The sequence below is a fragment of the Salvia miltiorrhiza genome, unplaced genomic scaffold (genome assembly GCF_028751815.1).
Source record: "Salvia miltiorrhiza cultivar Shanhuang (shh) unplaced genomic scaffold, IMPLAD_Smil_shh original_scaffold_265, whole genome shotgun sequence".
Classification (NCBI taxonomy): Eukaryota; Viridiplantae; Streptophyta; class Magnoliopsida; order Lamiales; family Lamiaceae; genus Salvia; species Salvia miltiorrhiza.
In genome coordinates, this window is record NW_026651512.1 from 124137 (window position 1) to 196225 (window position 72089).

The 72089-nt window shown below is 36.9% G+C and overlaps 5 protein-coding genes across 5 annotated transcripts; 3 read left to right on the forward strand and 2 right to left on the reverse strand.

The window, feature by feature from the left end:
- The first annotated feature begins 4631 nt into the window (after nt 1–4631).
- LOC131003725 (ethanolamine-phosphate cytidylyltransferase-like) lies at nt 4632–10181 on the forward strand. Its single transcript, XM_057930266.1, has 10 exons — nt 4632–5210; nt 5410–5645; nt 5946–6160; nt 6769–6840; nt 7068–7135; nt 8965–9085; nt 9468–9533; nt 9620–9742; nt 9817–9930; nt 9967–10181. Exons 1-9 carry the CDS (start codon nt 4921–4923, stop codon nt 9886–9888), a joined length of 1263 nt encoding a protein of 420 aa, XP_057786249.1. The 5' UTR covers nt 4632–4920; the 3' UTR covers nt 9889–9930; nt 9967–10181.
- Nucleotides 10182–10275: 94 nt separating this feature from the next.
- Nucleotides 10276–11444, reverse strand: LOC131003726 (unknown protein 1-like). Its single transcript, XM_057930267.1, has 2 exons — nt 11227–11444; nt 10276–10995 (listed from the first exon to the last, which is right to left on the reverse strand). The coding sequence occupies exons 1-2, from the start codon at nt 11321–11323 to the stop codon at nt 10391–10393; spliced, it is 702 nt and encodes a 233-aa protein (XP_057786250.1). The 5' UTR covers nt 11324–11444; the 3' UTR covers nt 10276–10390.
- Nucleotides 11445–40613: 29169 nt separating this feature from the next.
- Nucleotides 40614–41288, reverse strand: LOC131003722 (uncharacterized). Its single transcript, XM_057930264.1, has one exon. It carries the CDS (start codon nt 41286–41288, stop codon nt 40614–40616), a length of 675 nt encoding a protein of 224 aa, XP_057786247.1.
- Nucleotides 41289–46986: 5698 nt separating this feature from the next.
- LOC131003723 (protein Iojap-related, mitochondrial-like) lies at nt 46987–49992 on the forward strand. Its single transcript, XM_057930265.1, has 4 exons — nt 46987–47034; nt 47931–48021; nt 49432–49529; nt 49635–49992. The coding sequence occupies exons 1-4, from the start codon at nt 46987–46989 to the stop codon at nt 49704–49706; spliced, it is 309 nt and encodes a 102-aa protein (XP_057786248.1). The 3' UTR covers nt 49707–49992.
- A 7807-nt stretch (nt 49993–57799) lies between these two features.
- Nucleotides 57800–60003, forward strand: LOC131003730 (uncharacterized). Its single transcript, XM_057930271.1, has 6 exons — nt 57800–58092; nt 58339–58512; nt 58737–58829; nt 58932–59096; nt 59239–59415; nt 59636–60003. The coding sequence occupies exons 1-6, from the start codon at nt 57943–57945 to the stop codon at nt 59912–59914; spliced, it is 1038 nt and encodes a 345-aa protein (XP_057786254.1). The 5' UTR covers nt 57800–57942; the 3' UTR covers nt 59915–60003.
- The last annotated feature ends 12086 nt before the right edge of the window (nt 60004–72089 follow it).

Sequence of the window (72089 nt, forward strand, 5' to 3'; positions counted from 1 at the left end):
ATCGAGACTTATACCGCTGAAAACCTATTTGAGTCTAGTTTCATTAAAAAAAAAAAGTAGGTTGAAAAACTCTAAGTGGTTTAAGAGATATGCATGTTTTTCCACAGTCTACCATATTCGGCAGTTTGGTGCAATCGAACATTTTGATTTTTGAAAAATATCAAACGTTGCCAAACTGGTCTGAAATTTGGTGTGTGTCTGGATAACACATGTATCTTTCTACCATAAAAATTTGAGAGGCAGAATGTTTCAGAAAGCTACTGAAAAGTAGTGTGACTCCAGTGACTGCCCTGCAAAATTTTCGGTAGAAAGTTGCAGTAGGAGTTTTATGATTAAGAAATATAGTAAACAAAGTCCAAATGACTTGAAATTTTACCAGCGTATTTACGACACATATATCTACGCACCATAAAAGTTTCAACATTTTTGGGTAACTACAACCTCGTCGAAACAGTAGGGCGGAAGCTTATTTAAATTTTCTCAAATGGTTGAAACTATAACTTAACATATATAATCATAGACCTACAATTTTCACCACAAATCACATGCTTCTTCATATCATTAACTCATCATGCTTTACATAACATAACACATAGCCCTTTTAAGGGTGATCATCCAACATGTAGAGGCGCATAAACTTGTGAGTTAAAAGAAAGTTTGAAGAAATTTATGCCTTTTTCTCTTCCTCCATTTTCGAAAATCTCAAACAAGAGAGGAAGGGTTATCATGCTTCAATATACACATGCTTATTCATCTTATACATACATATACACATAACCTAAGATGAGGATATGAGCTTACATCCAACAAAAACAAAGAAGGTGGAGTAGAGGATGCCTAGGATTTTCTTGGAGCTTGAGCTTGAAGATGAACACTTTTAGAAAACCTTTGCTCTTGCTATATTTAGTGGAACAAGAAGAAAATGTGGTGAAGTGAAGGGGAGGGGGAGGAGGCTGTCGAAACTTAAAGAAAGAAGGGAGGGAGGAGTGGTGTGGTGATGAGATGTGATGGTGTGGTGATGAGGTGTGATCTTGTCAAATAAATGCATAATCTTGAAGGAAATATTGCTTATTATTGACGAAGATCTATGAAGATTTAGGCAATAAGGGAGCGAGGGTGGTGAGAGAATGTAAGGTGGGGGGGGGGGGGGGGGGGGGGGGGGGGGGGAAGAGAGAGAAAAGAGAAGAGAGAAAAGAGGAGAGAGAGATGAGAGAGACCGAGAGTTGAGGGGGAGGGAGGAGAGAGGGAGCATAACTTGTGAGAGCATGAATTTAGGAAGTTGTCTACTAGATGTAGCTAAATATAGGAATAAGGTTACTATGCATGCATGTATCAACCATGTGGTGTTTATATGTAGGAGAAACAAATAAGAGAGATGAGATGTGGGAGCCGAAAATGTGGAGGAAGAAATTGAGAAAAATATAGAGTGGATTTTTAAAATGGCCACTTTCATATTGTAAAGATAAAAAATGTCCATTAAAATAAAAAACATAAAAAATGTCCACTGTTACCAAAATACCCTTCACATTAAAAATTAAAAAAATGTCCACTTTATATCACCCCTTTAAAAAATCCCGTAATTCACAACCAGTGTGAATTCACAACCAAAAAATTTTGGTTGTGAATTCACACTGGTTGTGAATTGAGAATTCATAACCAGTCGAATTCACAACCAGAATTTTTTGTTTGTGAATTCACAACTAGTCGAATTCACAGGCAAAATTTAATTCACAACCAGTTGAATTCACAACCAAAATTTAATTCACAACTAGAATTTTTTGGTTGTGAATTCACAACAAACGAATTCACAACCAAAATTTAATTCACAACCAGATTTATGTTGGTTGTGAATTCACAATCAATCGAATTCACAACCTGAATTTAATTCACAACTAGAATTTATTTTGGTTGTGAATTCAAGTAGTTGTGAGTTTGAGTTTTTAAAGTTCTTTGAGTTTTTAAAGTTTGAATTCACAATTAAAACTGTAATTTATTTTGATTGTGAATTTATAGATTTGGTTGTAAATTCAAGAATATTAAGTTGTGAATTCATCGAGTTAGTTGTGAATTCAAGAACATTAAGTTGTGAATTCATCGACCTGGTTGTGAATTCTTAAATCTAGTTGTGAATTCATAAATGTGGTCGTGAATTCAAGAACATTAAATTGTGAATTCATAAATTTGGTTGTGAATTTAAGAACATTAAAAAAATAATTATACAGCTCAATCAAATTGGTGTACAACACCAAAATACAACAACTCAATCTACCATCAATTGACTATACATCAGTGAAATAAATTTCCTCTGTTTTTTCACATCTATTTCTCATTCATCAAGCTAAACTAATTCACACATCATCTTCTTCCACAAATTCCCCAATTTCCTGCTCTTTTCCCCAATTTCCAGTCCTTGCAATTAAACTACTTGAAGAAAGTAAAATTGAATTGAGGTTTAGATAAACAAACCATCCCAATTTTGAGTACATGAGAAAGTAAAATTCTGAATCAAGATGAATACAATTGATTTCCCCAAAATTCTGAATTCTTGTAGTGCAACCTGCCTTCCCCTAAATGTCTCTATCTCGTCTCCTTGCCGTAGCTGCCACACCATCGTCGGCGTCGCGCCATCGCCATCGCCGCCGTCGCTGCCTCCCAGCCAATCGCCTCGCCCTCTCCGGACGACGGCGGAATCCGCTCACAATTCTCGGATCTGAAGCACAGGAAATTGCAGCAGCAGCCACCGCCAAGGTCGAACGGAGGGGGAGGCTTCCGAAGGAGCGTCGAACCAAGGAAGCGGCGCGTCGGACCAGGGAAGGTGGAGCGTCGGACCGGGGGAGGCAGCGCGGCGGAGTCAAAGGTGCTGCGCCAGAAGCGCGCCTTCTTCCTCGGCGAGTCAGCACTTGCGGAGCAACGCTGCCGCGTGCGCGGCTCCCTCCGTCTCAGAACAACAGCGTAGCGGTGGTGGTGGGCGGCAACTGTGGACCGGCGGCGAGGACGAGAAGGAAAGGAAGAGGGAGAGAGAGAGAGAGAGAGTGTGACGTGAATGTGAAGAGAGAGAAATGAGTGGCCATTTTTTCAAATTTTAAAGTAAGGGGTATTTCTGTCTTTTCAATTAAAAAGTGGACAGTTTTTATCATTTTTATCTTAGTGGACAATTTTTATCTTTACAATATGAAAGTGGATAGTTTTATATATTAACTCAAAAATATACCTTAATTCTGATATCATCAATATCATAGTTATAATGCATCAATAAAACATATGTGAATATTTTACCAAGTAAAATAATTATATCACATAGACATTTAAAAAATATATATAGAACGAAGATAGATTTTTCAAATATTATACGGCCGAGAAATAATACGATCGCCTCATAATAAACTTTCAATAAATCCTATCTCGTTTACTTGCCCGGATGCATAAATACTCTAGCTGCTATTTATAAACTCAATTTAAAACCGAGCTAGGGCACAAATAGCTTCAAAAAAAATACGGGGTGTTACATTACTTCCGGAACGTCAAGTTGCGCCCTAGTTACCAGCATGCGTCTTTGGTGGAATTTTCTCTGATTTCCTCCATTTCGAAGGCGACTTCCTCAGTTTTTGATTCTCTCAACTCGCGGTATTGCATTTCGTACCTCCAACAACGCCATCTGCAACCTTTGAATCTCTCCAACAGAAATGTATTGGTTGTTGGAACTCGCTTGCCGAATCCAAGTTTGGATGATTTAATGCGGAGAAGAATATGATGAACTACCACCTGCAAGAGCTAGAGAAGCAGCTGCTTGACGATGAAGACGACGACCAGACTATTTATGCTATTATTGACAGCGAGTGGTTGGAGACCATCCAAAATTTGATAGGTACATCTCAGAAGCCGATTTCTCTTTCTCCTACTTGTTCTTCTTCGTCCTGCTGTTCCACCTTGGCCTTCCCTGCCGTTGCTCTGCCCCAAGCATCCATCGACGCTGCTGCCTCGATCTCTGAGGGTAAGCCGGCGTGGCTGAAATCCCCACGCGCCTCCAACAGGTAGCCAACGCCAGCGGCACTTTAGAACAAAGGGTCACAACTCACATGTTCAGCGGTTGGTAGCGAAGGAAATGGCAGGGGAGGGAGGAGTTAGAATAGGGTTCCAAAGAAGAAAACATTTTTATTTTTATTCTGTAGATGCGTTTTTGAAAGGTGGATTTTCTATAGTTTTTTAAAAAAATAAAAAATTCACGTGTACAGTTAATATGGCGCTTTGTCGGAACACGTCAATTACGGTAGCCAAATTATTTTTGTAGGCCACAAACAAAAAAATGTTAAATGATGATAATTACCTTTAAGGTGAGATATTTTATAAAAAAACACCTAAATAGACCAAAAATTGATATTTACCCAAATAATAGTAAATTATTTAAAGCGTTATACAAAGAAACATATAGAGACATTTACGCAAAGTGATTAGATAAGATATATAACTAATTGTTATTCGAAGATACATACGTAGTTAAATAAACTTAACATGGATAACATAGTTCAAACATTTATAGTAGACTTTTAGAGGTACATTATGAATTATAGGTATAGATATTATGTAAATAGATGACAGAAAATCAAATACAGCCTCAAAAAAAAAAAAAAAAAAAAAAGGAAAAAAGAAATTGAAAAACAGAGAGAGAGAGAGAGGGTAGCAGTCCCCAGCAAGCTGCGGAAGAAAGAAAGCCTAACCTAAGAAAAAGGAAGCAGGCAAAGGCATCCTCCTTCCTTTACACAAATATCCAATTGGAAGGCATTTTGATTGATTGGTTCAGTGACCGACGTAATATAGTTATCAATTGATAAAAGTAGTTAACTTTTTGAGAATCTATTCATATTAATCGACTACAATATATACATACAAATATCAAGAGAGAAAGCGCGCGCGAAGAGGAAAATGGGTTTAGAAGGGGGGAGCAGCCAGCGGATTGCGGCGTCATGGCTGATCGGCGGGCTTGTAATAGGGCTGTCTATGCTGGGTTTCCAACGCTTTGCTTTGCCGCACATTAAGAAGAAGAAGAGGCCAATTAGGGTGTACATGGACGGCTGCTTCGACATGATGCATTACGGCCACTGCAATGCCCTCCGTCAAGCCCGAGCTCTCGGCGACCAATTGGTCGTCGGCGTTGTCAGCGATGCCGAGATTATTGCCAACAAGGGCCCTCCTGTTACTCCTCTTGACGAGAGGTACCTCATTTCAGCTTCCTGCTCTCAATTTGGTTACGTATACGATTTTGCTTCAAAGTGTTTGTCTATTCATACCTGATCTATTATAATACAACGATTGATGCATTAATCTCTTTCCTTTTATCTGTATTGTTGATGATTTTTACAAGTCCTTGTGCAAGTGAGTTTGTTGAACATCCTTTCCTGCTTTCTGCCTTAGGATGATCATGGTTAGTGGTGTCAAATGGGTGGATGAAATTATCCCTGATGCTCCCTATGCTATAACCGAAGAGTTCATGAGAAAGCTATTTGATGAGTACAACATTGATTACATTATTCATGGGGATGATCCTTGCGTTCTTCCAGATGGGACTGATGCCTATGCCCTTGCCAAGAAGGCTGGCCGTTACAAACAGATAAAGCGCACTGAGGGGGTCTCGAGCACTGATATTGTTGGTCTGTAATTCCAATTCTTGTTTATTTACCTGTATGCATGCGATAGGAATATGCTGCCTTACCTCTCTCAAAATTGATGTTTTTGGTTGCTTGGAATATAGGTGTGTATAATTACATCATAGCTTTTGATTTAAAAAAAAAACAGGATGATATGTTGTAACGTCGTCAATGCTCAAACAATGCTGCCTATATGCAGAGACTGGATTTGTTTAGTTCTATTAGTTATTGCCTCTATATTATGGTAAAAGGTTTTCAACATAAAGAATCAAAGCTTCATTTTTTAAATATTTTGTTTAATAGGTCGTATGCTTCTCTGTGTGAGAGAAAGGTCAACTGGGGACAGCAATAGCCACTCATCTCTGCAACGGCAATTCAGCAATGGCCGCTCAACTCTGCAACGACAATTCAGTCATGGTCGCAACAACAAATCTGAAGATGGTGTCTCTGGCAGTGGGACACGGATATCTCATTTTCTACCTACCTCTCGCAGAATTGTCCAGTTCTCAAATGGCAAGGCATGTAGATTAATAATGGGAATTCACTGCTTATTTTAAAATATGCTATCTAGCTATACCAACAATTATTTCAGTATTTGGAGATTATTTCATTTTGCTACCTGCTCTTCTCTATCCTACTAACTTGCATTAATAATTTGATATTATGTCTTGAATATAAATGAATGTGTGAGTTCTCAATTCTTGAGCTATTCTTTGCGATGTTTTTTGAATGCAATTGTGATTCAGTCTCTCTTAACCACATCTTTTAGCATAACTAATAAATATTTGGATTAGCTTCTTGCTTTGCTAAATGGCATGGAACCAAGGAAGCTTGATAGTGTGAGTGTTATGGGATTAATGTAAAAACTAAGGCAACTAAATAGAAACTAAATCATATACAATTTTTTACTCCCGTACCAATTTGCCTTTTCATATAGACATTGTGCTGCAACCAATCCAAGCTTTACTTCTTCTTATGGGAGGGTGAGATAATGATCTATTTCGATAACCATGCTAGGACTCCTGTTTCTTTATTCTGTTTCCAGTTTCAATGTGGAAATAAAAAGTCACTTAGGTATTTTAAAATATTAATGAGCTTCTAAAATTTATGTTTGCTTCTCTTTTAGGGGCCTGGACCTGATGCTCGTATAATTTACATAGACGGTGCATTTGACCTTTTCCATGCTGGACATGTGGAGGTATGTGATGATTGCATATGGTTTAATTTAGATATTAGCCTAGAATGTATGCTTCATTTAAAATTTTAATTTCTGTCTATGTCATTGTTTCATTCTTTTGTCTCATGTTGCTGTCTTTGTTGAATTAAGTTTGCTACATTATTACTACTATTACAATGATAGTATAATTGTTTGCAACTTCTTCTATTAGCATTATGTGCTCAGTTGTTATATGTTGTTTTATACAGATACTCAGGCTTGCCCGAGGGCTTGGTGATTTTCTTCTTGTAGGCATCCATACCGATCATAATGTTAGGTATAATCTTTATTTTTCTTCATTCACTGGATGGATTAAGTTTTGCATGTAAAATCTGGTGTATCATATTCTGCAAAAGATAATCACTATTCCTAGATAAGCACTTTTTTAGAGCCAGCAGATTATAGGCTGCCATAGATGCTCTTATATCAAATTTATTTGGAATGGGTTTGTGACACGTGATGCTTCACATATTTATTAGATCATAGCCAAGCCCTTAACTGTTTACAAATCCTATTAGATTCACTATTCTCTCCGATGGAATCGATAGTGACTAATGATATTCTAAGTGAAGCTTACTGTTGCTGGATCAAGCTGTCCAGAATGACAGAATTGCACTTATGGTCGGTTTGTTTTCTTGGTTGGGATGAGAATTGACTGAATAAAGAATTAGATGAGATTTAGACTGAGGTTAAAGTATGCAATAATTATTCGTGCTTGCTTGTAAAGTTGAATAATTTAAGTAAAATTTGCGTCCCTTTAAATGTCTGTTGGGGTTTGGTTTGATCAGATGTTTTAAGGGAGTCAGGTTTCCAATTGTCTATCAGCTCTTTTTTTTTTTTTTGGGGGGGGGGGGGGGGGCATATGGGATTTCTAATATCTTTTGGGATGGCGGATGCTCAAGAGTAAAATTTTACTTTATGAGGATTCTTTTGTGATTTTGCCCTGGGCAAATCCAGACCAACTAGAATGGATTGTGATCAAATGTTAGTTCTGTGATGCCTTGTCCAAGAAAGACAGAAATTATGATGGGCTTCAGAATAGAAAGTTGTACCTGTAAAAATTGGTGGGATGTATTAATGTATTGCACTCCACCAAAAATGCTTAGGGCCTTATTATAGTATCTTGTTTGGATTTAGAGAATGAAAAGCGACATTTTATTTTCTTAGCATGGAATGGAATGAGAAACTTGCTGTTAAATATTCCTGGCGACATGATTATCTGAAGTGTGAACTACTTATTTTAAGGTAAAGACACCTAAAGGGATCTCTAATATCCTTTTCTTTGGACAACCCTAACAAAGAAATGTGGAATATGAAAATTCAAATATGCTCTGAGACACAGCAGGGCAATGGGCAGAGGATGGGAGAGAAAACATTTTAAGTGATGAGAGAATCTCTTACTCTTTAGATATAGAAACTGTCATTATTGGCTTGCTGCTTGCTGCTTGCTTGGTAGAGTCAGGAATGCCCATGTTATAGAAAGTTGAAAGAAGAGATTCATGATTTTGGATCTAAAGGAGGTGGTTTTTCTTGCTTATTTAACATTGTCTGAAATGGGATGCGGATAAATTGGAATAAAAAAGAACAAATGTGGTCTTGATTTGAATCGATCAAATGTCCGATATAAAGAGGACAGATGCCTTGACCAAAATTTCCTGAAGCAAGTGTTTATGCTTTTGTTTATTTTTAGTTGTGCACTCTCTGATGGCATCAAAAGTTTGCACTAAGGCTAGCCTTGTAATATACACTTGTACAATATTTCCACAAATTGTGGTGCTTTGTACGAATTGTGTGGACTGGAGGACTTCTACCAGTTTGAATAAAATTGGCTGGTCCCTCTTACTTGCAAATAGTAAAATCCAACTCAGCATTAGAAAGTACTTCTCATGAAAATATTTATGTTTACATACTCACAGTATTTACATACATAGCCATATCTAAACTTCAAAGTTCCAATAGTGTAATTGAAGTTAAATTTTTAGCATTTAAATGAAACTTGTACTAAGACGCTTGTTAACTGTGGCCTCAGGGTGTAAGAATAATGATTATATATTTGCAGACTCTTGAGGCAAATATTTGATAAAATTTCCATCATGTCTATTGTAGTGCAAAAAGAGGACAACACCGTCCAATTATGAATCTTCATGAAAGAAGCTTGAGTGTATTGGCTTGCCGATATGTGGATGAGGTTATAATTGGTGCCCCAATGGAGGTGTCGAAAGATATGGTAAGTGTGATTTCACATTTTACTAGTTATCTGCATGAATACAGTGTCGAAGAAAGCATGTTGGTATGTTCTCCGAGAACAAATGCAACCTCTTCATTCAGCTTGAAGAAGAAAATTCTATGGATTTTAACATAGAAAGTAGCATATGCTTGCAACCTCATTCTTTTCGTAAGCACATGATGACTTGCTGCAATACTAGACTAGTAAAATAATAATAATTTTCTGTTGAATCATGCAATTTTGCTAGCTTCTTTATTCTGAGGTTCAGTTCTACTTATCTTGTCATGGAGTATATGCTGAGTTAATCTTTGATACTTATATGCTTGAAATCAAGCATTTCTATCGTCAGCTTTCATCTGGTTTCTAATTCCTGATGCTGCAGGTTACGACTTTCAATATCTCTTTGGTTGTGCACGGATCTGTTTCTGAGGATAATGATTATCAGAAGGTACACTGCTAAAAGATCTGGAATCAGTTACAAATATAGATTAGTTAGGAGAATCTGTAATTACCAAAACACTGCTATTTTTGTAGGAGAAGGAGAATCCATACGAGGTTCCTATCAGTATGGGAATTTTTAAGCTTTTGGAAAGTCCTCTGGAGATTACAACTAGCACGATAATCAAGAGGATTGTATCAAATCATGATGCATACCAGGTTTCACTTGTTTAATTTTTTAGATTTATGAGTTTATTGTGGATAATGATAAGTGATTAAAGCGATTGTTGCAGAAACGAAACGAGAGAAAAGCTGAAAGTGAGCGAAGATATTATGAAGAGAAAGCTTTTGTGACAGGAGATTGATTAACTCTTAGATTCTGGAAAGTAAGAGCACAGGACCTCGGTTTACGCCACTGTGTTTTTCATGCTGTGGTAGATCGGTTATATGGGCCTAGTTTGTTTTCAAGTGCAGAAGACTTAGTGACTTGATGCTCTTCGACATTCTAGCCTCACAATAAAGAGGATCCTCTCACTGCTGATGTTTTCTCTACTTTTCTTTTCTTTGCTTTTTGGTAGAAGCTGTAGAACAAAGCGATATCACCATGACATGTAGCAAACAATAGAATACTTAACATTTGATGAATATCTTAGCTATATGCCTCGATGTTCCTAAATGTAGCAGAATAGGGGGAGTTTTAAAATTTTACTGAGTTGATGATTAATTTTGAATATATTTCAGTTGGTTGACCGTTTCGAGGAGAAAACTAAATTAGTGCCTTGAAGGAATATGGTATTTGAACAATCCTACAAGTGATAATATTACACAATATGATAACGGTAAAAACTACTTTTCCAAGATCAACTTTTAGAGTGAGAAGTCAAGCTTTCTGCATATTGCGTTGTCGATGATGCATCGCTTCCTAGTTGTGGCGGACTTGGTAGGCGGTGCTGGGCACGTCTCGGCAACCCCGGTGAGAAGTGTAGATCTAGGCGGCGAAGCTTCTTCACCTGCAGCAGCTTTGGCCAGCTCCAGCTCTGCAGAAATAGAATCCATGATGGCGCCATACACAATCTCAAACAAACGCTCTTCATCATTATCAAAATCTTTGAAGTTGAGGCATCGGACGACATGGTTGCGTGACTCTTCCCTGTATTTCCGGTGGCGCGGAGCAAGCAACAGCTTGTCGGAGCCCGGAGCAAACGAGTCGAATAAGGTCTCTTTGGGGGTTTCTAAGCAGGTGGTTGGAGAAGGAGGTGGGGATGAAGATGAGGATGATGATGGGTGGTTATGCTCTCCATTTTCCTCAGGAGTTGCTGGCCCTGCCACATTCTTTGCTTCCTCATCACTTACTTTACTGATGAAACTCCAACTTCCGCAAATAACTTCTCCATTCATTATTACTTCATCTGCACACACCTCAGATCCCATGGCTTCCCCTTTTTTGCACTCAGCTGAGCTACACTCAGTTACTGCAATACAAGAAATTAAAAAAGTTCCAATTTCAAAGTATAGGAAATTAAATGAGGGCAAAATTAACTATCCGGTAAAAGGGGAAAAAAGCATGAAAACGGAAAACATAAATGAAGGGTGAAAATCGAAGCAAAGCCCTAAGCAAGCAATCTAAATGGAAAAGAGAAGATCGGGAATGGAAGACGTATTCCATAAAAGAAGATTAGGTTATGAGGGAGAAAAAAACACACCGGCGATTAATTGAATAGAAGATGAGATGGCTGTTTGTGTTGCAGCAGCAGCGCGGCGGCGAGGATGAAGTGAAGGCGGGGTGCTTCGCGGCTTCATAGTTCCCACGTTGTTCCCAATTTTGACTATTCGCCTCTACATTCCGCACGTGATGGGTGGCTGCATATCCAATCACATTGTCTCTGGGCCCCACTCTCCATCCCCGGTATCCCGATGCTGCAGCTACACAAACAGCTGCTTATTTATATATATTCAATTTAAATTTAATAGCATATTCAATTGAATTTCCGAAAATGTGTAACAATATTAAGATTATATAATTAAATCAATTAATTCAAACTAAAATTACATAATTGCACGAAAATTTAAATAAATAAAAAAGGTTTAAATTTTTGAAGTAATAAAAACGACATAAAGATCCCCCTCTAAAGAAACAAAAAACTAGAAAAAATAAATTCAAAGAAAACAAAAGAAAAAAAGAAATGAAATATTCTGAAAAGATTCTCAAAAAAACATATGAAAAGGAATATATACTCCCTCCGTCTCTTAAAAACATGCAGTAGAATGAGTGACACAAGTTTTAAGAAATATTACATGAGAGTGTATTATGAGTGGAAGATTAGTTTCACTTTATATAATATTATAATGGATAATGAGTTCATTAACAAAAAGCAGTTGCGGATCATGATGATTTTTCGTGAATAAATATGAAAAAAAAAAAGATTAAAAAAAACTAAAAAAAGTTTAATGAGGTAGTGTTCAAAAATAGAAAATGTATGTTTTGTGAGACTACCAAAAATGACAAAAGGTGCATATTTTTTCAGAGATGGGGGAGTAGTAAAATTATAGGATTAAATTATAAGACTATTGCTAGTGACTCCCATTTCCACAAAGGGTCAATCGCGAGGTTGGTAATAACCCAAAACAAATAAAGAAAGCAGATGTATTCACTTATCCACAATGATCATTTCTCTATGGATGCCAACCTGTGCATTCAAGGACATTTGGCTTAAATGCGTCCCTTGCAAAGTATCATCATTTGTCTGGAAAGTTCTTCAAGGCAGCATTTCAACTAGAGACACCTTGATGAAGAGAGGAATTTTGCTCGAGAATGATGACCACAACTGCCCCTTCTGCTTTTCTGTTTTGGAGTCCTCTGACCATGTCCTGCTGTTGTGCCCTTTTGCTGCCTCGATGTAGAAAATTATCTGTAAGTGGTTACAGATTTCTTCTACTACTTCTTCGACAAGTTTGGACAACTTCTATGAGATGGTTGAGAAAGGTGAGAATAAGGTTGTAAAACTGATATGTAATACCATTTGACAATGTGTGTGTTGGAAATTTTGAAAAGCTAGAAATGAGAGTTTTCAAAGATGGATGGTATTATCATTAGCACGTGGAGATGGCTTAAGGCTTTTTATCCTAGTTCGCTCTGCTATTCGCCCCATGAGTGATTTTTAGATCCTTTTAGCTGTCTTTCTTCCAAGATGTCTTAAGTTTTCTTCTGATGTTGGTTGGCTATACTGTTTTTCGTTGTGTAAGGGCTTGAGTACCCCTTATACTCCTCTTATTCTTTATTTATATTAATTTTACCTTAAAAAAAGTACAGAAAAAATGAAATGAAGTGACAATCCATAGTTATGTTGAGCTTGAGACCCACCCAACCTTCAAAGTGGGGATACAAAATCGTGACACGTTTCACACACTTATTTGTTTGTTGGAATTTGTTTAAATATTAAAATAAAAATGTGATAGTTTTTACACCTTAAATTATTGGAAAATAAAAAAATATCATTTTTTTTCATTCTCCATTAATAGACATCGATATTGTCATAATTATACGCACACTATATTTTTTTCATCCAACTTTGAAAATGTCCTTTTTGAATTTTTATAATTTGTAATTATTTTTAATACAATAAAAAATATCATAATTAAAAATAATTATATAAAAATTATAGTTGAGTGGTTGAAGTGGTCATTAATAAATCATTGAAAATAGTTGTGGTTGGATTGGATAGAATATTAGTGATGTGGAAAAAAGAAAAATTTATTAAATATTGAAAAAGTTAAATGGTTGATGATTAGACTGATCACTAATAGGGATAGTTCTAAGATCAACAATAACAACACAGTCATATTGAGGGTGGTCGACTTGCCACGTAGATTTAACATAATTGACAAAGAAACACTTTAAGTTGAGATAAATGGTAATGAATAAAATCTAGATAAATAATATGGATTAGATGAAGTTTAGATAAATGGTACTCCTTTCGTCCCATTACAAAGGTCTCGTTACTTTTGGGCACAAAGATTAAGAAATGTGTAGAAATTAGATAAAGTGGATTGGTGGAAATTATTTAAGGGTTAAGTATCAATTTGGCCCCTGACGTGGAGGCCCTTATTACATCTAGCACCTTATGGGTAGAGGTGTGTCAACTAAGCCCCTGAAGTACCTATTTTCCTTCAATTAAGCCCTCTGACTTAACGGAGAGTTAACACCGTTAACTATTTTTATTATTTTTATTTTTTTATTTTGTTGGTGGTAGGACTCACACCTTCTTCTTCACCAAACTCTCCGGAAACATGTCGGAATCTGGGAACGACAACAGTGGCGGCGTACCCTCTTCTGCCCGAACCTAGCAACGACGTGGTCGACTCCGAAGAGGACAACAACGACGATTCGTGATAAGGAAGGGCTACAAATCGCACCTGCTAGAAGGCACCTTTCCTTGAATTCGAAAGGTGAGAGAGACTCTGGTAACGGAGAAGAACGATCGGTGACTGTAAATCGCCGGAATTACAGAACCCACGGCGGCGGATTTAAGGGGGGAGGGCTAGGGCTCAACATCGAAAAGGAAAGGGGAACGGAGTAGACCTTCGGCGCGAAGGCATCGGCCACGCCAGAGAGAAGGGGGCTACGTTACCGGGTTTTGGCTCACGCGGCGGTAATTTCGATTTAGGGTAGGAATTGGGGCTCGCCATTTTGCCTTGAGCGTGTGCTATCAGAGAGAGATTTGGGGCTTTGCGTATGGTGGAGAGAGAGAAGGGCGTCGGATAGGGCTGTCAAACCTTGCGGGCCGGGCCGGGCCGGCCCAACTCAGCGGGCCTAGGAATTTTTTTGGGCCGGGTCGGGCCGGCCCAAAATTTCAGCGGGCCTTGAACATTGAAGCCCAGCCCGGCCCTATACGGGCCGCCGGGCGGGTCGGGCCAAAACGGGCCAAAAATTGATAAATTAATATATATATACATATATATATATAGGGTTGGGTTCCGGTGGATCCCTATGCTTATAATAGATCCGTAGATCCAAATCTAGACCATACATTTATGACATGTGGCGCATCAAGATGGTGACATGTGGCAAGACATTTCAAGGCAAAATCTGGAGAGGGGTAAAATTCGAATGTAATTTTCGAAATTAAAAAAAAAATTAGATTTTCTCAAAATAGGTATATTTTAGATGCATAAAGTTTCATACGAGAATGCATGAACTTTCATATCAAAATGCATAAAGTTTCATATAAAAATGCATAAGATTTCACCCCACCCCCCACACCCCTGAACCCCACCCCACCCCAGAACCCCACCCCCTACCCCCCACCCACCCCCAACCCCCCATCCCCCCCCCCAAATTTTTTATTTTATTTTATTTTTTTAAAAACTAATTTTCTGACCACTGACCCACCCCTACCCCCCACCCACCCACCCCCCCCACAATTTTTTTTTTTTATCAAAAACTGATTTTCTGACCACTGACCCCCCCCCCACCCACCCACCCCCCAAAAAAATTTTTTTTTTTTTGAAAATCAGTTTTTTAAAAAATAATTTTTTTTGGGGGGGTGGGTGGGTGGGGGGTGGGGGTGGGCCAGCAATCAGAAAATCAGTTTTTGAAAAAAAAAAATTGGGGGTGGGGGGGTGGGGGTGGGGCAGGGGTGGGGTGGCGAAACTACCAGATTTATTAAAATGAAATGCATTTTTTGTATAATTTAATGCATTTTTACGTGAAAACTTTATGCATTTTTGTTTGATTTTATATGCATGTGAAACATGCCTATTTTTGGGGGGTGGTAATGGGGAGGGTTGGGGGGTGGTGTGGGCTGGATTGGGGGGTGGTATGGGGTGGGGTGGTGAAAATACCAAAACTGGAAAAATTAAATGCATTTTTCTGTTCAAAGTTATGCATTTCATGTGAAAACTTTATGCATCTTTGTGTGAAACTATATGCATCTAAAATATATCTATTTTGAGAAAATCTAAAAATATATATATATATTTTTAATTATTAAATCCGAAAATTACATTCCAATTTTACCCCTCCAGATTTTGCCTTGGAATGCTTGGAAGCTCCTTGCCACGTGTCACCATCTTGATGCGCCACATGTCATAAATGTGTGGTCAAGATTTGGATCTAGGGATCTATTATAAGCATTGGGATCTATATGATCCCATTCCTATATATATATATATATATATATATATATATATATATATATATATATATATATATTTAGTTCCAAAAATTAATAAATTAAATCAAATTTAAAGAAAAAAATTGAAGACAAATTCGATGAAACAAAAAAGGCCTTAAACAATCTACATCGTAATTGACTAAAATTAAATGTAAACAAATATGACTAAAACTAAATGTAAACAATATGAATACAAGTAAAAAACAAAAACTAATTGCAAAAACAACAAAAACTGAAAACGATTTTTTCACAAATTAATTAATACAGTAATCAAATCAACTGGAATCAAATAACAACCACCAAAAATAAATAAATCTTTCAAGTAAAAATAATTTAATATTGATTGTTGATTGCTAAGTTAAATCATAAGTTAGACTTCGACTCGTCATTGTCGTCAATTGAAGAAATGGACTTAGATTGAGTTGGGTCCATTGAAATTTGGGAGGAGATATAAATTTTTGAAATTTTCATCTTCTATATTGACGGGCCGATTTAGGCCCAAAAGCTCGGCGGGCTTTTTGGCCCGCGGGCCGAGTGACCCGGCGGGCCGCATGGGCCGGGCCAGGGAGGCCCGGTTTTTTTTGGGCCTTGAAAATCCTAGCCCAGCCCGGCCAAAACTACGGGCGGGCCCATCGGGCCGGGCCATTTTCGGCCCATTTTGACAGCCCTAGCGTCGGACTTAGGTGGCGCGACGTCGCAGGAGGAGAAGCAGCGGCGACGAGATTTAGAGAAGAGAGGGCCGAGACAACTGCTGGGTTCGAGCGGAGGAGGGTACGTCGCCACTGCTATCGTTCCCAGATTCCGGCGTGTTTCCGGTGAGGACGATCAGCTTCTAAAGCGTGTTGCCGACGATGAAGCGGTAGTTCATGGCGTAGGGGTCGGACCGGCGTGTTTTCGACGAGTTTGGTGAAGAAGAAGGTGTGGGTCCCACCACCAACAAAATAAAGAAATAGAAAAATAAAAATAGTTAACGATGTTAATTCTCCGTTAAGTCGGAGGGCTTAATTGAAGAAAAATAGGTACTTCAGGGGCTTAGTTGACACACCTCTGCCCTTAAGGTGCTAGATGTAATAAGGGCCTCCACGTCAGGGGCCAAATTGATACTTAACCCATTATTTAAATGTTAGGTATAGAGAGAATATATTACCAAAAAAAGGAATGAGACATTTGTAATGAGACATTCTATTATGAAAAGTGAGATATTTGTAATGGGACATAGGGAGTGATACATAAAATATTTAGACAAATAATATAGATTAGATGAGATTTTCTCTTTATATGTGTTTGGTATGTAACATATAATTTTAAGATAATTAATATTTTTGTTTAGTAGCAAAGATATTGTTATAGATTAAATCAACAAATTGCAATTTTAATCTTATATTCCCACTGTCCGCCAAGAGTATGTCACAATTGTCCGCAAAATGTATGCCATTTTCCTTTTTAGGACACGGTCCCACATTTTTTCCTTATCAATATTCATTATTTACAAAAAAATCATCTATTATTCAAATTCAACTACTCATTTCATATAATGGCGGGATCCTTTCTCCACTACATACAAATCACCAATCATTTTATTAAATCTCGTGTCCAATAAAAGTGACATATTCTTGGCGGACGGAGGGGTATAAATTTAAATCAATAATTCGATATAAAAAGAAAAATAGAAAGAAAAAAGTTACCCAAAAAAAAAAGTTAGTAATCTTGCATCGGATAAATAATCCAAATAGTGAGGGGATATTAGTTATCAAACTGAAATGGTAGAATAAGGTTGGACCTCTTAATCATCACGCGCCACCTTCCTATGAGATACCAAACACCTCAATAAAGTAAGATTATTGAACTATTTTACCTTATTTGGGTACCAATCACTACCTAAAAAAGGTGACCAGCCATTCTTAGTTGTAAATAAGAATAAGAGTATGTGGTTGTAACACCCTAATTTAAATAAAGTGTTAAATATGAATTTAAATAATTTTTTGACAGCGAAAAATATAAAATAAAGATTTGAATTATAAAGAAATTCAAATAAATAAATTTTTAAATAAAATATTTAAAATAAACTGGAATTTAAATTTAAAAGAAGACCAGCCATGATAGGGAGATGATGTGATAATATAAAAGTTGATAAGTCATACATAATCTCAAAAGTGGTTTCAGACTCAAAACTATACTGCACAAAATATTAGATAATATATTAGGTGCAACTACTACATAACATCTTTTCCAAAAGGGTTACTTGACACGCCCATTCGATCCTCTATGTGTTTCCAACCTTAATTACCTAAAAATATTAAATATGGGATGAGCATATAAAATATACTCAGTGTGAGAACATGCAATCATTGTCCACGTTAATAAAATGAAAATACATATGATATGCTGTAATATTCATAATTGAAAGTCGCACGGTGGCATATCAAGGACCTTTTCCGTCCTGGACCAATTATGCTGGCCCTTGGCGACTATGGTTGCAACTATAACTTTAACATATATATCGCATGCATTGTGGCATACCAAGGATCTTTCCATCCTGAACCAATTATTCTGGCTCCTAGCGATATTTAATTTAACTCACATATGGTAAACACATAATATTAAAATGGACAATAATTAACCACAACATGCATTTAAATAAATCCCACACCTGAAACTTGAACTTTGAAACGTAACTGCGATGATTTATAGTCCACGTTCTAGTCGCGCCGCACCTAGTCAGATAAATTTAAATAATAACATAAGGGCCTAACTAGAAATATAACTTAAAAGTTTAAGAATTTATTTTATAAAACCACTAAAATCATTGGTCAAATGAATTAAATAGTAAAATATATTTTCTTATGAAAACGTAGGTTGACATTTAGAATCAAGCGCAACCTATCTAAAATAAAATTTGCCCCTATAAAGAAATTAAAAGCTGAGCCCAAATTTATAATAAATGAAAGCCCATTAAAATTAAAACAATCAAGGGCCCAAGTCTATATCATATCTAGGGCTGTAAACAAACCAAGCCGCTCGCGAACTATTCGGAGCTCGGCTCGAAAAAAGCTCGTTCAAGTTCGTTTAGAGAAGTTCGTAAAATAAACAAACCAAACTTGAGCTTAGTAGTATTCGGCTCGTTAGCTCGTGAACATGTTCGTCAAGTGATTCAGCTTGAAAAATATAAATTATTAGTAGACATAACTTATATTTATCCACTAAAATTAATAATAATTGTATTAAATCTCTAATTAATTTTGTTTTTTATAAGAAAATAATTAATATATTTATTATTTTAAATAAAATAATCAATATTTTGAATATAAATATAAATTTAGAAAGTTCGTATAGGCTCGATTAGGCTCGTGAGCCGCTCGTGAGCCTCAAAGTATTCGGTAAGTAAAGTTCGGGATTCGATTCGATACTTATCAAACCAAACTTGAGCACACCACTATTCGGTTCGGCTCGGTTCGATTACACCCCTAATCATATCTCCCTCACCCTAATTTAAATCACTCTTACACCTCAACACATAATACAACTGACGCACACTCTCCCCCTTCCTTCTGCCGCTCACTTCCCCTATCCCTTCCTCCTCTCGGCCTCCTGCCACCACCGGAGGTCGGCGGCTCTGCCGTCCTCCCTCTCCTCCCCTCATCTCTCGCCCCCTTCGATCTCTCTCCCTCTTCCTCATCTCTCACCTCTCCCTGCCCTCTCCACACCACACCCAGCCGCGGCCGCTCCGGCGACCTTGGCCGCCTGCCAACACCTACTTCTGCCCGGCATCGCCCTTATCTCCTCTCTCTCTCTTTCCTGGCCGACAACAGCACCACCATCGTCGCCCTCGAGTCGACAGAGGCGCTGCCCGGACGCCTTTTCCGTCGGTCGCCGCCTTCCGCCAACAGCAGCGCATGGTGGCGCCATTCCACCACCCCCCTCTCTGTATTTCTGGCTCCTCAACAACCCATCTAATTTCATCTCAAATTCTATCTATGTTATTCTAAAATTCTAGTTTCTTTTCTGTAAAAGTAGTGAATTTTGTTCTATTTGATTTCTTATGAATAATAGATTCAATTATATGTATGCACTAGTATATCCATAATCACTAAAATTAAGTGATATTTTTAAGTAATAAAATATAATATTAAAATGCATTTAAAATATAGATATTAAATATAAATTGTAAGTTAAGTTTTCAATAAATTTAACAAAAAATATAAATATATATATAATACTAATATATTTTTTAGCATATACTCGTTCCAATAAAAGTGGCCACTAAAAGTGGCTACTTTTTTTTGGGCACGGAGATTAAGAAGGGGATTGTTATGTTTTGTGTGACCCATGGCCTACAATTGTTGACCAAATTAGTGAGTAATTTTGACATTTTTAGAAAGTGGCCTACAATTGTTGACCAAATTAGTGAGTAATTGTTGACTTAATTAAAGTAAACTTTTGCCATTTTTAGAAAGTAACAACTTTTAATGGGACACCCAATAAGGAAATGTGGCCATTTTTATTGGGACGGAGGGAGTATATAACATTTGGTAATACCATACCCATGAATTCTATCACAAAGTTATATAATATTATATTTTTTAGAATACTTCCTTATATAAATTTTGAAATTCATATAATAAAAATATTCCTACACATAATTATGATACATACTTTCGATACATACTTTCTAAAATGAACCAATAGAATTTCCTACACTTAAATTGCATTAAAATTATTATTATTAAGAAATCATGTAAAACTCAGTTTATATCATTTTAATTTCAAATGTTTAAGTAAAATTAATACTATAATAAATGGAATAAATTATTAGAGCAATCCCAACACATAACAAAATAGAAGGAAACAATAAAGTACTCTATAATTCTTACCTCTTATTAAAAATTATAAATACTACTAAACGGGAAAAAAATATTAATTTTGATGAAACTTAAATTATGAAATAAGAAAAAAGATAAAATTCTATAATAAAAATAGTACTGATTTTTTATAATTAAAATTAAACAATTATATTCCCATAATAATCATACATAAAAAAGGTTATCCGCAAATAAGGAAAAGAAAATAAAATGGAAAATAAAATCAAACAAAGCAAAAAAAATAAAATAAAAAGAAAAAATAAATAAATAAAGGATGTTTAAAATAAAATAAAATCAAAATAAAGGGTAAATATCACTTTAAACCCTAAACTATTTTCGCACTATCAATTATATCCTAAACTATCGAAAATAATTTTTTAAACCTTGAACTATCAATTTTGTATCAATTGTACCATTCGTTCATTTTTTTAGCTTAAAAAATTTGACGTAGCTCACCGGGTATGACAATATATTTTGAATCATTCTTATTTTGACCTATATTATATAAAACGACATGATTATATGCATTACTCATTAAAAATTTAAAAATGGATAAAGGGTACAATTGATTATAAATTAATAGTTCAAGATTTAAAAAATTATTTTTAATAGTTCAGGATATAATTGATAGTGAGAAAATAGTTTGGGGTTTAAAGTGATATTTTCCTTCCCCAAACCAAAATAGATAACTTAAGAAAAATTAAGACTCCATGAGAGAGGAGAGAGAAAACATTTTTGTTTGAATTAAAGTTTCTTAACTTTCTTAACTTAATTATATATTTTTATCTATTATATCTCAAATTAAAGTTTTTGTTATTATCTTTAAATTGATATGCATTAATACATATTGAATATTATTATTCGTCAAGCTACAGGTTAAAAAAAAATACTTAAGTTAAAAGTAAGAGGAATATAAATTAAATAAAATAAAAACTGTGAAAAATGAATGGAAGCAGATTTTTGCTCAATGAGCGGAAGCATAGTTAGTGTTGGATTCTTACTTAATCTTTTAATAACTGACGTTTTTAAATTTTGCCGCCAATATATTACCGTTAGAAACTGATTTTTTATATATAATATAGATATCTGGATTTGGAAATTTTGGTTTTGGGCAGAAAATGAAGAAACAATTGAGATGCTAAAATAAAATTAAAATTACATAATCTCTGCACAAACAATTAAAATTACCACTTGAGGCGAAAGGAACAGAACAAGAAGTTGATCGCTGGGTTTTTGAGTTATTTTCAGAAAATAAAAGAAGTTAACATGATAAAAACTGAGGCGGTGGAGTCTGATAATAAATAGTTTTAAATGGGATTAATTTCGTACTGCACAAGAGTAGTACTCCACAAGATTCAAGTAAAAGGCATACGTACTGTATAATTCTTGCTATGCAAGAGAAATTAATACTCTACTGGAAATGTTTTGGGCTTGTACTTTAGCCCAATAAAAATAAAAAAAATAAGGCCCAATGTAGAAATTAGGGTTGCCACCAGGCCTCGGCCCGCCGGTTCCGGGCTCGAACCGGCGGTTCCGGGCCGGCAAATCCTCGAACCTGAACCGGCCCTTGGGGTCTCTGGGCGGGCCGGTTTTCAGGCCAGGAACCGGTGGTTCCGGGCCGGGCCGAAAACCGGCGGTTTTCGGGCTTTTTAGTTTTTTTTAATTAAATTAATTAAATGATAAATGATTTGTGTTAATTTCAACTAAATGTAGCTTCACTATTTATAGTGTACTACACATGGTAGAGAATCCTACATTTTTCAATGTGGGATACTTTCAACTTAATGTAGCTTCACTATCTATAGTGTACTACACATTGTAAATAATACTACATTTTTCAATGTGAGATCACTCAACCTAACTTATAAATATATAACTTATATTCATGTAATATATAACTTATAACTTATAAATATATAACTTGTAACTTATAACTTATATTCATGTAATAGTTTTTACTTTACAAATGTTGAAAAAATGTTAAAATTACTTAACTTATACTATATAGTTTTATAAATTATGATGTTAAAAACTTAAAATGTTCAAATTACTCAACTTAGAGTCTTAAATTACTTAATAACTTATAATCTTATATATTATTGTCACATAAATATATAATATTTTTTATGTCATCTTTTTTTAAATGACAATTGAATTAAAATAAAATAAAGAAAAAATAATTAACACATTGAGAATCAAAGATTCAAATGAATTCATAAAAATAGATATCTTTATTGAATTTATTCTATGTACCAAAAAAATATTACAAGGATACAAATTACATAATCTTCAAAATTGAATAAGTAAACTAACTAAATAACTAATTGATCCCTAGACCTTATAAGTTATAAGTTACATATTTATAAGTTATATATTTATAAATTATAAGTTATATATTACATGAATATAAGTTATATATTTATAAGTTAGGTTGAGTGATCCCACATTGAAAAATGTAGGATTCTTTACAATGTGTAGTACATTATAGATACTAGATAGTGAAGCTACATTATTCCACATTGAAAATGTAGGATTCTCTACCATGTGTAGTACACTATAAATAGTGAAGCTACATTATCCCACATTGAAAAATGTAGGATTGTCTACCATGTATAGTACACTATAAATAGTGAAGCTACATTTACTTAAAATTATCCTACATTTAAATATGTAGGATTGGAATATAAAATTTTAAAAAAATTAAAAATTTGCTCGGGCCCGGCGGGCCGCGGGTCTCCACCTCCACCTCCTTGAACCGTAATCGGACCGTGCTTCTTGGTGGGCCGGTTCTAGAACCAGCCCGTGGTCAACGGTCCGGGCCCGGACCGTTGACTTTCGGGTCGGTTCAGGGTTGGCCCGCCGGTGCCGGTTTAACCGTGGCATCACTAATGCAAATAATCATTCAAGCCCCATTTGAGCATACAATTTATATTTGTTAAAATCATAATCTTTAACTTAAAATTATCTACTTAACTAGGGGCGCGATTATATAATTCACGAAATTGTTATACAAATATTCTTTTCATGATTTGAAAATAGCTAAAATTTAAATAGTGCGATCAAATAAAATAATTAAATGGTTCGGGCTGTCACAAGCCTACCCACTAAAAGAAAATTTCGTCCTCGAAATTTAACTTACTTGGTTCTAAATGGGGATAACAAGCTAGAATTTCTTCTTCGCATTCCCAAGTTGCTTCATCAGGTCCGTGCCTAGTCCACTGAATTTTGACTAAGGGTATATCTTTACCTCGCAAGACATTTACCTTCCGATCGAGTATGACATTCGGCTCTTCTTCATATGTGACGTCCTTGTTGATTTTGAGTTCTTCAAGATAAATGATGTGACTAGGATCGTGCAGATATTTTCGCAGCATAGAGACATGAAACACGTTGTGTACATCCGAAAATTCTGGCGTTAAAGCTAGAAGATAGGCTACATCTCCTATGCGTTCTAGGATTTCAAAAGTTCCTATAAATCGAGGTCTCAATTTCCCTTTCTTGCCGAATCGTAGGACTCCTTTCATTGGTGCTACTTTGAAAAATATTTTTTCGCCCACATCGAAGTATAAGTCCTTTCTTCGACGATCTGCATAGGATTTCTATCGATCTTGAGCCATTTTAATCTTCTCTTTTATCTTCTCAATGACCTCAACCGTTTTCTCAATGATTTCTGGGCCTAATACCTTTCGTTCGCCAACTTCATTCCAATACAAAGGCGATCTATATTTTCTCCCATATAACGCTTCATACGGAGCCATGATAAGGGTTGTTTGAAAACTGTTGTTATACATGAATTCGATCAAAAGCAGGTGAGTTTCCCAATTGCTTCCAATGTCTATGATACTAGTTCGCAGCATATCTTCTAGAATCTGAATAGTTCTTTCTGGTCCATCTGTTTGAGGATGATATGTTGTCGATAAGTTAAGCTTAGTTCCCATAGCTGCATGTAAATTTTTCCAAAACTTGGACGTAAATCTTGGATCTCGATCAGAGACAATAGATGCTGGCACTCCATGTAGTCTCACTACCTCTTGAACATATAATCTCGCCAGTTGGTCCATTGAGTATGTCATCTTTACAGGAAGGAAGTGTGCTGATTTAGTAAGTCGATCTACGACTACCCAAATTGCATCGTAACCGTGTGTTGTCTTCGAAAGTCTCACCAAAATATCTGCCCACATATTCGGCTATCGATTTTTTCATTCCTCTCCACCAAAATATCTTTAGAAGATCCTGGTACATTTTGGTGCTTCTAGGTGGTGCTACGTAGGTCGCACAATGTGCCTCATCCAGAATTTCTTTTATCAATTGCTTGTCCTTGGGGACACAAATTTTGTCTGTGTATGTAAGCATTCCGTCGTTTGCCAATGAGAAACCCATACTATCATCTCTAATCCCCTTATTCTTCATTTTCTAGAGGAAATCATTGGTTTCTTGGGCTTTCTTAATTCGATCTTGTAATGTACGCCTAACAACTAGAGCTGCAATCATAGCTTCCTGGGTATTCAGAGTCACTACTTCGAGTTTCACCCTTTCAAATTCTCTTATCAAAGTCTCTTGTTGAGTTATCATCGAAGCTAGTTGTCTTTCGCCTTTTCGGCTAAGTGCATCCGCCACCACATTAGCTTTTCCTGGGTGGTACTGTATTGTACAGTCATAATCCTTCACGAGTTCTAGCCACCTTCTTTGTCTCATGTTCAATTCTTTCTACGTGAAGAAATATTTCAAGCTTTTGTGATCGGTGAAGATCTCACATTTTCCACCATACAAGTAATGTCTCCAAATCTTTAGCGCATGAACCACAACAACTAGCTCTAGATCATGTGTAGGGTAGTTATGCTCGTGTGGCTTCAACTGTCTGGAACACATCCCAAACCTTGCTTCGAGGCATCCGTATAAATGATGAAATTGTCTAATCCATCGGGTATGATCAATACCAGTGCTGTCGTCAACTTCTTTTCAGCTCCTCAAAACTTTGCTCGCACTTATTAATCTACTGGAACGTAACTCCCTTCCTTGTTAATTATATCATCGAACCCACTATCTTTGAGAATCCCTCGATGAATCTTCTATAATAACCAGCGAGTCCTAGAAAACTCCTCACCTCACTAGCATTCGTAGGTGTCTTTCAATTATTCACAACTTCAATCTTAGCTGGGTCCACCTCAATTCCATTAGCAGTCACCACGTGACCAAGAAAAACTACTCGGTCCAGCCAAAATTCACATTTCTTAAATTTGGCATAAAGTTTCTCACTCCTCAATGTTTCCAAGATGATCTTAAGATGCTCTTCATGTTGTACATTATCCCTTGAGTATATCACGATGTCATCGATAAAAACTATGACGAACTTATCCAAACATGAGTGAAAAACACGATTCATCAAGTCCATGAACACTGCTAGAGCATTGGTTAAACCGAATGGCATAACTACAAATTCATAGTGGCTATATCTTGTCCGAAAAGCCGTTTTCGATATATCACCTCCCTTTATCTTGAGTTGGTGGTAACCTGACCTCAAATCGATTTTTGAAAACACCTTTGCGCCCTTCAATTGATCAAATAAATCTTCTATCCTTGGTAGATGTGTGATGCCCCGCTCTTTTAAATACATATTAGATTAAATATGTGCATTAGTTATAAAATTCTTTTAATTATTTATGGTGATTATTTTGTTCAGATAATATTATTTCAGCAAAAGTCTGTATAAGAGATACAGAGCTGCGATTTAATATTCAGTCATGAATGAAACCAATAATTAAATTTATTGGTTTAACTATACGTTTGAGACTTTGTTTTACCAGTTTATTGATTTAATCAATATTATTAGAAAATTTAGATTTATAACCGATTTTATAAATCGTGTTATTTAAATCAAATTGCTAGAATTATAACTTGAGATCATATGCATAATAATTTTATTATTTCGCATTATATGAGTTAAGGTATTAAGTCGCGAATTAATTCCGACTTTCACGTATTAAATCTCAAGATTGAGGATTTAATTTATATAAATACGACGAGTATTTATTAAACGAGAATTGGAAAATTATTACAGGAACTAGGAGAAACTAGATCACGGCACTACACGTATGTCTCGATTTTTCATCCAACACATCAATTCCTACACTATTTCCTACACTATTCCCTACACTATTCCCTATACTATTCACCTTCCCCTCCAATACACCATTACTGCAGAAGGAGATTGTAAAGATTGCAGATTTCTTCCTGTAGTATATCTGAACTCCATCACACCCCAAAGTCTCCTGTAGGAGAAGAAAATCACGCCAATATCCACAATTTTCAAAAGCTTCAGCACGCCGAGAAAGAAATTTCACGGTAAGATCACAATTGTCAAAGGATGTAAATTTCAACGATCAAATCTTCAAAAGTTGCAACTCCAGGTACCAAAATTTCCACCATTTTGATTCTGTTGTCTGCAGAAACTCCTCTATAAATTGAGGAGAGTTCTGCAGAAGGAAGAAGTGCAGCGAGCAAGAGAGAGTTTGAGATTTGTTTTTTTTTTTTACTTGCAAGAGCTCAAGTGAGCTCCCTTCGCCGGGCCATTTCTTCGTCGACCGGCCACTAGGCTCTGAACCGAGAACGTGTACTCGTTCCTCCATCTTTAGGCTACCAAACCCAACAATCGAAAGGCCGAAACCTTCTCTATATTTTCCCGACCAAAGGCCACAATATCCTTCGGAGGCCAACGTCGAATTCCCGACTTAGCCACCGGCCAACTTACGGCCTTCGTTTCTCACTATCCTTACGACGAAAAAGGATCGAGAAACCACCGTTGTGTAGCCTGATCTATCTCGCACGAGGAAAACTAAGTCGTAGACCTTCGCGGCTAAACCCCATCGCGGAACGACGACCAAAAAAAAAACCCCGGCGAACAACTTCCATTAGTGCTCACTTGGACAAGGGTAAGTTGACGCCCTTATTTCGATGCATTCCCGTTTTTATTATATTATGAGAAATTTCTGGGGTATAGATGGGAGTGTGGTAAATATTCGTACAAAGTTTCATATCATTTGAACTTCGTTTACTACCCTTTTAAAATTCGAGAAGTCTACTGCCCGTATCTGCTAAAACTGTCGTGAGGCAGATGATTAAGTTAATTATTTCAGTAACCATATGTTGATATTTAGCTCTCAAATTTTTATTCTATGAAGATATATGTATTAGCTATCTACATATAAAATTTGAGCTCATTCAGGTAACGTTTGCTATTTTTCAAAAATCTGGACTTTCAGTTGGCAGAAACTGCCGAATCTGGTAGGCGATGGGAAAATCGCTATATCTCTTAAACTACTTGGAGTTTTTCAACATATTTTTTTTTCAATTAAACTAGACTCAAAGAGGTTTCTATTGATATAAAATTCGACTCCATACGAGTTCGGAGTAAAAGCAGTTTATTAGTTGAAGTTGAATCTATACAGTTTTGTTGAGATTGAAATGTTTCTAAATAATTCTTATTAAGGATTTTAAAGTTTTATTGTTGATAAAATATCACTTTTAGTTTATAAATGAGCTATTGAGATATATAAATATTCTGAGAAAGATTTCATGAGAACTTGTTGGTAAAATTATATTAGATGGAATAGTTGATAAATGAAATATTAAAGATTTATTAATTAAATGGTTAAAATATTAAAATTATTAGATCTTCTCGAAAATTTCTTTTATAGTTAACTCCTTTTATTATTTTAAAATATTTTTACAAATGTTCCTAAAATCTCACAATGAAATTTTCATCAGGAATTAATATTTAGAATTTATTAATGACTTATTAGTTCTTTTAATAGTAGCAATATATATATATTGATTGGCATTATTAAATGGGGAAAAGGAAAATTTTTTATAAATTATTCTTTATTTATAATGGATAAATAAAGGAATAATATAAAATGGGCTTTCCTACATCCTCAAAGGTACATGAAGTATTTCGATAAAAGAAGAACGATTGTATATGAGTTAGATACAGTCGTTTAAGGAAATATGGGTAGTTAGAGAAATGAGTGAATAGTGATTCACTGCATTTGTTGTTATCTTTTCTATTATTCACTCGAACACATGTTTCGTGTTATCAAAGGTTCAAATAAACAAAAGCGCCTGAGTAACCTATCGCGCTAAGGAAAGAGAATCATTGTCTTAAGTAGCAAAACACTGCAATCAGGTAGGCATTACTTTCGTATATATCAAATGAGCTTAAAATGTTACATTCAAGCAAGTTATTTCATGACAAAATCTTTGAGTTGAAGTTATTTCAAGTATTGTCTTGCCATAAAATGTTTTAATTTCAGTATGATATCTATCTGATATGGCTTTGCCAGTTATCATGTAATCGAATTCGGGTCTTGAGCAGTTGATAGCTATCCTGCCTTGGCTAGTGTACACCAGTGACCGTGAGTCATCTAGCGGGTTGGCCGGTCAAGTGACCGTGAGAGGTGGCCACCTCTCCGGCATACAGATTCAGATATGATAGATTACAAAAGAACTTAGTCTGATCAGACGAACTTTAGAATCACAAATGAATTTAGTATGCTTAGGGCCTTTTTAAGTAAAAACCCTTGGTTATACTATTGAAATGGCATGACAATTTACATTTATTATGTATGTATATGATTTTCGGCATATGTCTACTGAGTACTTTGTACTCAGCCCTGCATGTATTTCTAAATGTGCAGGTTGAGCAGTGATGAGTGATGATGGGGTGTCGTGCGGAGCTTTGTCATATTTACTAAATAAACTCTTGGCGATACATGTCTTCATACATGTATCACGTTCTATTTCCGCTGCGAACACTCAGTTATGATGCATATTATCCTATTAGGTTGGATTGTCAAATCAAGTTATTGTATAAACACTTAAATCGGATACTCTTGACCGATTACTCGCTCTTATCTATTTATGTGTGTTTTTTTTTTCATATGATGTCTCAATCTTAGTTCAATTCCTTTATTATTATTTATCACCCCTTTTCTGTCCCCTCTCCTAATTTCCCTTCCCTAGTCACGGTTTCCCGGCTTACCTATCCTTAGTTAAGACCGGTCGTGACAGAATGGTATCAGAGCAGTTCGTTTGCTCTGAACCCAAGAGTTATCCCAAAATTTATTCTTTACTGAATACTAGTGTTAGAAAGGTCAGTTGACAAAAGCTCAGCACCTCATCACAACATCCTGCTCAACAGAGAAACAGAGGTAAATATTTATTAAATGTTGAGAAAGTTGTATTTTCAAATGTTTGTACAAGTGCTTAAATCTCATGCTATATGATTGAGTAGATTCCTTGATGAACTTAGATGCGTTAGAAATGTTTGATCACTCTTACAAAGAACATAGAAGCTAGCAAAACATATACATGAGTTTAGTTATCATTCATTACAGTTGAAATGAAAAACACAATAGAAGAAAGAAAATCAGGCGTCACTCGAGGATGTATAAAGATAGAGACATGACGGAGCGTGTCACTCATGATGATACGGGCATAGTTCGAATTATTCAAACATATCAACTATTGCCTTACCCAATAAAATTTTTTATTATATAGCTCGTAGTGACAAAAGTGCATTGAATGATTTACTATTTGTGCAATGAGTTGAATCTCTTTCAACCCTTAAAATTTCAATACATATGTAAGTATTGGGATTATGACTGCACGATCTAGGACTTGAGAATTATTAATTATGCATAAGTCAGAGATTAAGACCAATATTACTTATGATATGATCACGACTTGTGTTGTTAATACATGAGAGTAATTAGAAACCTACTGCTATAATAACTTATTATGAGTTTAATTATAGAACGTCATTCTTTCAAAGATGGCAAGAACACGACGCACCGCTAGAAAGCAAATGACGAGGCGACCAAGTCCTGAAAGTATCCTCAGGGAATACCGAACCTACACACGTTGTTGGAGAGATGACCTAGGAGAGTTCCTCGCCCATTATTATCGACTGTGGAAAGCTGCACATCCCCATGGAGCCACTGGTTATGACGGGATCATGCGCTTGATCTTATTACTTCCACCAGACTGGCAGGGATGGGCTACAGAGCTCGCAGGTGACTACGTACACACTGCAGAAGAGTCGTTTGATCCAGAAGGCGATTTTCCACGGTTCATCGCAGCAATTCACTACACCTATGATGCCTTTGGCAGAGCATTCAGGGGACCATATATGAGGCCAGGAGACCTTGCTCCTGTTGGAGTTCGTCCGGAAGAAAGGACCCCACTTATGCCTACTCAGGCTCCTATAACAGCAGATCCACCCATCCCAGTGCAGAGTGTTTCCCCACAACTGTCTGTTCTCGGTCGTCGATGCCGAAACGACTTCGAGGCCGGGACATCACGTCCAAAAACCCAAAGGAAAGAGACGCCACCACCCCAATCACCAGTCGGTACACCCCCGATACAGCCACCTCCACCAGGGGAAAAGGACCCCATTTACAGTGCGGCCATGAAACAATTAGAAGAAGTCTTGCGTCAAGCACGCGAACTTATTGATAAGGGCAAAGCCCTGGCAGGCACTGACAACGATGAAGGTGAGATCTTGCGCCAGGCACTCAAGACTGCTGAAAAAGGGAAAACTCCAGCCCATGATGACACTGGGGGAAGTAGGAAGAAAACTCCAGGCAAGACGAGTTGGAAGCCACTACCTGCTCAGCCTCTTTCCCTTAAGAAGGGTACTACGACCTCCGATGCAGGAACGCCCTGCAAGGATGTGGTGAAAATCCGACTTCTCGGTGGTCGTGTTCAGCTCGGGGCAGAGGGTGAGGAAACAGAGGACTACTACCTGGATATCGACTCCGAAGAGGATCCGGAGGAAGACCCAGAAGAGGATCCGGAGGAAGACCCAGAAGAGGATCCGGAGAAGAGCAAGTCTGCTAGCTCCCATGGATCGATAGTCTAGGGCAGTTGTATTTGCTTGTATGATGTATCTCGAACTCGTGGGTTGTAATATTCATCTATCTAGGAAGTTGTTACTACAGGAACGGTAACTACCTATGGACCGTTCTATAACTCCATATTATTCGAAGAGGCCTCTAGGAGGCAGAATCTTTAAGTACTTATATATAAATTCACGCCTTCAGTAAATTCGTGTGTTAAGTACTTATTATATTTCGTTGATTTAAAAGTTTTGCATACGATATAGCTAGTACAAGGAATTGAAGAAGCAATGAACGAGTGTTAGAATACATCTACCATGTACTAATAAACATATTATATTGACTTATCAGAATGCCACCAAAGAGAGGACGTCCAAGAGGTGGGAGAAGAATCCCACAAAATGATGAAAGAGGTCCAGAACCAGGGCCAGAACCAGAAATAGCTCCACAACCAATACGGCCAGAACGTAGAATAGAGGAATTGTTTTTACGTCAAAACCCACCTGTATTCAGCGGTACAGGAGATCCAGCTGAGGCTGAAACTTGGGTGCGTGCAATCGAACGCATCTTCAACTTTCTGCGCTGCACCGACCAGGAATGTTTAACCTGTGTATCTTTCCAACTGACGGGATCGGCTGACTTCTGGTGGGAAGCCAGAATGAAGACAATGACAGCTGATCAACTAGAAAACCTCACCTGGGAGCAGTTCAAGATTGGGATATATGATAAATATATACCCAAAAGTTACCGAAAGAAGAAAGAGATGGAATTCTATAACCTGAAACAGGGGAGGATGACGGTTACACAGTATGATAGGATGTTTTGCGACATGTCCAGATATGCCCCAGAACTAGTTGATACAGACGAGAAAATGGCTGAAAAATTTTGTGCCGGTCTGAGGCATGAAATCAGGATGGCTTTGGCTAGTCATGGAGGGTTGTCGTATACTGAATCCCTCAGTAGAGCTCTAGACATTGAGGCAGCAATGCCATGGGAAAGACCAGTGGCAACACCTATGCCACCACCCCCACAAGCCCAATCCCAGAACTACAAAGGGAAACGAAAATGGGAAGGCAATTACAATGGCCAAACTGAGAAGAAACCATGGCAGGGACAACCACCCCAGCAACAGGGCTTTGGAAGGCAAGTTGCTCCTAATCAGGCGGGGAACAACCAACAGAAAACTTCACCCTGCCCAAAGTGCAACAAAAACCATGGTGGAATCTGCAAGGCTGGCAGTGATAGTTGTTACATCTGTAACCAGAAGGGGCATTATGCAAATCGTTGCCCAAATAAGCAACACGGGATGAGCTTAAGGCCAAACCCACCATTCCAAGCCCCACATCTGAGAGCTATCCAAGCGCTACCCCAGCCACGTCATCTGCAATTGCCGCAGCCTCAACAATCACATCAACCACAGCTGCCACAACCACAGCCACGTCAGCAGCAACAAAAGATGCAACCGTATCACGCAAGAGCCTATGCTATCAAACAGAACCAGCCCGAGAAAAACCAGGGAAACCTGGCAGGTATGGGCATGCTACTCAACACACCTGTTGTACTTCTGTTTGATACGGGTGCTTCACATTCTTTCATTGCAAGTGCATGTGTGGACACCCTAGGACTCAAAATAGAAAGATCTAATCAGGACATGAGTATCTCTTCACCAATAGGAGGAACAATGACAGTAACGCATGTTTGCTCGAACTTAGAATTGAACATAGGATCACTAGAGGTCATAGCAAACAACGTATATGTTATACCGATGTCGGACGTTGATATAATCCTAGGAATGGATTGGCTAGCTGAAAACTACGCTACAATCTTATGCAAGGAGCGGAAAATCTCTTTCAAATTTCCAGAAAAAAATGCTTGGGAATTTCACGGGACAAGAATGGGTAGGAGAATACCAATTATATCCACCCTACAAGCAAGAAAGATGATGAATAAGAAGGACTCTCAGGCATTCCTCGTGTACCTAAACGGGAAAGCTGAGACAAAAAGAGCAATTGAAGATGTGGATATCGTACGAGAATTCCGTGATGTGTTTCCAGAAGACTTGCCAGGATTGCCACCTAATAGGCAAGTGGAATTTACCATAGACTTAGAACCGGGAGCGGCGCCAGTATCAAAGGCACCGTATAGGATGGCTCCAAAAGAATTGGAGGAACTAAAAATTCAATTGCAGGAACTACTGGACCTAGGTTTCATCAGACCTAGTGTATCCCCATGGGGAGCACCAGTTTTGTTTGTCAAAAAGAAAGATGGCACCTTGAGAATGTGCATTGACTATAGAGAGCTGAACAAGCTAACACTCAAGAACAAATATCCTTTGCCAAGGATAGAGGATTTGTTTGACCAACTTAGGGGTGCGAGTGTATTTTCAAAAATCGACTTGAGATCTGGCTATCATCAACTGAAGGTCAGACAAGAAGATATACCCAAAACAGCTTTTCGAACAAGGTATGGCCACTACGAGTTCGTAGTTATGCCATTCGGGCTAACAAATGCACCAGCTGTATTCATGGATCTCATGAATAGGGTTTTTCACCCCTACTTGGATAAGTTCGTCTTAGTGTTCATAGATGACGTCCTCATCTACTCCAAAAATGAAGAAGAACATAAAGAGCATTTGAGGACCACTCTACAAACGCTAAGGAATGAACGACTCTACGCCAAATTCAGCAAATGCGAGTTTTGGCTGAGAGAAGTCACATTTCTAGGACACATCGTATCATCAGAAGGAATCAAGGTAGATCCTGCTAAAGTGGAAGCAGTACAAGAATGGAAGTCGCCAACAAATCCAAACGAGATCAGGAGTTTCTTAGGATTGGCTGGCTATTATCGAAGGTTTATTGAAGGATTTTCGAAAATAGCAAGGCCAATGACGCAACTGCTCAAGAAGGGGATCAAGTATACTTGGACGGACGAGTGTGAGGAGAGTTTCCAAAAACTCAAGAAGATGCTAACTACTGCGCCGGTTTTAGCAGTCCCCGAACCAGACAAAGAATATGTAATCTACACGGATGCGTCCAAAAATGGACTAGGTTGCGTGTTGATGCAAGATGGCAAGGTAATAGCATATGCATCACGACAACTTAGACCTCATGAGTTGAATTATCCGACTCATGATCTGGAACTAGCTGCAGTAGTACATGCATTAAAAATCTGGAGACATCACCTATATGGAGTTAGGTGTGAGATTTTTACTGATCACAAAAGTCTGAAGTACTTTTTCGAGCAAAAAGATCTAAACATGAGACAAAGGAGATGGCTCGAATTAGTAAAGGACTATGACTGTGGTATTAACTACCACCCAGGCAAGGCTAATGTAGTAGCCGACGCATTAAGCCGAAAAGTCTCGTCAAAATTAGGACATCTTCTCACGAGAGAAGTTGAGCTTATAAAAGAATTTGACAAGATGAAGATAGAAGTGATTAAACCACCTGGAACTATAGCAGGCGTTGTTGAGACAATACCTAGTTTAAGAAAAATGGTGCTAGAAGCACAAAGAAAGGATGAGAAGATGGAAAAATTTCGGGAAAAGATAAGATTAGGAGATCTCAAAGATTTCCAAGAAGCACCAGACAATGCCATACTCTTTGAAGGAAGGATATGCATTCCTCAAGATGAAGAACTTAAGAATAAAATCTTGAGCGAAGCCCATGATACCCCTTATACTGCCCACCCGGGAAGTACTAAGATGTATCAAGATCTAAAAGAGAATTTCTGGTGGGAAGGAATGAAACGAGATGTAGCCTCGTTTGTTGAACGATGTCTTGCTTGCCAGCAAGTGAAAGCCTTACACCAAAGGCCTTACGGGGAACTACAACCCTTGGAGATACCAGAATGGAAATGGGATGATATAGCAATGGACTTCGTCACAGGATTGCCAAGATCCAAGCGAGGTAACACGGCTATATGGGTCATTGTGGACAGACTTACGAAGTGTGCGCACTTTATACCAATCCCAATCACCCATGGATCCGACAAGTTAGCTCAACTTTATGTTAGAGAAATTGTGCGTTTGCACGGAGTGCCAAAGTCAATTACATCGGACAGAGATTCCAAGTTCACATCCAGATTCTGGATCAGTTTACAAAAAGAACTGGGCACAAGATTGAATTTTAGTACAGCTTTTCACCCACAGACAGATGGTCAGTCTGAAAGAACGATTCAAACATTGGAGGATATGCTGAGGACAGTAGTGCTAGACCAGGGTGAAAACTGGGAGCACATTTTGCCACTCATCGAGTTTGCATATAATAATAGTCACCAAGCGACTATCGCTATGGCACCCTACGAAGCACTGTATGGGAGAAAGTGTAGATCGCCACTTTATTGGGATGAAGTGGGCGAGAGAAGAATCCTAGGGCCAGACACAATAGGTGAAATGATTGAAATCGTTCGCCAAATCCGACAGAGGATTAAGGAGGCCCAGGATAGACAAAAGTCATATGCTGATAAACGCCGAACTGACTTACAATTTGAGAATGGAGAAAAAGTCTTTCTGAAAGTTTCTCCATCAAAAGGGATCATTAGGTTCGGAGTTAAAGGGAAACTTAGACCCCGATTTATAGGACCCTATGAGATCCTAGAAAGAATAGGCCCAGTGGCTTACAGGCTGGCATTACCGCCAAGTCTAGGAAATGTCCATAATGTTTTCCACGTATCACAACTTAGGAAGTACGTTTTCGATCCAAAGCACGTGATACACCAAAATGAGATGATCCTTAATCCAGACCTGAGCTATGAAGAAAGACCCGAAGCGATTTTAGATAAAAAGGTGCAACAACTCCGAAATAAATCAATCACCTCAGTGAAAGTTCTTTGGAGGCACCATGGACAAGAAGAAGCTACGTGGGAGCTCGAAGACAAGATGAAAGAAAAATATCCAGAGTTGTTTAACGAAGGTATGCAAATTTCGGGACGAAATTTATTTTAAGGGGGGTAGTATGTGATGCCCCGCTCTTTTAAATACATATTAGATTAAATATGTGCATTAGTTATAAAATTCTTTTAATTATTTATGGTGATTATTTTGTTCAGATAATATTATTTCAGCAAAAGTCTGTATAAGAGATACAGAGCTGCGATTTAATATTCAGTCATGAATGAAACCAATAATTAAATTTATTGGTTTAACTATACGTTTGAGACTTTGTTTTACCAGTTTATTGATTTAATCAATATTATTAGAAAATTTAGATTTATAACCGATTTTATAAATCGTGTTATTTAAATCAAATTGCTAGAATTATAACTTGAGATCATATGCATAATAATTTTATTATTTCGCATTATATGAGTTAAGGTATTAAGTCGCGAATTAATTCCGACTTTCACGTATTAAATCTCAAGATTGAGGATTTAATTTATATAAATACGACGAGTATTTATTAAACGAGAATTGGAAAATTATTACAGGAACTAGGAGAAACTAGATCACGGCACTACACGTATGTCTCGATTTTTCATCCAACACATCAATTCCTACACTATTTCCTACACTATTCCCTACACTATTCCCTATACTATTCACCTTCCCCTCCAATACACCATTACTGCAGAAGGAGATTGTAAAGATTGCAGATTTCTTCCTGTAGTATATCTGAACTCCATCACACCCCAAAGTCTCCTGTAGGAGAAGAAAATCACGCCAATATCCACAATTTTCAAAAGCTTCAGCACGCCGAGAAAGAAATTTCACGGTAAGATCACAATTGTCAAAGGATGTAAATTTCAACGATCAAATCTTCAAAAGTTGCAACTCCAGGTACCAAAATTTCCACCATTTTGATTCTGTTGTCTGCAGAAACTCCTCTATAAATTGAGGAGAGTTCTGCAGAAGGAAGAAGTGCAGCGAGCAAGAGAGAGTTTGAGATTTGTTTTTTTTTTTTTACTTGCAAGAGCTCAAGTGAGCTCCCTTCGCCGGGCCATTTCTTCGTCGACCGGCCACTAGGCTCTGAACCGAGAACGTGTACTCGTTCCTCCATCTTTAGGCTACCAAACCCAACAATCGAAAGGCCGAAACCTTCTCTATATTTTCCCGACCAAAGGCCACAATATCCTTCGGAGGCCAACGTCGAATTCCCGACTTAGCCACCGGCCAACTTACGGCCTTCGTTTCTCACTATCCTTACGACGAAAAAGGATCGAGAAACCACCGTTGTGTAGCCTGATCTATCTCGCACGAGGAAAACTAAGTCGTAGACCTTCGCGGCTAAACCCCATCGCGGAACGACGACCAAAAAAAAAACCCCGGCGAACAACTTCCATTAGTGCTCACTTGGACAAGGGTAAGTTGACGCCCTTATTTCGATGCATTCCCGTTTCTATTATATTATGAGAAATTTCTGGGGTATAGATGGGAGTGTGGTAAATATTCGTACAAAGTTTCATATCATTTGAACTTCGTTTACTACCCTTTTAAAATTCGAGAAGTCTACTGCCCGTATCTGCTAAAACTGTCGTGAGGCAGATGATTAAGTTAATTATTTCAGTAACCATATGTTGATATTTAGCTCTCAAATTTTTATTCTATGAAGATATATGTGTTAGCTATCTACATATAAAATTTGAGCTCATTCAGGTAACGTTTGCTATTTTTCAAAAATCTGGACTTTCAGTTGGCAGAAACTGCCGAATCTGGTAGGCGATGGGAAAATCGCTATATCTCTTAAACTACTTGGAGTTTTTCAACATATTTTTTTTTCAATTAAACTAGACTCAAAGAGGTTTCTATTGATATAAAATTCGACTCCATACGAGTTCGGAGTAAAAGCAGTTTATTAGTTGAAGTTGAATCTATACAGTTTTGTTGAGATTGAAATGTTTCTAAATAATTCTTATTAAGGATTTTAAAGTTTTATTGTTGATAAAATATCACTTTTAGTTTATAAATGAGCTATTGAGATATATAAATATTCTGAGAAAGATTTCATGAGAACTTGTTGGTAAAATTATATTAGATGGAATAGTTGATAAATGAAATATTAAAGATTTATTAATTAAATGGTTAAAATATTAAAATTATTAGATCTTCTCGAAAATTTCTTTTATAGTTAACTCCTTTTATTATTTTAAAATATTTTTACAAATGTTCCTAAAATCTCACAATGAAATTTTCATCAGGAATTAATATTTAGAATTTATTAATGACTTATTAGTTCTTTTAATAGTAGCAATATATATATATTGATTGGCATTATTAAATGGGGAAAAGGAAAATTTTTTATAAATTATTCTTTATTTATAATGGATAAATAAAGGAATAATATAAAATGGGCTTTCCTACATCCTCAAAGGTACATGAAGTATTTCGATAAAAGAAGAACGATTGTATATGAGTTAGATACAGTCGTTTAAGGAAATATGGGTAGTTAGAGAAATGAGTGAATAGTGATTCACTGCATTTGTTGTTATCTTTTCTATTATTCACTCGAACACATGTTTCGTGTTATCAAAGGTTCAAATAAACAAAAGCGCCTGAGTAACCTATCGCGCTAAGGAAAGAGAATCATTGTCTTAAGTAGCAAAACACTGCAATCAGGTAGGCATTACTTTCGTATATATCAAATGAGCTTAAAATGTTACATTCAAGCAAGTTATTTCATGACAAAATCTTTGAGTTGAAGTTATTTCAAGTATTGTCTTGCCATAAAATGTTTTAATTTCAGTATGATATCTATCTGATATGGCTTTGCCAGTTATCATGTAATCGAATTCGGGTCTTGAGCAGTTGATAGCTATCCTGCCTTGGCTAGTGTACACCAGTGACCGTGAGTCATCTAGCGGGTTGGCCGGTCAAGTGACCGTGAGAGGTGGCCACCTCTCCGGCATACAGATTCAGATATGATAGATTACAAAAGAACTTAGTCTGATCAGACGAACTTTAGAATCACAAATGAATTTAGTATGCTTAGGGCCTTTTTAAGTAAAAACCCTTGGTTATACTATTGAAATGGCATGACAATTTACATTTATTATGTATGTATATGATTTTCGGCATATGTCTACTGAGTACTTTGTACTCAGCCCTGCATGTATTTCTAAATGTGCAGGTTGAGCAGTGATGAGTGATGATGGGGTGTCGTGCGGAGCTTTGTCATATTTACTAAATAAACTCTTGGCGATACATGTCTTCATACATGTATCACGTTCTATTTCCGCTGCGAACACTCAGTTATGATGCATATTATCCTATTAGGTTGGATTGTCAAATCAAGTTATTGTATAAACACTTAAATCGGATACTCTTGACCGATTACTCGCTCTTATCTATTTATGTGTGTTTTTTTTTTCATATGATGTCTCAATCTTAGTTCAATTCCTTTATTATTATTTATCACCCCTTTTCTGTCCCCTCTCCTAATTTCCCTTCCCTAGTCACGGTTTCCCGGCTTACCTATCCTTAGTTAAGACCGGTCGTGACAAGATGATACTTGTTCTTGATGGTAAGTCGATTGAGCTCACGGTAATCGATACACATACGCATGCTTCCGTCTTTCTTCTTGACAACCAAGACTGGCACTCCCCAGGTTGATACGCTTGGTCGAATGAACCCTAGGTCCAAAAGTTCTTGTAGTTGTGACTTTAATTCCTCCAATTCCTTTGGTGCCATCCTATATGGTGCTTTTGAAACGGGTGCTGCTCCAGGCACTAAGGCGATCGCGAACTCCACTTGCCTATCTGGTGGTATTCCAGGTAAATTCTCTGGAAAAATATTGGGGTAATCACGTACTACTGCACACTCTCGCGGGTAAGTTCTCCGTGTTCTTTGCCTACAATGCTTACGAGATAAGCCTCACCAAAGCCTTTATTCAGTATCTTTATTGTTTTCATTGCAGATATCACCATGAGCATTTTTCCAAACTTTGATCCCCAAAATGAAAATTCTTTCTTGCCTGGAACCTTGAAAACAATCTCCCTCTCGTGACACGTAATTGTCTCAAAGTTTTGACTTATCCAAAATCACATCAGAATCGTGCATCTCTATGAGGTACAAATCAGCTTCAAGCTTTCTACTTCTAAAGTTCAAGGAAATTCTCCGAGAAATCCTATTTGTCTTGATGCATTCTCCAGAAGGGACACTTATGTTCAAGGCTAAGTTTTCTACTTCACAAGTAATATGATTCTTTTGACAAAACTTAGCAGAAATGAACTAGTGCAAAGCTCCAGAATCAAATAGAACAACCGCTGGTATTCCAAATATAAGTAACGTACCAGTCATTATGTCGTCATCTTCCGCTGCTTCTTGATCTGCTAAAGCGAAGAATAGGGCATTTCCTTTCTTTTCTGGCCCAACATTCTTCTTTCCATCTAGCACATTTTTCTTTGTCTTAGGGTAGTTTTGCACAGTGTGTCCTGATTCATGGCAGAAGAAACAAACTCCTTTACCCCACATGCACTCTCCATAGTGAAATTTTCCACATTTCTGGCATTGTGGTTTTGTCCCTATTGTTCCCGCACTAGTATTTCCACCAAACTTCGGCCTCTTATCTTGGAAATTCCCTCCGCCTTGATTGTGGTTATCCCACTTCCTTTTTATAGGTTGATTGGTTGGCTTTGGTGCAGGGATGTTTGATCCAAGAGTCGTCGCCACCTCTTCGGCTCGCTTAACCAGATCACTGAAATCCTCGATCACATGTGCAGCCATAATTCCTTTGATGTCAGTTCTCAATCCTTTCGTGAACCTGGCTATCATCTTATCTTCTGTATCAACTAGGTGTGGTGTGGATAGGGCATTACCGCTCATTATGTTCCCTTGTTTCAACTCAAAGAACTCAGTCTCCTTCTTTTCTCTGAATGAGAGGGGAAAATATTTATCCATTACCATCTCCTTGAAGATTTTTCAATTTAGAACATTGCGATCCTCTTCTCCTAACAGACGATAAAAATGTTTCCACCATTGTCGAGCGTCCTCTTTGAGTTGAAAAATAGCATATGAAACTTTCTGTTCCTCGGTACAGTTGATGTGAGTGAAAATCCATTCAAGCTCTTCCAACCACTCTTCGACTGCGAGCGGTCCATCACGTCCATTGAATCGTGGCGGATTATAGTTCTGAAATCGCTCTATAGCTTGATTTATCGTGTTAGAGGTCCGGTTTAGGTCAGGTTGCGTAGCCTGAGTTTGGGACTGCTGCTGGACAAAACCCTGTAAGGCGCTCAGAAATTGACTCATGAAATCTCCTCCATTAGTTGGATGAGTTTGTCCAGCTTTGCCTTCGTGATTGGTACTTGTGTTCTCGGCATTGTGAGAGTGTGCACGCGTATTCCTCATGGTTCTATATTCAGAGGCACTATCACAAAAATGAGGGAATATAAAACAAGGTTTTTCTAGGGAAATGCAAGGTTATTCCTAATTCGAGAACTATATTCAACATGAAAATTTTGAACTCATCAAATCTCAATGTCATGAACTGTAAAATTCCGAAATAAAATTCATGGCTGCAATAATCTTCAACATAATAACTTCCATTATGAACTTGAACTTTCTGATAATAAGTTCAACTATTGCAGCAAAATTCAACATAATTTCGGAATATAAACAGTTTATACTCATCCCCTGGAATTTTTTTTAAAATACCTTTTCCTTAAAGTCGGAGCGCGTAGTGGTCGAATGGCTTCGTCACACTTGACTTTTCAAATTTTTAAGAAAAATTTATTTTGCAGAGTCTACAGGAAGGTAGACCTGCTCTGATACCATGTTGTAACACCCTAATCTAAATAAAGTGTTATTATTAAAATAGAGGTTTATTAAAAAAGAAAAAGAAAAAACAACCCTTGAAGGCACAAAGATGCAGACTAAGGGTACAAATCTCGAAAAAAGATGAAAAAACTAAGGAACAAAAATAACTAACATCGAAACACAGGATAATCATCCATTTCATCCGACCAATGCCCATGGACAACATTATTCATTGCAATCATACTAGGCCTATTGGAAAGGTCAACCACAAACTCCTTCGGCTTGTAACCCATTTCCTCTGCATTCCTAAGGCAATTTTTAATATATCCATCCGGAAGTGTGTGTACAGGCTCTCTTCCCTTTCCCGAGCCTTTTGGACGGCCACGCCCACGCTTCTGCTCCGAGAGCATTTGCATCCCCTGATTAACCTGCTCCTATAACCGAATTATACGATTCGCAATGTCCTTCGGAGTGGGGATTGGGCTGCTTATCTCCCTCAACCTCCTTAATCGGAGAAATCTCTGCCTCAACAACCGATTGCTGCTCCACCACCACTCCTCCAATCTTTCCGGGAACTGAGGCAACAGTCCCTCGAATATCATCGTGCATCACCATTCCCATGTTGGTGTCACTATCCGCAATAATCGTCTCCTCCTCCTCAGAGCTATACTCACTAAGAGGCTTGTCATAAACTAAATGCTATACCGGCTTTGTGGCAACCTCCAATAAATCCGGTCCTGTCATCGTAGCCACATCCTTCCCAAGTAACAAAACAGATTCATCAATAGCAAGTACATCGTATCTATTTCCCTTAGCTGTAGTATTTCCCTTCGCGGCCGGAGAACCCACAACCGAATCTTTCTCTGCCGATCCCTTCGGAGCAACCTGCTGCTGCTTCGTCAAAGGGGCAGCCTGCTGCTGCCTAAACTCTGGCTGTGTCGGCTTCCAAGCTAATTGTTGTTGGACATTTCTGTTTGTAGCCTGCTCATTCGAGTTAATCGCCGCCTGCCAATGTGGCCCATTGTGAACTTGCGTAATCTTAGCCTTGTCATTCACAGTGTAATTCTGTTCTCCCATCCCCCCAAACTTCGACTTGCGGCACCTATCGGGGGAGTGTCTCGTAATCTTGCAACGACCACAATATAGAGGGAGATTTTCGAAAACAAACTCAATATGAAAAGAAAAATCCTCCATATCAATAAGAAGAGTATTAGGAAGAGGGAGAGACATAGGGGTGCCAAGGGCCGACCGGAACCGGCGGTTCGACCCTGAACCGGCCCGCCGGTCAACGGTTCCGGCCCGGACCGTTGACCAAACGGGCCGGTTCAGGGCCGAACCGCCAGTTATCCGGGCCGGTTAAGGTTCATAGGATTGCCAACCCTGAACCGCCGGTCCGGCCCGCCGGTTCAGCCCTGAACCGCCGGTCCCGGCCAATTTTTTTTTTTTTTAATTTTATATTCAAATCCTAATAATTTTAACTAAATGTAGTTTCACTATTTATAGTGTACTACACAAGGTAGAAAATCCTACATTTTTCAATGTGGGATAATGTAGCTTCACTATTTATAGTGTACTACACATGATAGAAAATCCTACATTTTTCAATGTGGGATAATGTAGCTTCACTATTTATAGTGTACTACACATGGTAGATAATCCTACATTTTTCAATGTGGGATAATGTAGCTTCACTATCTATAATGTACTACGCATTATAAAGAATCCTACATTTTTCAATGTGGGATCACTCAACCTAACTTATAAATATATAACTTATATTCATGTAATAACTTATAACTTCTAAATATATAACTTATAAATATGTAACTTATAACTTATAAGGTCTAGGGATCAATTAGTTAGTAATAGTTAGTTTACTTATTCAATTTTAAAGATTATGTAATTTGTATCCTTGTAATATTCTTTTGGTACGTAGAATAAATTCAATAAAAATATCTATTTTTATGAATTCATTTGAATTTTTGGTTCTCAATGTGTTAATTATTTTTCCTTTATTTTATTTCAATTCAATTCTCATGTAATATATTATAACTTGTAACTTATAATTTATAAATATATAACTTATAACTTATAACTTAGAAATATACCTGGCACCATCAATTTAATGTAAGTCCAACAATTTAATGTAGATATATAACTTACTAATATTTTTTTGAAAGCCATACCTGACGGTTCATTTGATGGGTTTTCTCCCATAATTTAATGTTAGTCCAACAATTTGATTGAGAGAAGAGGGGTTTCAAAATTAGTAAAAGTAATTATGTCAAATCTACTAAAAAACACATTATTTTAAATAAGTGTGCCATGATACATCCATTCGAATAAAAATTCGATATATTAATAAAGAGGCCTTGAATTCATTTTCCCCCATCTCCCAATTCAAATAAAAAAATGTAACCATTATACCTTCACGCCATTAGACAAATTAAAAAGACCAATGAATGATTAAGAATGAAAGTCTATATATGCTATAGATAATTTAAGTTGAGTGATCTCACATTGAAAAATATAGGATTATTTACAATGTGTAGTACAATATAAATAGTGAAGCTACATTAAGTTAAAATTATCTCACATTGAAAAATGTAGGATTCTCTACAATGTGTAGTACACTATAAATAGGAAGCTACATTAAGTTGAAATTATCCCACATTGAAAAATGTAGGATTCTCTACAATGTATAGTACACTATAAATAGTGAAGCTACATTAAATTGAAATTATCCCACATTGAAAAATGTAGGATTCTCTACAATGTGTAGTACACTATAAATAGTAAAGCTACATTAAGTTGAAATTATCCCACATTGAAAAATGTAGGATTCTCTACTATGTGTAGTACACTATAAATAGTGAAGCTACATTAAGTTGATATTATCCCACATTGAAAAATGTAGGATTCTCTACAATGTGTAAGCTACATTAAGTTGATATTATCCCACATTGAAAAATGTCGGATTCTCTACAATGTGTAGTACACTATAAATAGAGAACCTACATTTGATTAAAATTAAAATATTATTTAAGTTGAGTAATTTCAAAATTTTTTAAAAAAAAAAAAAAAAAAAGAAGAGGAAAAGCCCGAGAACCGCCGGTTTTCGGCCCGGAACCGCCGGTTTTCGGCCCAGCCCGGAACCGCCGGTTCAGGGTCCGAAAACCGGCCCTTCAAATTTTAGGCGGGCCGGTTCAGGTTCATGAAATTTTCGAACCTGAACCGCCGGTTCGGGCCCGGAACCGGCGGTTCCTGAACCGGTGGCAGCCCTAGAGAGACATATCTATTTCAACAATAATACGGGCGAATTGTCCAAAATCTCTCCCTGCTGAAGCACCATCGATCTTTAGAGGATGGCCCAAGTAACGTCCAATTCCAGAGATAACTTGTGGATTCCAGTACTCGATAGGAAGATAATGAATTCGAACCCAAACATTAGCCAAGGGTGAGTTTTCCTTGAACGGATCAAAGTTGTGAGCCCACTCCCAGAGCCGAAGAAGACCCTTTGAAAGTTCCCAGATCACCTTCTTCTTGGCTATAGCTTTATCAGTCTCCGTAGTAAAACGGACCATGTAAAATCCCTTTCCCAGCGAAATCAGTTGCCAGTCAGATTTTATACCCCAAATCCGTTGAAGCTCCGACTTCAACTCCATAGTTGAACGTGGCTTATCGCCTTTTCCCAACAGAAGTCGTCCTGTTAGTGCATGCTCAAAAGCTTGGACCTTCTTTAAATATAAAGCCTTAGGAATTTTGAGAGAGAATTGATCTCCGTCCTTCATTGGATGCAAATCATGAAAAACATGAGCAGCTAAATCTTGCCGTTTAACAGGTCGCTTAACAGTAGCACTAGCATAAGAAATCCTAGCGTTACCAGCCACGCTAGGATTTACATAATTCTTTTCAACGGCAGTAGGATTTGCAACCGAGATCTTCCCAGCGGCAGCCTGGGCCTCAGCAGTCTCCACCGTGCTGTTACTTGAAGCGTTGTGAAAAACCGTGGCAGATAGAGACCGAGCGGAAGAAGTTCTAGGTTGAGGGTGTTCAAAATTGGCAGAAACAGAGGGGAGATTTAGGACTCCCTTATCGCGAGTTCTGGCCGGCGAGGTGGCCTGGGTAGCCGCATGAGTCGTCGTCGTGTTAAAACTTGAGGGAGAAGTTCTTGATTGAGGCTGTTGAAAATTCGCAGAGACAATAGGGAGATTGAGAGCTCCCTTATCACCGGCCGACGAGGTAGCCATCGGACGGCAGGAGACAGCAGCACGAAGTCATGTCCGGCGGCGGCTATGGCAAAAAATGAGAGAGAGAGAGAGAGAGAGAGAGGCGTCTTCATCTTCTCCTTCGCAAATTCTAGTAAAATCAATCTAAATAAAGTGTTAAATATGAATTTAAATAACCTTTTGACAACGGATAATATAAAATAAAGATTTGAATTATAGAGAAATTCAAGGAAATAAATTCTTAAATAAAATATTTGAAATAAACTGGAATTTAAAAGAAGACTAGCCATGATAGGAAGATGATGTGATAATATTAAAGTTGATAAGTCATACATAATCTCAAAAGTGGTTTGAGACTCAAAACTATACTGCACAAAATATTAGATAATATATTAGGTGCAACTAATACATAACATCTTTTTTAAAAGGGTTACTTAACGGGCTCATTCGATCCTCTACACGTCTCCAACCTTAATTACTTGAAAATGTTAAATATGTGATGAGCATATAAAATATAGTCAGTGTGAGAACATGTAATCATAGTCCACGTTATTAAAATGGAAACAAATATGATCTGCTGTAATATTCATAACTGAAAGTCGCACGGTGGCATACCAATGACCTTTTCCGTCCTGGACCAATTATGCTGGCCCCTGGCGAATATGGTTGCAACCATAACTTTAACATGTATATCACATTTTGACATACCAAGGATCTTTCCATCCTAAGCCAATTATGCTGGCCCCTAGCGATATTTAATTTAACTCACATATGTTAAACACATAATATGAAAATTGACAATAATTAACCATAGCATGTATTTAAATAAAGAGTAAATATATAAAATTATCCACTTTCATATTATAAAGATAAAAAATGTCCACTAAGATAAAAATAATAAAAACTGTCCACTTTATGGTTGAAAGGACAGAAATGCCCCTCAGCCTAAAATAGCCCATTTCATCTCCACTTCCTCTTTCACGGTTTCACTCTCCCTCCCCTCTCTCTCTCTCTCTCTCTTTCTCTCTCTCTCTTCCTCCGAGCTCAGATCGCCGGCGAAGCGCCACTGCCCCGGCCTCGTCGCCTCCGCCATCTCCTGCTTCACCCCCCGCCGCGACTTTAGCCTCCCATGTAGAAGAGCATACCGGAGATGTAGAGAAGAGGCGCGAAGGGGAAAATCCCCTGGCGCTTGAGGAGGAAAGAGAGCAGGATCCAGACGAGGCGCTGCGCGAGCGTCTTGGGCGGCAGGTGGCACAATTTGGAGCCGCGGTGGCGTAGCGCGGGGAGTGACAAGTGCTTCTCCTTCACAAGATGAGTTTGTAGATTATGTGGCGCATCAAACACATTCGCTCATGTTTGTCTATCCAAGCGATCCAAACTTGTTAGACTATTATTCTAATAAACACTGCAATACAAGAAACTAAGAGTGCACACCCTGTAAATCTTGATTTATATAAAACTGAAATATCTGAAAAGAATGTGAGTGGAATTGCTTGTCATTTCAGTCAAGTAACCTAGATAACTCTACTTGTGAATTTGACTTGTTTTTGGTTTCAATGAGCAGGTTAAGCAAAAGCAGCGAGGAGCAAAGAGGATCTTGCTGCCTAGTGTGGTAGGGCAAGAGGGAGGGAAGTGGATTGTTATTGACTCTGGTACAGTTTTCTGTTCATTCTCAATTTGTCTCCTTGAATTGATTCTACTTTTGACAATCATATATTCATAATCTGCTTTTATGTTTGGAATCCTACTCTGGGAATGGAATGAATCATCTCCTCAATAACAGCCTTGCCATTAGTTAAGGAAACTGTATTAATTATAAAACTCTTGCTTTGAGAGTGCATTTATTCGGAAATACTGGTACTTAGGTCTATTATTTTTTAACATAATTACATTTCTTGCATTTATGAAGTATGGATGAACTCCTAATACTACCATGAGCTTCTCAGTTTACATTTTGTGGTTAAGAACAACTTTGAATATGCCAAAAATATGTCAAATAAGTGAAACATTTTCATACATCTATTGTGTTCATTGTTTTGGCATGGTGACAGTATCTCAAAAGCAATGGACTTGGTAGGCACTTTCTAATAGGCAACAAATGGGTTAGCTTTCATCTGAAAATCTTTTTACTCAAGCAGGACGAAACTGGATGGTGGTGGAAAATGACTTTCATGTATAAAGAGTTTAATGTTGAAAGAGGTTTGAATCTGATGTGTTTCACTGAGTAAATGAAACATGAAGCTGGTTATGTGGCACACGGCACACCTAACTTGTTTAGTTGGTGAAGTTTTAATAAGTTGGCATACTAATTTGTGATTCTGGAAATTTTAAATTTTGCTTGTTACTGCCAAAATGATTAGAAATGATCTTTCTTGACCAGGCTTTGTATATAGTGCTTCTTTTTGTCTGAGTTAGTTGGATTACGATCTTCCACTTTGAGCTATTTACATAACTAGGGCAATATTTTGTGTAGTAAAGCTGAGATCTTGATACTTTGGATATCCCCTTAGTGCGAAATATTAAGGAGGGGAAAAAAATTCTATGTATCTCCAGTATGGGTTTAACTAGAGAATTGTCACAACTGGTAATGTTGGTGGCACCCTAAAAAGACGAAACAAGCAGTAGAGATCAGAGTGAGATTATCCCTTTCCTTAATTCATTCAAGGTTCTTGGGGTCCTTTGGTTTAGCTTTAGGTTTTCACTATAGTTGTGAGGTGAATCTTCTTACTATTTAAGGTCATAGGATTCAATCTGACATTCTGACTCGATCCGAGTTTTAAAATTACCTTTCAGGGGAAGAGGTAAAAAGGTGATTTTGGGATTAGGGAAGACAAGGCTACATTTAGCATGAACCTCTAAAATTATGTATTCCATCTCATGTATGCCTCCTTTGATCCCCTGGGATAAATGCTTGCATCATTACATGTTCCCATGCTTATGTAATCATAATACAGTTTAAAACTATAAGTGCAGAATCCAAAGGAGATGCTTGATACTGAATTGTGAATCTATTATACCATAAGCATCTTGCCTAACAAATGAAAGCTGGGACTTTATGGTAGGTAAGCTGATTGTTCATGCTGTTGATGAGAAAGCAAGAGCTTATTACAACTTTGAGGGGCTCTGGACTGCAAAACCATCAAACATAGAGGACAATCAGGTAAAAGCACATTTTATTTTTCCAATTTCTGGCATATGACTATGAGGTTGAGGAAGTGTATTAAGTCCTTTTGAGGTTAAATGGTGTTTCTTAAAATGTATGTAGGATTTGGACAAGGCCTTTGTCAAGGTTTGCCCCAAGAATAACTCCAAGAAACGTCCACAAGTGCATGCATAGTTAAGTGTTGTACTTTCGGGACAGATGGTGCCAGTTTTCGTATCTCTTGCCTTCGAGCACACAACACGAACATCTAGTGGATATGATAGAATGAATCATAAATCTCAAGTTCAGTTTGATGCATTATACATATCCTTCATTTGCTTTCTTCAATTTTCAACATTGTACTATCAAGCAAAGTAAACAAGGGTTAAGTGTTTATTTTCGCTAGTGGCTGCGAAATGCAACTTGTACAGTCTGCTCATTTGAGAACATGTTGTATGTGAAGACCATAAGATTTAGAGTAGGTTGTGTGTGTGCGAGTTTCTTTTTTCCTTCTTTTTTACAATAGATAGTGCATCGGTAGTCTAATTCTTCAAAAACAGGTAGTCAGTAGATCAATAAGATGGGCCTAGTTTGTTGCACAAACTTATTTTTAATACAAATTTTCTGTTTCGTTTATGACCTATTATTGCACAGAAGAATAGTTTTCCTGAACACACCCCAATGGGGTATTATTTATTCAAGATTGACAATATATGATTGAGTTTTCTAATCTTTCTAGCAAGGATTTCTGCACACCCCAATTAGGGTTTAGGGTTTAGAGTGAGCTTAAGCTTGTGAATTCACAATAAAAAAATTCTTATTGTGAATTCGACTGTTTAAGGTTCATGGTTTAGGGTTTATGGTTTAGAGTGAGTTTAGGGTTTAGGGTTTTACGGTTGTGAATTTGACTGGTTTTAAATTCACAACCAAAAAATTCTTATTGTGAATTCGACTTATTGTGAATTCACAATCAGAAAAATCTGGCTTTGGATTAAATTTTGATTGTGAATTCGACTGGTTCAGTTCAGTCGTGAATTCACAATCGTAATAATTCACAACTAGGTTTTAGTGTTTCAGTTCAGTTCAGTTGTGAATTTACTGTTTCAGTTCAGTTGTGAATTCACAATCGTAATAATTCACAACTAGGGTTCAGGGTTTCAGTTCAGTTGTGAATTTACTATTTTAGTTCAGTTGTGAATTCACAATCGTAATAATTCAAAACTAGGGTTTAGGGTTTCAGTTCAGTTCAGTTGTGAATTTACTGTTTCAGTTCAGTTGTGAATTCACAATCGTAATAATTCACAACTAGGTTTAGGGTTTCAGTTCAGTTCAGTTGTGAATTCACAATCGTAATAATTCACAACTAGGGTTTAGGGTTTCAGTTTAGTTCAGTTGTGAATTCACAATCGTAATAATTCACAACTAGGGTTTAGGTTTAGGGTTTAGTGTTTCAGTTCAGTTGTGAATTCACAAACAAGAAATTCTGGTTGTGAATTCGATTGGTTGTGAATTGTGAATTCAGGGTTTTAGGTTTTAGGGTTTAGGGTTTAGAGTTGATTTAGGGTTTAGGATTTAGAGTGGGCTTAGGCTTGTGAATTCACAATAAAAAAATTCTTGTTGTGAGTTCGACTGTTTAAGGTTCAGTGTAGGGTTTATGGTTTAGAGTGAGTTTAGGGTTTAGATAGGGTTTAGGGTTTACGGTTGTGAATTAAATTTTCGTTGTGAATTCGACTGGTTTTGAATTCACAACCAAAAAATTCTTATTGTGAATTAAATTTAAGTTGTGAATTCACAACCAAAAAAATCTGGTTGTGAATTCGACTGGTTGTGAATTCACAAACAAAAAATTCTGGTTGTGAATTCGATTGGTTGTGAATTCACAATTCACAACCAGTGTGAATTCACAACAAAAAATTTTTGGTTGTGAATTCACACTGGTTGTGAATTGCGGGATTTTTTAAAGGGGGTGATGTAAAGTGGACATTTTTTTAATTTTTAATGTGAAGGGTATTTTGGTAACAGTGGACATTTTTTAAGTTTTTTATTTTAGTGGATATTTTTTATCTTTACAATATGAAAGTGGCCATTTTAAAAATCCACTCTTAAATAAATCCCACACCTGAAACTTGAACTTTGAAACGTAACTGCGATAATTTAAAGTCCACGTTCTAGTCGCGCCACACCTAGTCAAATAAATTTAAATAATAACATAAGGGCCTAATTAAATTTTACTAGAAATATAACTTAAAACTTTAAGAATTTATTTTATAAAACCACTAAAATCATTGGTCAAATGAATTAAATAGTAAAATATATTTTTCTTATGAAAATGTGGGTTGACATTTAAAATCAAGTGCAACCTATCTAAAATAAAATATGCTCCCATAAAGAAATTAAAAGCTGAGCCCAAACGTTTATAATAAATGCAATCCCATTAAAATTAAAACAATCTAGGACCCAAGCCTATTTCATATTTGCCTCACCCTAATTTAAATCACTCTTACACCTCAACACATAATACAACTCACGCACACCCTCCCCCTCCCTTCTACCGCTCACTTCCCCTCTTCATTCCTCCTTCTCTCAGCCTCCTGCCGCCGCCGTATATTTTTGTGTATACACACATCCACTTGATCACATTGGCATTCAACCTATTGTTACAATTTCTAAGTAACTCCACAAATCTTTCATCACTCATTAACCATGAGTTGTCTGCTTGAGCTTCTTCATGCATTTCTATTCATAAAGTGACACTATTTTGATTAATATCAATAATTGATTTCAAATGGACGTGATATCAAGCATATGTAAGTTCCAAGTCTTCTTGACTATTTCAACATTTTAAACCACCGAAAATGTATCTGTTTGTGTTTATATTTGTGTTTGTGTGGTATAAATTTTGATAAATGAGTTTATATGGAAATTGGGATTCGAACCAGATCCGAAATCTTTGCTATAAATATTTTTAAGATTAGGATAATCATTTGTGTTAATATATAGAAGTGTCCACTTTCATATTGAAAATTAAAATCTAGCCTATGAAATAAAAATATTAAAAAATAGCCAATTTTTAAGCAAAAAGTCAGAAATACCCTTCCCTTAAAAATTAAAAAACACGTTGGGGATTAAGTTCTGAATTCGCACCTTATTCTTCAAATCTTCAACCAAAACTTCAAACTCTCTCTCTCTCTCACCGTCAACTTTCTCTCTCTGGAGCACCATCAACTTTTTGCAAACTCTAGCAATCAACTTTTGCAAATATGCGGCTGCTCCAATTGCTTGGTTATTGATTAAATGGAAATTGGATTAGGCTTTGACGAAGAATTGCGTGAAGGATTTCAGTACTTCTGCCAAAATTCACTTTCCTCGCGAGGATAATCGGGCTAAGATAAATAATGAGAAACCTGCATCACATGAATCGTTTTCTTTGGAGATATTTGAGCCTAGGTTTGATGTATTGAGATTCATCGAGATATTGGTGACAACTCATAAGAACGTTTGTTTCTATTTTTTTTATTCTCCCTAATTTTGGTTTCCAATAATTATTTAAAAAAAAAAGTTTGATGAAAAGTTGAATTGAATTGAAATTTGAATTATGTCTAAAACGACAATCTGATAAGCATAGCAGTGATTTTTTATGTATTCTTTTTAATGTTCTTGAATTCACAACCAGATCTATGAATTCACAACTTAATGTTCTTGAATTCACAACCAGATCTATGCATTCACAAGTTAGTGTTTTTGAATTCACGATCACGTCTATGAATTCACAACTTAATATTTTTGAATTCACAACCAGATCTATGAATTTATAACTTAATATATATTTTTGAATTCACAACCAGATCTATGAATTTATAACTTAATATATATTTTTGAATTCACAACCAGATCTATGAATTCACAACTAAAACTCGAATTCACAACCAAAATAAATTCTAGTTTTAGTTGTGAAATTCAAACTTTAAAAATTCAAATTCACAACTACTTGAATTCACAACCAAAAAATTCTGGTTGTGAATTAAATTTTGGTTGTGAATTCGACTGACTATGAATTCACAACCAAAAAATCCTGGCTGTGAATTAAATTTTGGTTGTAAATTCATAACCAAAACATTCTTGTTGTGAATTCGACTGTGTAGGGTTTAGGTTTTAGGGTTTAGGGTTTAGAGTGGGTTTAGGGTTTAGAGTGGATTTAGGATTTAGGGTTTAGGTTTTAGGGTTTAGAGTGTAAGGTTTAGAGTTTAGGTTTTAGGGTTTAGGGTGGATTTAGGGTTTAGGGTTTAGAGTGGGCTTAGGCTTGTGAATTCACAATAAAAAAATTCTTGTTGTGAATTCGACTGTTTAATGTTCAGGGTTTAGGGTTTATGGTTTAGAGTGAGTTTAGGGTTTAGGGTTTACGGTTGTGAATTAAATTTTTCGTTGTGAATTCGACTGGTTTTGAATTTATAACCAAAAAATTCTTATTGTGAATTAAATTTAGGTTGTGAATTCGACTGGTTGTGAATTTACAACCAAGAAATTCTGGTTGTGAATTAAATTTTGGTTGTGAATTCGACTGGTTGTGAATTCACAACCAAAAAATTCTGGTTGTAAATTAAATTTTAGTTGTGAATTCACAACCAAAAAATTCTAGTTGTGAATTTGACTGGTTGTGAATTGTGAATTCACAACCAGTGTGAATTCACAACCAGAATTTTTTGGTTGTGAATTCACACTGGTTGTGAATTGTGGGATTTTTTAAAGGGGTGATGTTTAAAGGGTAAAATGAAGTGGACATTTTTTTTAATTTTTAATGTGAAGGGTATTTTGGTAACACTGGCCATTTTTTAATATTTTTATCTTAGTGGATACTTTTTAATTTTACAATATGAAAGTGGCCATTTTAAAAATCCACTCTATTAATTTTAGGAGTTTGAGAAATTTTGAGAAATTGAAAAAAAAAAAAAAATGGGATCAAAGTGGATGCGTGGAGTTACTTAGAAATTGTAACAATAGGGATTAAATGCTAATGTAATCAAGTGGATGTGTGTATAAACGAAAATATATGGTCGAAAAAGTAGTGGCCTGTCTGATTCAAATATTGGAAAGGAAGCTCAAATAATTTATGAATAATCTACGTACCATGAGTATCAGATATTGTGGAATTTAAGTGAAAATTGAATTCGAGCAATAAAATCGTCAAAAATATAGCTGACACACGGCCCAGTCATTACCTTAGGCAGCGCATGGTCTTCCCTGAAGCTTTTGGTTGGTCACGCGTCCTCTCAAGCATGCCTTCGCATGCAGCCTGTGAATCTACCATCTCCAATTGGCTTCTTTGAATGCTCTAGAGCTCATACATATACGAGAAGGTAAGTTTTTGCACGTATAGGGAGCATGGCTCCAAATTAAAGTTGTAAATGTTTTTAGAAAATCATAACTATATGATCTTTTCAGTTAAAACTTACAATTCTGAGATTTGCATGCATTCACTAGGTATTAACTTTTCAATTTTAAAGGAAAAAAAAAATTAGTCATTGAGTACATTAATACTCAACCAAAAATTCGTTTCAATTAAATTTTTTGCAGCTTCAACGACGATGACAGGCAGGGCAATAGTGTGGGGACTGTTTCATGAATTTGGTTCGTGATGGTCTGGCGCCTTGTAACAATTGTTCTAGTATTGATCTTTGTGATCATATGTAACAATCATTTGCTTTAGAAGTATCTTTTTCACCTCATGGATTACTTCACTCGACTTACTTTTGTTTTGGTCACCTTATGTGATGATGAAGGTTGAACTATATATTTTCATGTAATCTTTTGAACTTTTGCTAAACTCACTATGCAGGAGAGTGATCAAAGTTGCTTAGTTGATCATCTTTATTTGAAGGGCATTTGTCTAAGCATGTTTAGTAAAGTAAAACAGTCGAGGGCGGTGGGTCGACTCCATTTGATCGGCCCATTACCGTCGCAGACCACCAGAGTTCATAAGGCCGGACTTGGCGGTACAACAGAAAAATGACATATGACTATTTCTATATTATTCTTCAAGAAAAATTTGTCAGAATTTTCTTTTTAGTTCGTTCACAAAAAAATTATCATTTTCATTTATATTAGTAATGTTCACATAATTTCACTCACATTTAAAGTGTTATTCTTAATTCACCAACAATTTCACTCATATTTTATTAAAACTTGTGCCGTCCACGATATGATAAATATTTTGTGAAGGGCTGGAGGGAGTATGTATAATAGCATATCCATCTCTAATATGATAATATTTTACTAATATAAATTAAAGCAATAAAATATTATCATGTGACGGGCGAGTGTATTACATAATATATATAATTTCTCATGATATAGACTAACAAAGTTATCTAAAATTGAAATATTTATGCTTAAAAAAAATGAAATTAATATCTTATACTACAAAATTTAATATATATATATTTTTTTAAATTGTTACAACCAAAGAAAGGAAAAAACCCACTCACACTTTAGCTCCTAGGGTGACTCGAACCTCCGACTCATTGGTTGGAGGAGAAGCGTCTTACCAACAGACTACGCTTCTATACATGCAATATTTAATTATATTGGCAACACAACCCAACATGATGATAAAATAATTAATCTTGATATGGCTTTCAAATTAAGAAAAGAAATAATTATTGTTAGCCATTATTTATTATTTTTGCATTTGAGACTATTCAATTTTTAAATATATATATATATATATATATATATATATATATATATATATATATATATATATATGCGTGTGTGCGCGCGCGTGATCTAAATCACAAATACTCCTGTGCAACTGATTTCCAGAATGACACTACTTCATTCGGAAAATGACACTTGAAGATCTTCAAGTGTCATTTGTATGTTGAAGTAGTGTCATTCAAAAATCAGCTGCATGTGAGAATGCCTCGATCTAAATATGTAGTACTAAATTTGTGAGATAAATTCCAACATTATAAGAAATATAATTAAGATTTCCTCAAAAAAAAAATAGTACTCCCTCCGTCCCATTAAAGTTGGCCACGTTCTTTTCAGCACGGAGATTAAGAAATTGAGTGTTATGTTTTAATTGAGTGGGGCCACTAAAATTATTGAGTTAATTAAGATACTTCTTCATCCTTTTACTCTCTTCATCCTGCCCACCGGCCACCTCTCATCCACCGCTCCCTCCTCCGGCGAAGTCGCTGCCATCACTGTAAAGAGTCCCCCATCTTCCGATCTGAAACCCAGCTCCAAGTCCAACTAAAAAAAAATGATACCAAATCTTGCCCAAGTCTATCTCCTCCAATCAGGTCCAAAATCCAGAAAAAATTATCCGATCAACCAAGGAAAATCAAGCCTCCTGTTCTCTGATTTGGGAAATCAACCAACGAATGGTGCAAAAAGAAAAAGGGTCGCACTCTTGCCGGAATTTACATAGACCAAGAAATGAAGCAAAAAAGAATTCACATAGACCAAGAAATGAAGCAAATCCAAATTTACACAGACGAAGGGGCAAGGGCTCGCACTCTTGCCGGAATTACAGAGACCAGGAAGGCGGCGCGACTCCGGAATTACAAAGGGTCGCCGCCACCCGCCGCCTGAAAGCCCTAGCCCCTAAATCGCGCCACCTCTCTAATTGGAGACGGAGATGCGAGAGATGAGAAAACAGAGGGAGATGTGACAGGCGGTGGTCTCGACGCAGACCAGAGAGGCGGCGGCGGCCGCGGCGCTGGCCAGAGAGGCGGCGGCCATGGGGGTCGCGGCGCAGACAGAGGAAGATGAGAAGAGATAAATTTGAGGCGGTGGCGTCCGGCCGGAGAAGCGAGTGACGGTAGCGGCCGGAAGAGCGAGAGGTGGCGACGGCCATGGGGGCGGCGTGCCGCTGGAGAAGAAGAGAGAAGGCGGCCATGGGTGTCTTTTGGGCGAATACAGAGAGAGGGAGAGAGACACGATATTATAGAGAGAGAAAGAGATGAGATATTTAATTAACTTAGAATCTTAATTAATTAAATTTAGTTTAATGGGTTTAATTAAATTAAATCTTTCCTATTTTAGAAAGTGGTCAACTTTAGTGGGACAACGAAAATGGAAATGTGGCCAACTTTAATGGGAAGGAGGGAGTATATTTTTTGACAGTATCAAAGTTACATGTATAATTACAATAAACTAAAAATATGAAACAAAAATTAATTGTGGGGTTAAAATTGCACACTAAGTAAGTAAAGTAAATGATAGTGGAAAACGAGTTAGTGTCGATTTTGATGATATATAAATGTAAAGAGGAAAAGTCGTTAAGATTTGGACGTCCATTTTCCGGTTTTCTTTGAATTGTTGATGACCCTTCTTCTTCTTCTTCTTCCTTCCATCATCAAATCGTAAGAACACATCCCTTAATTACGCACAGGAAATTAAGGGATAATTAATTAATTAATATATAATGGCGTACCGGAGGAGACAAGGTGGGATGTCAAGATCATCCACCTTCAAGGAGGAAAAGAAACCCCCACCCGATGAAGGAGAATGGGCCGCCACCTCCTCTCTCGCCGCTCAGGCCATCGCCGCCTCCACCGCGCACCGTCACTCCACGGTTAATTTTCTTCCCATATATATATATATATATGTATATACCATCTTTTTCATTTGTAATTTATGATCGAACACATGCATGCGATTTCTCCTTGATTGTTTTTATTTTTATTTTTATATACGAATATATATGGTGCACGTACATGAATATATATGATGTGTGTTATAAGGGACGATGTAAAATAATTTGATTGAAATATTTTGAGTTGATTAATTAGCAGATATATGTATGATGATGAACATGCAGGGAGGTCCTACGTATGACTACACGGCAATGCGAAGCTCGAACGAAACAGGGACGAGTTTTTGGGGAGTTCTTGCTAGAAAAGCTAAGGCCATTCTCGAGGATGATAACATTAACTCACACCCTGATCTTCTTCATTCCCATAAGAGACTAGACTCACCCAAGGCTCATAATCAGGTCTAATTCATTCCTATACTTATTATTAACATACCACTAAGTTGAGGTTTGAGATCGATATTTTCTGATTTCATTATCATCAAAACTAATTGCTTTACAAGGGTGAGTAGCTAGGAAACTAAGCATAAGGGAACTCTAGCTCTAACTAACTCCATAACAAAGTTTGTCAATAGCATAATATATTAATTCCATTCATGAATCAATACCTTGTATTATTATGCCAGATTCAACATTCTAAGAAACTAGACACTCCTATTGCTACTCCTACTTCTACTCCCGCCACGCTTGCTTCTTCCATGCGGGGCAAAACCTTGGAGGTAATATACATCTCGTCATCATCATCATATATATATCGATCCTTATTAATTAATTGATTAATATATATGATGTGTGTGTTGTTTGAATCCGGGGCGGGATAGGAAGGAGTTACAGGTGCGGAGAAGAAGCATGAAACTCGCAAAATACAGATAGTTAGAAAAGGAAGCAATCAAGGACACGAGGTGAGTGGAGAACACGGGAAATCAACAGCAGTTCCACCTAAGAATCCTACCACCCAAGAAGATCAGCTCAAGGCATCTCGCGACGTAAGGTTGCCACTGTGTGGAATGTTTTCAATCCTGCATTTCATTTAATTTGTATGATCTTGATGGAGTAAGCTAGCCCTAGGTAGCTTGGTTTTAATTAGGCTGCAGCTGGGTTTCATTACTATCACTATCACTATTATAGGTGGCCATGGCGACAGCTGCTAAAGCAAAGCTACTGCTGCGAGAGCTGAAAACAATTAAAGCCGACCTGGCCTTTGCAAAGCAGCGGTGCTCTCAGTTAGAAGAAGAGAACAAGATCCTCAGAGACGTTCGTGACAATAAGTGCGGCGCTAGTCCTGCTCACCACGACGACGACATGGTTCCATACCTGCCTACCTGCGTATTTCTTTATTTATTACTCCCTCCGTCCCATTGATGATGACTCATTTCTTTTGAGCATGGTTACTCACTGTGAGAGGAGGTGATTTACTTTTATGAAATAGGGACAGACTAAAAAGGAAAGTGAGTCATTATCAATGAGACGAGACGGAGGGAGTAATTGATTATTAATTGTAATCTAATGTAATTAAAACACACAGATTCGGAATCAGCTGGAGACGCTTCTGGCGGAGAAGGCCCGTTTGGCTCACGAGAACTCGGTGTACGCGCGGGAGAATCGGGTGTTGAGAGAGATCGTGGAATACCACCAACTGACGACGCAGGATGTGATCTACGTGGATGAGGGTAGCGATGAGGTTGCAGAAGTTCATCCCATCTTCTACTCTGCTTCGATGCCGGACTCCCCCACCTCTCCACCTGAATACGCTATCTCTCTCTTCAGAAGCGCTTCCGCCACCGCCCAACTCCGATTTGAATAAATTTCATTGCTTTAATTCATTTGCCATTTCTGTTTTTCATTGATTAATGGAGACACTCTCATCTCATTCAAAACATTCTTTCTTCATCATCAATTTGCATATCCAAAGGTGATCATATTCATATACATGCAGCTTAAGTTCATCATTAATTACTTACTTGTTACTTCTGTCATCAAACTCGGCTGATTAATTAGCTTTCGTTTGCTCAACAAGGAATTAAATGCGATCCAGCAACTATTAAGGTTACTCTTGTTAGATAACTTTTTGTTAATGTATTAATCATATAATTAATTAGTTAAGGGTGCGTTCTCTTTGGTTGTAAATTTATCACGGGAAAATGAAGGATAAACAAAATTTCCCTTTAAATCCTTCATTTCTTTTCCCACATTTCCTACTTGACCCTTACTCATTCCTCATTTACACTACAAAAGAGGGATAATATTATCCCTCCAAAAATGGTGTGATAATATTATCCCTCATTTGTAGTGTAAATGAGGAATGAGTAAGGGTCAAATAGGAAATGTGAGAAAAGAAAATAAGGATTTAAAGGATGAAATTTTGTTTATCCTTCATTTTCCCATGATAAATTTACAACCAAAGAGAACGCACCCTAAAGGAACAAATATGCATGAATCCCCAGTCACTTAAAATAAAATCATACAAAAGTGGTTATTTGATACGAGGATGATGGTGGTGAGGAGGATGAAGAGTGCGTTGCGAGACGATGGAGTCCATGCAAGAAAGGGCGTCCCAAGCGCAACTGCTCGCAAACGTCTAATTTGGCCTAAATCTAGATATAATTATCTTCTACTTCCTCAGTTTTTTATTAAGTGTCCCCAGTCATCAAAATACATACCAATAAAATAAGATATTTATATTTGTAACCTTAGTAATTATCATAATAAATGCATATGTACAACTAATTATTATATTCACACAAGTATTAAATAAGGATAAAGTAGGAAGAATGTTATAATTATACTCTCAAATTTTGAAATGGGACACTTATTAAGAAACAAAGAAAATAATAAAATAGGACACTTAAAAAAAATGGAGGGAGTATTTATTTATTTTCGTATTTTGTTTAGTTGTTAGTGGTCTGCTTCCTTATGAAGCCTTTAGTTGTGTTTCTTCCTCACGAAGCCTTATGCAATGGCGAGTATGCAGGAATGAAATTAAAAGGGAATGAAATGACAATTAAATGGAATGGAATGAAATATAAGATTCGCGTGATTGATATTTACAAGGAATAAATGGATATAAATAAAATAAAATTAACATAATAATAATAATAAAAATAAATTATTATTATTATTATTATTACTACTATTATTATTATTATTGTTGTTGTTGTTGTTGTTGTTATTGTTGTTATTAATATTTTAATAATATATATCATTATTTTATAATAATAATAATAATAATAATAATATTATTATTATTATTATTATTATTATTATTATTATTATTATTATTATTATTATTATTATTAGTGCCCTAAATTACCAAAAGTACAACTGTGTAATTTAAAAGAGTAATGTTATCATGATTGTTATCAATAGAATGTCAATAACATTGACGCTAACATGCAGCGGAAATGAGTAACACACATAAATACTTTTTCACGGATTATATAAATATATCCGTGAGTGTCTCAAGGCTAAATTCACTATAATCATCAACAATATATAGTACAGATTTAGATTTCTCTGGTAATTTATCTTTACATTTTAGTTGCCTAAGAAAAATCTACTTATCTACTCTCTCTACTAAAATGTTGAATCAACACAAAAAATCAAAATAGCTGAATAACAAATGTTACTCGAATAAAGACAGTCTGCTACGCTCCAATGTCCTCGATCTTCAATCCTTGCCATTGACTTTCCATCAATTAGTAAGCCTTTACAAATTGGTTGCCTAAGACTCCTCCGTCAAAGCAAGACTTGAAGAACTGGTGCCATATTTGCAACAAGACAAATGACGAGTTAGTTGTGAGCAAATGTTAGGTCGGTGAAAATGCATTCCCAAAGACATGGATAAGTCTAATGATCAAATGGCCAAGTATATGGAAAACATTGTTGGAGTTGATCAAGAAAGGAAGGATAACCGACGTAAGCTTAATGAGGAACTGCAAAAAATTGAAGTTTTAACGCACTCACAAATACAAAGAGCTGCAATGAAACTTGTTCGAGATCCAGATTTATTCAATTACTTTTTCACTTTTGATGTTGATTCTCAGAAAGAAATATTTCTAATTGAATTGCTTGGATAGATTAGTTTTAGATTATTTATCATCTAAAAATTATTCTTTACTTTAAATCTCACTACTCACATTATTTACGTTTTTATTTTTATCTATACTCTAGTTTTAATTAATTAAATTCGGATTATAGTTTTTTTTTAAACATTGATTTTGTGATGTATTGTGTGTGTGTGTGTTTTTATGTTATTAGTTTAATAATTTCTACTAAGTAAATTCAAATATAGATTTTAATATTATGACAAATATAAGATATTTTTAATGTTTGTTAATGGTAACTCAATTAATATTTAAATTTGAGTCAAATACAAAATTCAGAATCCTAATAGTTTTCTTATTTTTTCCAAACACTGGCAAGTAATCTGTCAGGAATCATATTCCCAGGATTCATATTCCCAGAAATCATATTCTTAGACAACATTACTTTCCTGCCAAACAAACAGGCCCATAGGTATTGTTATCTTAATTCTTAATTCAATCCCTATATTCAATTATTTTTTTAAAGTGATCCCTTTAGTATATAACATATATTTTATTTGATAATCCATATAGAATATATGTTAGTCATTTATAGTTTTCATTGTAGCTTGAGGGGCAATATGTTGTCTTTCTCTAGAACGCACAATTATTTGAGCACCCACAGATAACATGATAATTTTGTTTTAACCTATGGTCATATATGTGGGCTTGTATATAGTTAGGGGCCAATTGCGGCAACTAGGCGTTGTTCGTGATCGTATGTCAAAGGAAAACATTGCAGCTTTGAGGAGGTCTCATTTGCTAGATGTTGATGTCGAGCTGACATATTGTTTTGTTGATTTTCGCCCAATTGATTAGCGGATTGAAGATGGTAGGTATGACACCTACCCTCATATTCCCGCTTTCACAATAGCGTCTTTAAAGGCGTACCGAATTTGAGTTTTTCTGATATATATTTAGATTTTATAAATAATGTGATAATAGTAGTAGTAAATCTGAGTTGTGCCTGACGTTGGGTTTGTTGTACATTGTTTATGGAATTTTGATTGTGGAGGATAGGACGACATGGTGTTAGATCTTGGTTACATGCACTTAATGAATGATATTGAAAAGGGCCCGTCTTGCATGCGGCGGTCGCACTCCAGTGCGACGGGTCCGCCCCGATCCGCCCCCGACCCGACTCGTGCCCAAACTCGAAATCTTGAATCCTAAATTATTACATTTGTTTATAATAATTATTACTTTTAATAAGCATGAAATATACATTTGTTCGCACAAATGTATACTTATATAAATATAGATATTTACCTTCATTTAATATAAAATATTATATTTTCTAAACCCTAAATTCTATAAACTAAACCCTAAACCCTGTAAACTAAACCCTAAGCCTGAACACTAAACCCTAATAGGAGTATTTACTTTTAATAAGCATAAGATATACATTTGATCGCACAAATGTATACTTACATTAATATAAATATTTACCTTCATTCAATATAAAACATTGTACATATCAATAATTACTTTTTCTTAAGAGAATAATTATTTGATCAAATAATAATGTAATTATTTATGCTTATTAAAAATAATCATTGTTATAATAAAAAGTAATATTTGATATGGAGAAATGTAATGTTTCAAAAATATTATATTAATTGTAATTATTGTTGTAATAAAAATTATTTATTATTATAATAAAAAGTAATTATTATTATTATAAAGAAAGATAATGTTTTTAAAATATTACAATTTTCACCATATTGAACTTAACTACTTATATTAACATAAATATACATTTATATGAACAAATGTATATATTATGTTTATTAAAAGTAACAATTATTATAAACAAATGTACTAATTAGGAGCATGAGTCAAACCCACGCGGGTAAAGGTTCCCGGGTCAGGAGGGCGGGTTTGGAGCCGGGTCGACTCGTCGCACGCCTGTGCGACGGTCGCACCCAATAATCTGCGTATTGAAAAATTGTATGATTATCCTTGGGGCAAGGAGACGTATGACCAGCTTGTGCAGGGACGGAGCCAGGGGGTGCAGCCCCCTCCCAAATTTTGAGATTTTTTTTTAATTTATAAATTTATTTTTGAAAATATATATAAATATATGTCTTAACTTTATTATACAAAAGTTGATTTACTTGTTATATTCACCCATATATACTTAACTTAAGGATAATCGTGTTATTTAAAATTATATAATCTATTAAAATATCGTTCATTGTTATTATTATGCTTGTCTTGTAATAGAAAGTGTATGAAATGCCCAAAAAAAATTGTTTGTTATTTAGATTATACTTGTCTTTTAATAAAAAAATGCCTAAAATATACGAAATGTTAAAAAAAATTGTAGTGTTTTGAAATTAATTTGTAATATATTGAAACTATATAATCTATGAAAATATTGTTTGTTATTATTACTATTATGCTCGGATTTTAGTAAAAAATTACCTTAAATATACGGAATGCCCAAAAAAAATTTCTCAGGGCCTACCGCCCCCGAACCCCTGTACAAGTTCAGCCCCCCCCCCCAAACTTAATTTCTAGCTCCATCCCTGAGCTTGTGGTTCACACTCTCAATGTGAAAAAGATTGATTGAACTACATCAAGGAAAATTATGTAGGCTTCGAATAGAAGCACATGGTTTTGTATTCGCGTTTCAGATATGGGCTTATGAGGTACTATCGAATCTCAGAGCATATTGTGCTAAAGCTATTTTTGAGATTCTGAGCCCGTCCCTGCAAGCCCCTTTGACGAGTTGGCTTGTTGCAAACGCCTCAACTTTGCTCTCTTTTGCCAGCCTATATCTATCAAGGAAAAAGGAAACCAAAACGAGTCAGGCTGTGATGCCCCGCTCTTTTAAATACATATTAGATTAAATATGTGCATTAGTTATAAAATTCTTTTAATTATTTATGGTGATTATTTTGTTCAGATAATATTATTTCAGCAAAAGTCTGTATAAGTGATACAGAGCTGCGATTTAATATTCAGTCATGAATGAAGCCAATAATTAAATTTATTGGTTTAACTATACGTTTGAGACTTTGTTTTACCAGTTTATTGATTTAATCAATATTATTAGAAAATTTAGATTTATAACCGATTTTATAAATCGTGTTATTTAAATCAAATTGCTAAAATTATAACTTGAGATCATATGCATAATAATTTTATTATTTCGCATTATATGAGTTAAGGTATTAAGTCACGAATTAATTCCGACTTTCACGTATTAAATCTCAAGATTGAGGATTTAATTTATGTAAATACGAGGAGTATTTATTAAACGAGAATTGGAGAATTATTACAGGAACTAGGAGAAACTAGATCACGGCACTACACGTATGTCTCGATTTTTCATCCAACACATCAATTCCTACACTATTTCCTACACTATTCCCTACACTATTCCCTATACTATTCACCTTCCCCTCCAATACACCATTACTGCAGAAGGAGATTGTAAAGATTGCAGATTTCTTCCTGTAGCATATCTGAACTCCATCACACCCCAAAGTCTCCTGTAGGAAAAGAAAATCACGCCAATATCCACAATTTTCAAAAGCTTCAGCACGCCGAGAAAGAAATTTCACGGTAAGATCACAATTGTCAAAGGATGTAAATTTCAACGATCAAATCTTCAAAAGTTGCAACTCCAGGTACCAAAATTTCCACCATTTTGATTCTGTTGTCTGCAGAAACTCCTCTATAAATTGAGGAGAGTTCTGCAGAAGGAAGAAGTGCAGCGAGAGGTGTGAGGCAAGAGAGAGTTTAGGAGATTTGTTTTTTTTACTTGCAAGAGCTCAAGTGAGCTCCCTTCGCCGGACCATTTCTTCGTCGACCGGCCACTAGGCTCTGAACCGAGAACGTGTACTCATTCCTCCATCTTTAGGCTACCAAACCCAACAATCGAAAGGCCGAAACCTTCTCTATATTTTCCCGACCAAAGGCCACAATATCCTTCGGAGGCCAACGTCGAATTCCCGACTTAGCCACCGGCCAACTTACGGCCTTCGTTTCTCACTATCCTTACGACGAAAAAGGATCGAGAAACCACCGTTGTGTAGCCTGATCTATCTCGCACGAGGAAAACTAAGTCGTAGACCTTCGCGGCTAAACCCCATCGCGGAACGACGACCAGAAAAAAACCCCGGCGAACAACTTCCATTAGTGCTCACTTGGACAAGGGTAAGTTGACGCCCTTATTTCGATGCCTTCCCGTTTCTATTATATTATGAGAAATTTCTGGGGTATAGATGGGAGTGTGATAAATATTCGTACAAAGTTTCATATCATTTGAACTTCGTTTACTACCCTTTTAAAATTCGAGAAGTCTACTGCCCGTATCTGCTAAAACTGTTGTGAGGCAGATGATTAGGTTAATTATTTCAGTAACCATATGTTGATATTTAGCTCTCAAATTTTTATTCTATGAAGATATATGTGTTAGCTATCTATGTATAAAATTTGAGCTCATTCAGGTAACGTTTGCTATTTTTCAAAAATCTGGACTTTCAGTTGGCAGAAACTGCCGAATCTGGTAGGCGATGGGAAAATCGCTATATCTCTTAAACTACTTGGAGTTTTTCAACATACTTTTTTTTAAATTAAACTAGACTCAAAGAGGTTTCTATTGATATAAAATTGGACTCCATACGAGTTCGGAGTAAAAGCAGTTTATTAGTTGAAGTTGAATATATACAGTTTTGTTGAGATGGAAATGATTCAAAATAATTCCTATTAAGGATTTTAAAGTTTTATTGTTGATAAAATATCACTTTTAGTTTATAAATGAGCTATTGAGATATATAAATATTTTGAGAAAGATTTCATGAGAACTTGTTGGTAAAATTATATTAGATGGAATAGTTGATAAATGAAATATTAAAGATTTATTAATTAAATGGTTAAAATATTAAAATTATTAGATCTTCTCGAAAATTTCTTTTATAGTTAACTCCTATTATTATTTTAAAATATTTTTACAAATGTTCCTAAAATCTCACAATGAAATTTTCATCAGGAATTAATGTTTAGAATTTATGAATGACTTATTAGTTCTTTTAAAAGTAGCAATATATATATATATTGATTGGCATTATTAAATGGGGAAAAGGAAAATATTTTATGAATTATTCTTTATTTATAATGGATAAATAAATGAATAATATAAAATGGGCTTTCCTACATCCTCAAAGGTACATGAAGTATTTCGATAAAAGAAGAACGATTGTATATGAGTTAGATACAGTCGTTTAAGGAAATATGGGTAGTTAGAGAAATGAGTGAATAGTGATTCACTGCATTTGTTGTTATCTTTTCTATTATTCACTCGAACACATGTTTCGTGTTATCAAAGGTTCAAATAAACAAAAGCGCCTGAGTAACCTATCGCGCTAAGGAAAGAGAATCATTGTCTTAAGTAGCAAAACACTGCAATCAGGTAGGCATTACTTTCGTATATATCAAATGAGCTTAAAATGTTACATTCAAGCAAGTTATTTCATGACAAAATCTTTGAGTTTAAGTTATTTCAAGTATTGTCTTACCATAAAATGTTTTAATTTCAGTATGATATCTATCTGATATGGCTTTGCCAGTTATCATGTAATCGAATTCGGGTCTTGAGCAGTTGATAGCTATCCTGCCTTGGCTAGTGTACACCAGTGACCGTGAGTCATCTAGCGGGTTGGCCGGTCAAGTGACCGTGAGAGGTGGCCACCTCTCCGGCATACAGATTCAGATATGATAGATTACAAAAGAACTTAGTCTGATCAGACGAACTTTAGAATCACAAATGAATTTAGTATGCTTAGGGCCTTTTTAAGTAAAAACCCTTGGTTATACTATTGAAATGGCATGACAATTTACATTTATTATGTATGTATATGATTTTCGGCATATGTCTACTGAGTACTTTGTACTCAGCCCTGCATGTATTTCTAAATGTGCAGGTTGAGCAGTGATGAGTGATGATGGGGTGTCGTGCGGAGCTTTGTCATATTTACTAAATAAACTCTTGGCGATACATGTCTTCATACATGTATCACGTTCTCATTTCCGCTGCGAACACTCAGTTATGATGCAGTTTATCCTATTATGTTGGATTGTCAAATCAAGTTATTGTATAAACACTTAAATCGGATACTCATGACCGATTACTCGTTATTATCTATATATATGTGTGACTTATTCTCATATGATGTCTAAATATTAATTTAATTCATTTATAATTATTTATCACCCCTTTCTGTCCCCTCTCCTAATTTCCCTTCCCTAGTCACGGTTTCCCGGCTTACCTATCCTTAGTTAAGTCCGGTCGTGACAGAATGGTATCAAAGCAGTTCGGTTGCTCTGAACCCAAGAGTTATCCCAAAATTTATTCTTTACTGAATACTAGTGTTAGAAAGGTCAGTTGACAAAAGCTCAGCACCTCATCACAACATCCTGCTCAACAGAGAAACAGAGGTAAATATTTATTAAATGTTGAGAAAGTTGTATTTTCAAATGTTTGTACAAGTGCTTAAATCTCATGCTATATGATTGAGTAGATTCCTTGATGAACTTAGATGCGTTAGAAATGTTTGATCACTCTTACAAAGAACATAGAAGCAAAACATATACATGAGTTTAGTTATCATTCACTACAGTTGAAGTGAAAAACACAATAGAAGAAAGAAAATCAGGCGTCACTCGAGGATGTATAAAGATAGAGACATGACGGAGCGTGTCACTCATGATGATACGGGCATAGTTCGAATTGTTCAAACATATCAACTATTGCCTTACCCAATAAATTTATTTATTATATAGCTCGTAGTGACAAAAGTGCATTGAATGATTTACTATTTGTGCAATGAGTTGAACCTCTTTCAACCCTTAAAATTTCAATACATATGTAAGTATTGGGATTATGACTGCACGATCTAGGACTTGTGAATTATTAATTATGCATAAGTCAGAGATTAAGACCAATATTACTTATGATATGATCACGACTTGTGTTGTTAATACATGAGAGTAATTAGAAACCTACTGCTATAATAACTTATTATGAGTTTAATTATAGAACGTCATTCTTTCAAAGATGGCAAGAACACGACGCACCGCTAGAAAGCAAATGACGAGGCGACCAAGTCCTGAAAGTATCCTCAGGGAATACCGAACCTACACACGTTGTTGGAGAGATGACCTAGGAGAGTTCCTCGCCCATTATTATCGACTGTGGAAAGCTGCACATCCCCATGGAGCCACTGGTTATGACGGGATCATGCGCTTGATCTTATTACTTCCACCAGATTGGCAGGGATGGGCTACAGAGCTCGCAGGTGACTACGTACACACTGCAGAAGAGTCGTTTGATCCAGAAGGCGATTTTCCACGGTTCATCGCAGCAATTCACTACACCTATGATGCCTTTGGCAGAGCATTCAGGGGACCATATATGAGGCCAGGAGACCTTGCTCCTGTTGGAGTTCGTCCGGAAGAAAGGACCCCACTTATGCCTACTCAGGCTCCTATAACAGCAGATCCACCCATCCCAGTGCAGAGTGTTTCCCCACAACTGTCTGTTCTCGGTCGTCGATGCCGAAACGACTTCGAGGCCGGGACATCACGTCCAAAAACCCAAAGGAAAGAGACGCCACCACCCCAATCACCAGTCGGTACACCCCCGATACAGCCACCTCCACCAGGGGAAGAGGACCCCATTTACAGTGCGGCCATGAAACAATTAGAAGAAGTCTTGCGTCAAGCACGCGAACTTATTGATAAGGGCAAAGCCCTGGCAGGCACTGACAACGATGAAGGTGAGATCTTGCGCCAGGCACTCAAGACTGCTGAAAAAGGGAAAACTCCAGCCCATGATGACACTGAGGGAAGTAGGAAGAAAACTCCAGGCAAGACGAGTTGGAAGCCACTACCTGCTCAGCCTCTTTCCCTTAAGAAGGGTACTACGACCTCCGATGCAGGAACGCCCTGCAAGGATGTGGTGAAAATCTGACTTCTCGGTGGTCGTGTTCAGCTCGGGGCAGAGGGTGAGGAAACAGAGGACTACTACCTGGATATCGACTCCGAAGAGGATCCGGAGGAAGACCCAAAAGAGGATCCGGAGGAAGACCCAGAAGAGGATCCGGAGAAGAGCAAGTCTGCTAGCTCCCATGGATCGATAGTCTAGGGCAGTTGTATTTGCTTGTATGATGTATCTCGAACTCGTGGGTTGTAATATTCATCTATCTAGGAAGTTGTTACTACAGGAACGGTAACTACCTATGGACCGTTCTATAACTCCATATTATTCGAAGAGGCCTCTAGGAGGCAGAATCTTTAAGTACTTATATATAAATTCACGCCTTCAGTAAATTCGTGTGTTAAGTACTTATTATATTTCGTTGATTTAAAAGTTTTGCATACGATATAGCTAGTACAAGGAATTGAAGAAGCAATGAACGAGTGTTAGAATACATCTACCATGTACTAATAAACATATTATATTGACTTATCAGAATGCCACCAAAGAGAGGACGTCCAAGAGGTGGGAGAAGAATCCCACAAAATGATGAAAGAGGTCCAGAACCAGGGCCAGAACCAGAAATAGCTCCACAACCAATACGGCCAGAACGTAGAATAGAGGAATTGTTTTTACGTCAAAACCCACCTGTATTCAGCGGTACAGGAGATCCAGCTGAGGCTGAAACTTGGGTGCGTGCAATCGAACGCATCTTCAACTTTCTGCGCTGCACCGACCAGGAACGTTTAACCTGTGTATCTTTCCAACTGACGGGATCGGCTGACTTCTGGTGGGAAGCCAGAATGAAGACAATGACAACTGATCAACTAGAAAACCTCACCTGGGAGCAGTTCAAGATTGGGATATATGATAAATATATACCCAAAAGTTACCGAAAGAAGAAAGAGATGGAATTCTATAACCTGAAACAGGGGAGGATGACGGTTACACAGTATGATAGGATGTTTTGCGACATGTCCAGATATGCCCCAGAACTAGTTGATACAGACGAGAAAATGGCTGAAAAATTTTGTGCCGGTCTGAGGCATGAAATCAGGATGGCTTTGGCTAGTCATGGAGGGTTGTCGTATACTGAATCCCTCAGTAGAGCTCTAGACATTGAGGCAGCAATGCCATGGGAAAGACCAGTGGCAACACCTATGCCACCACCCCCACAAGCCCAATCCCAGAACTACAAAGGGAAACAAAAATAGGAAGGCAATTACAATGGCCAAACTGAGAAGAAACCATGGCAGGGACAACCACCCCAGCAACAGGGCTTTGGAAGGCAAGTTGCTCCTAATCAGGCGGGGAACAACCAACAGAAAACTTCACCCTGCCCAAAGTGCAACAAAAACCATGGTGGAATCTGCAAGGCTGGCAGTGATAGTTGTTACATCTGTAACCAGAAGGGGCATTATGCAAATCGTTGCCCAAATAAGCAACACGGGATGAGCTTAAGGCCAAACCCACCATTCCAAGCCCCACATCTAAGAGCTATCCAAGCGCTACCCCAGCCACGTCATCTGCAATTGCCGCAGCCTCAACAATCACATCAACCACAGCTGCCACAACCACAGCCACGTCAGCAGCAACAAAAGATGCAACCGTATCACGCAAGAGCCTATGCTATCAAACAGAACCAGCCCGAGAAAAACCAGGGAAACCTGGCAGGTATGGGCATGCTACTCAACACACCTGTTGTACTTCTGTTTGATACGGGTGCTTCACATTCTTTCATTGCAAGTGCATGTGTGGACACCCTAGGACTCAAAATAGAAAGATCTAATCAGGACATGAGTATCTCTTCACCAATAGGAGGAACAATGACAGTAACGCATGTTTGCTCGAACTTAGAATTGAACATAGGATCACTAGAGGTCATAGCAAACAACGTATATGTTATACCG

Excerpts from the sequence above, each read along its gene's own strand:
- LOC131003723 (XM_057930265.1), top strand. The coding sequence starts at position 46,987 with ATGACCTTTTCCGTCCTGGACCAATTATGCTGGCCCCTGGCGAATATG. Across the intron at positions 47,035-47,930 it reads GCTGGCCCCTGGCGAATATG|CAGGTTAAGCAAAAGCAGCG; the intron begins GTTGCAACCATA and ends GGTTTCAATGAG. Across the intron at positions 48,022-49,431 it reads GTGGATTGTTATTGACTCTG|GTAAGCTGATTGTTCATGCT; the intron begins GTACAGTTTTCT and ends ACTTTATGGTAG.
- LOC131003725 (XM_057930266.1), top strand. The coding sequence starts at position 4,921 with ATGGGTTTAGAAGGGGGGAGCAGCCAGCGGATTGCGGCGTCATGGCTG. Across the intron at positions 6,161-6,768 it reads TCCAGTTCTCAAATGGCAAG|GGGCCTGGACCTGATGCTCG; the intron begins GCATGTAGATTA and ends CTTCTCTTTTAG. Across the intron at positions 9,086-9,467 it reads TGGAGGTGTCGAAAGATATG|GTTACGACTTTCAATATCTC; the intron begins GTAAGTGTGATT and ends CTGATGCTGCAG.
- LOC131003730 (XM_057930271.1), top strand. The coding sequence starts at position 57,943 with ATGGCGTACCGGAGGAGACAAGGTGGGATGTCAAGATCATCCACCTTC. Across the intron at positions 59,097-59,238 it reads AGCTCAAGGCATCTCGCGAC|GTGGCCATGGCGACAGCTGC; the intron begins GTAAGGTTGCCA and ends TCACTATTATAG. Across the intron at positions 59,416-59,635 it reads CTCACCACGACGACGACATG|ATTCGGAATCAGCTGGAGAC; the intron begins GTTCCATACCTG and ends TAAAACACACAG.
- LOC131003722 (XM_057930264.1), bottom strand. The coding sequence starts at position 41,288 with ATGGTAATGGATAAATATTTTCCCCTCTCATTCAGAGAAAAGAAGGAG.
- LOC131003726 (XM_057930267.1), bottom strand. The coding sequence starts at position 11,323 with ATGAAGCCGCGAAGCACCCCGCCTTCACTTCATCCTCGCCGCCGCGCT. Across the intron at positions 10,996-11,226 it reads TTCTATTCAATTAATCGCCG|TAACTGAGTGTAGCTCAGCT; the intron begins GTGTGTTTTTTT and ends CTTGTATTGCAG.